Source organism: Melanotaenia boesemani, chromosome 13 (genome assembly GCF_017639745.1).
Source record: "Melanotaenia boesemani isolate fMelBoe1 chromosome 13, fMelBoe1.pri, whole genome shotgun sequence".
NCBI lineage: Eukaryota > Metazoa > Chordata > Actinopteri > Atheriniformes > Melanotaeniidae > Melanotaenia > Melanotaenia boesemani.
In genome coordinates this window covers 32,121,527-32,193,615 of record NC_055694.1, presented here as the reverse complement: position 1 = coordinate 32,193,615, position 72,089 = coordinate 32,121,527, and the positions used below count along the sequence as shown (strand labels likewise).

Below are 72,089 nucleotides of genomic sequence, written 5' to 3'. Positions count from 1 at the left end.
TAACGTTTGGGGAGGTGTGTTTGACCGCAGTATATCATACTAACCTTTGGTAAAATCCAGATGTCGTTAACTGTCCTCTCTGTGCCAAATATCCTGCTGCTTTGGGTTTTCTTTTTATAGGCCTGGTGCATTGTGCATGGCGAGGAGGAGCGGGCCAATCAGCTGTCAGTGTGTGTGTCAGTGATGCATGGGTTGATCCACATTGAGCAGTTGCAAGTCACCAATAAAGCCAATAAAGTAGTTTCTTAGAATATCCAGATTTTATGCATGAGACAGCATCAAGGAAGGACGGGGTGGAATCTGGTGCTTGGAGTTGATTCTGTGGTGCTGTGCCACACATGGGTCTATGTGTGGGAAACCCCGAGTTAAACTCAACAAACCTTGAAGTACTTTATCACCTGGTCTGAGAGCTCAGACTAGCACACACAAACGGATTTAATCTCCAATACTTATATTCTCCTCATCTGTAGTTCAGTCAGTCAGATCCAGATTTCAGGACCAGTTTTACAAGGATTCATTCCGTGATCTGGGCCCAGTCATTAAAATCTTGTAGAGTTCATCTTGTAAAAACTGGGAAATGAAGGTTTCAGCAACATGAAGACAAATGATGGCCTGTCTCTGCTTCCTGCTTTAGGAACCTTTAGCCCGGTGACGCTGTCCGTGTTCTTCCTGCTCTACTTCCTGTTGGCCTGCTGGACGTATGGGGTGTCCGTTCCCAGCGGTCTCTTCGTCCCCTCGCTCCTCTGTGGAGCAGCGTTTGGGCGTCTGGTCGCAAACATCCTCAAAGTGTAAGAACCACGTTCTCCTTGTGTTGTAATGACTGGTTTTTGCCTCTGGGTGGCTGTGACCAGTTTCAAAACCAGTCAGAACTGTGTTTCTTAAATCTGGTTAATCAGATTAAAACAGTTAAAGCGGCGCTTTGGCCTCAGCAGAGGAACAAAGCTCACGGCAGAGGTAGAGGTGAAAATGTGCAGTTACATTACTGGGGTGCATCTTTACCACCCTGTTGTCCACTCATTCATAAAAGGCTTCGAAAGAGCGTTTGATATTTACTGCGAAGCTGCGTTTGTAACAGGGAACTTTTTGCATCGGTTGCATTGGTGCAACTAACTTTTCAATTTAGGTCTATCAGATAAAAACTGAGGTGCACTAAATTTTCCTGGTGTAGCTCTCAACACCACTTTTTAATTCATTTTAAGGATGATTACACACATATATTAATGGTTACTTGAATGAGGTTTAAAAAAAATGCTTAGCTTGATTTTAAGCATGTAAGAAACTTAAAGTTCTAGCTTCACTGAAAATAATGAAACTAAACAGTTTAAACTCTGAGGTGGTTTCTGAGAATGTGCTGCAGGGAGGGCAGGGGGACACTTTAGTCACACTCATCCCGGCATGCAGTGTTTTTATTTTTAAGTTTCAGTGCAGAATTTTGTGGATCTGCTAACAAAGCACCATTTCCCACCACTGTGTTCCCTACAGCAGAGATGTCAAACTCCGGACCTTGAGGGGGCGCTGTCCTTCCTAGGTGTTTCCTTCACCAACACATAGCTTCTTAATTTCAGTGAGGTGTGTTGTAGCAGGAAAATTACTAAAGCCTGCAGGGCATCGGCTCCTCAAGGACCAGAGTTTGACACCTCTGCCCTGCAGTGTATAATGTGCATCTATTTGAGTTTCTCTGAGCCAAGGAAACTGAACCTACCGTTTTTTTAAAGTATACAGATTAGCCTTTTTAGGTTTGGTTTTCTCCTGCACCAGTTTCAGCTCTGGCTCTGAGTTGGATGCCATTTCCGATAAAGGGTCGGGGGGTTAGCATCTTACCAGAGAGTAGGGAGCCTGATGCATGGATAGATACCACAGGGTCATGACAGCTGTCAGGTTAGGAGTCAGGAGCATGTGGATTAGACAGAATATTATTTATTTTAATGAAAACACTTTCTATAAGCCCATTTTTGGTCATCCTAAAATGAGATTACACCCCTGTATCTTCCTTCGTCTTGCTGTATTCCTGAGTCATTCCACTATAAATTCAACAACTAAAGTGTTAAAATCACAACCTGTTACGGTTAAACTCGTAACAGGGTTGAGATTTTTTGCTCAAAATAACCTTTGATGTACGTACTGAATGCTAGAGAGAACATGTAGCAGTACAGTCTTAAATAACAAACTATTTTAATAAATAATAGTTACTCCCACCACAGCTCATTACCTCCACTCTCCTCTGGCAGGAAACTGGGGATGGACATCTACTCTGGGACGTTTGCACTGATCGGTGCTGCTGCCTTCCTCGGAGGCGTGGTCAGAATGACCATCAGTCTCACCGTCATCCTCATCGAATCCACCAACGAGATCACGTATGGGCTGCCCATCATGATCACATTAATGGTACGTCATCAGTTAACGTGACGTTAAAGCCTCACTATGTAATGTAGAAGGCATTATTTACCATTTCTCTGCAGATTGCAGCTGGTTCGGTAAAGTGACTTTCAGAATGTTACCACCAGCATGTTTCCTTGTTTTTCTGTGAAAGTAAACTTAAAATTGAGGTGATTTTATGAAATAAAAGCTTCAGAGTCCCATGTGCTTCTGGGAATGATAATGAGGGAATGTATTCAAACTATTTTACATATGGAAACATTTGGGAAAACATACGGTATGTTTATTCAAACCACTGCATAGAAAACTGGCATTTTAACACAAGTTTCAAGCATTTCTACCCACTTACTGCTTAGATTGTCATGAAGCTGACAAAAACATCAGTCTAGAGATTATTATTATTCCAGGCCAGAAGCCACAGAGTAAATCTGATCCAGCCCTGGAGAAAAGTTCCTGTGTGACATGGTTTTGTGTTGACTGTCAGGTTGCCAAGTGGACCGGAGATTTCTTCAACAAGGGCATCTATGACATCCACATCCAGCTGAGAGGAGTCCCGCTGCTGGAGTGGGAGACGGAGGTGGAGATGGACAAGTAAGACGTGTTTTTGTACAAAGTTTCAGTTTCCGTGTACGAGTGTTTGCTACTCACACCCGGATGAGTCAGTGAGGACACGGTCCATATTTAGTGATGATAATTATGCAGCACACATGTAAACGTGTTAAAGCAGCTCTGTCTCTGGTAGAATTCTGCACATCAAATCCCCAAAAGCACATATACAGTCTTCTGTGTGCTATCTCTTTAAGGCTGACAGCCGGTGACATCATGGAGCCCAACTTGACCTACGTTTATCCCCACACCCGAGTCCAGTCTCTGGTCAGCATCCTGCGCACCACCGTGTACCACGCCTTCCCCGTGGTCACTGAAAACCGGCAGAACGAGCGGGATTTCATGAAGGGAAACATCCTTATCAGCAACAACATCCGCTTCAAGGTTCGTCCTGCAACACCTGACTGATGGAGTCAGGAGGGCTGCAGGCTTGAAACATCTCTTACAGCAATGGTGTCCAAAGTCAGTCCTTTAGGTCTTGGAAGTTTCCTGCTGCAGCCCCTGAATCAGATTTAAGGCCCATTTATGCTCTTACATACGTAAATAGCGACGTCCGTTTCAAACGTCATACGTTGCCGTCTTCATACTTCCATGCATATTTTGCACTTCCATGGTTGTTAAGTTAATTCCTCCACTAGTGGGCAGTGCTGAGCTCAGAGTTCAGTCCTGTGAGCCGGCGTCAGTTTCAGACACCGGTTGGCGACGGTAATGCTTCGCTATAAAGTTGTTTCCAGCCGCCCAACGTTACCTAAACACTCACATATAGTCTTTATTCAAAAGCTTGTACAATTTCTACAGTTGTTGTCCTCGTCTTCATTCTTCTGCTTTTTTGTTCCCTTTCTGATTCTCTTCTTCTTCTCTGGTTTTGTTTATTTCCCTGGTCACGTGTCAGCTATTCTGCCCCTGCGATTTCTGGTGGTATTACGTTTTTTCTTCGTCAAGCGACGGATAGCTAAGCTCCCTAAAAACGGACCAAATTACGCGTTTAAACGACTCAGAAAAAGGACGAAACTGTCCGTCTGTCTGCGGATCCGTCTTTTGTGTCGAGCATAAATGGGCCATAAGCCTTTTGGCATAACTCAGTTTAAACTTCCCTATAATAAAAACTATAATACTAGAACAATCATTTTTTTTAGCTAAAAGCTAAGACGTTCGCCTTTTAAGATGTCACATCGTTGCGAGTCGATGACGTTGCGGTGCAGTGACGTGAGATGGTAGGAGTGTTCGGCGGAGAAGCAACAGTGATTATCAGAGAAGTTGAGAGATGAAGAAAATATTTTAGTCTGAAGTTTATAGTGTGTTTTAGGTAGTTTTACCATGGTTTTCAGTACATTTTACCAGTTAGTCAGTAGTTTTAGTTGCTAGCTTTTACCACAGTTCGGCAGCAGGCTTGGCTGAGTTTTAGCTTAGTTTACATTAGTGTAGGTTAGATGAGTCTCAGCATCGTTCCCTGTTTTTCTGGATTCGATGGCACAGAGGAAATACTCTGCGGAGGAGGTAAGGGAGTTGTTGTCAACTCACTGTTCATACAGTATTTACACAATGAACCTGTACGTAAAACATAGTTTCAGGAGCTAGCAAACAAAAATATATATATTTCAAATAACCCGACGTGACATATTTGTCACATACAGTTTGAGACATTTTGCTTCAATTTATGGTATAAACTTTGCTTAAAATCCTGTTGAACACAATCTGATACTTGTCTTCTGTCCCCTAATAGATACCCAGAAGCAGAAAACCACATTATAATATTTTTAAACTATCACATGGTAATAAATGGTAGATATCCCTCCCAAAAAATGTTTTTTTTTTTGTTACATTTTGTTAAAGGGCCAAATAAAGACCTCATATTTAAAAATTGGACTTTTCTTACCATTTTTTCATGGAATAATATAATGTTTTTCTGCATTTATATGGGTTCAATGTTTTTGTCTGTTCATTTACCAACACTAAACCCAACTCATTTTCATGAAAAAGGAAAACATCTGAATGTGAATTTAAATTTTTTTAGACTTTCAATGCTCCATGACCTTTTTGGTTTCTATTGTACATACTCTAGGGATATAATGCAATAAAAATACTCCATTAAATGACCATTTATATATTCCATTTGCTTTGTATTGCAGCTGAAGTCAATGAAAACCCTGTTAAACTCTGCTTCTAAAAGGGAGTTCATCTCAAAAACTGGAAGAGAAAACTGTTGCACTAACTTGTACAGAGTAAAGAATCCTTTTATTGTGTACATTTACAAATGCTTTTGATCACTTAGTTTTGTGTATTTGTTGCATTTGCAAAATGTGGTGAATGAGTTTCAGATTTTTGTGTATTTTTTTATATTTATGACATAATTTTAACACCGTTATAAGTTATTATTGCTTGTTGACTTCTATAATCTTTTAGCATAAGTTGTACTGATCATAGAAATATGAAGCACATTAAGACTCCAATACTTGCAAATATAACAGAGAAGCCACAGGCGGACCATTTCTGTTATGGTTTTGTTTGAAAAACACTGGATAAATTGCTCTCTTCGGCATCAAGGGCAGCGAGCATCACTGCAGCAAACTGTTTTATAATTGAGCTTCTGGTTGCTTTTGACTTGCAGAAATCGAGCGTTGTGTCCCGCGCGGCCGAACAGCGACGGCGGTGCCAGTCTATGAAGTCGTACCCATCCAGCGAGCTGAGGAACGTCTGTGATGAGCAGAGCGCGGTGGCTGAGCCCGCGGAGGAGGGGGAGGACATTCTGCAGCAGATGCTAGAGAGAAGGTAGGACCGACGCATGTAGAAAGCTGGTCCGGTACACAAACTGTTGCATTAAAGGAGCAGAATCTCATTCTAAACCAGATGGAGCCAAAACTGAAGGTGAAATCTAACGTTGAGTCTTAAAACACCTCAAAGGTCTGTTTCAGAGAAAGCAGGGAAACCTTCTTTTAAGCATGTATGGTTTATATGTGTCCGGCATGTTAACGTAACACCAGGGTTTCCTTCAGGATTTTTTTAAACTGTGAGGGAGAACTTATTACACTTAATGAACAGCTGATTGAGGCGATGAGAAAGTACGGACCAAAACAAACTTTTTTCTTGTTCTTGCTACCGCAAGAACAAAAACAAAGTTCATGCTTCTTGTGGAGTACATAAGAAGCTTTACTCCGGTCTGTCATCTCTTCGCCATCACTCTCAACTGAGCCGCAGTAGAACCGGACAGGAAGTTGAGACTCCAGTGTTCATTCTTCCAAATTACATTATTTGCAGAGCAGTGCGACATTTCCTGAGTACAGTTTCACTCTGATTATGGTCTGTAAATGTGCTTAAATAGACTTTATGTTCCATTCAGACAGTATCATTTACATTAGTAGCATCTGGAAAAGATGAAAGCACGTGGATTTTATTTTGCCGTGACAGTGATCATTTATGTAGCAGAAACCCTGAACTTCAGCTTCATGTTAGCATAAAGAACATACCTGGGAGGCTGAACAGGCTAAGTTAACAACTCCAGCAAGCAGTTTACCGGTAAGCAAGTTCACCGAGCTCCACCGAATTCCTCATCCTCTGTGTTGTTTCTGAACAACTGCTGCTCGAACATCGTTTTCAGCTGCGTATTTTACTACCTGCAGTTTGGAATCTGCAGAACAGGATTTTCTTCTTTTGGGGTATTTTGTTTGTGTTCAGTCTTTCTCGGTTGTCTTTAAGTTCATATTTTAGTTCATTTTTCATTGTTACAGGAGCAGCAAATACTATTGTCACGGTAATGTTTCCGGACTCCAGACAAACTTTTTTTATGAGGAACACAGCAGCCCCTAACTTAAATTTTTAGGAGCGCCAGCAGAAAATTTAGGGCCACACACTGAAATCACCTTGCAAAGCAAATATTCACATTTCCACTCATTTTAACTGTATTCGTGATCAATACTTGAACAGTAAATGTTTACAATTCACATTTTTATTGTGCAGCAGTTGACATAACATAAAAAAAAAACATCTGATGTCATTTCATTCTACCATATATTCAGTAAACACTTAAAGTATTTCAGAACAGCTGCTAATGAAGCCATACTGTACTCCAGCAGCAGATGATGATGCAACAAAAACGCTCCTGTTACATCAGCAAGGGTCCAGTAAAATACCTGGTCCACAACAAGTCTATTACCCATAAAAGCCAGTTTTAGCAAACATTGCAGGACTCCTTACTAGGAGTGTAAATAAGGTGTTAAAAAGATAGAGATCTTTACAAAGTCAGGAAAGTTTACCAACTCTCTGAAAGAGTCTTTTCTTCCTGGAGTCTTGCCTCAGGGATGGAAGAAATGTCTGAACTGCATCCTCAATCAGCGACTTATCCGGACTAAAGTAACTTAAATTCATCCTCTTCATTAGTCTGCGAGGTCTCACCAGGCCCCTCTGCACCTGCATGCAACTTAAAAAACCCCCTGGCCGAATATCCATACATCTGGAACAGTCTCCATTCAGAAAAACAACAAGCCACACAAGAAGACGAGGAACAGAAGGACAACATGGACACTTGTTTTAAGGACAGACATGTTGGTCCAGTTAAAAGGCCAACTCTTAAATGCTTAAGTTATGTTTTACTTTCCATCCTAGACTTCTGCGTATATAGAGGTAAACACAGAAACTTACACGTCAGACTGCATAAATCAGGATAATCTCCAGCAGTAAAACTTGTTAGATGATCAGCTGTTTATGCTGAAACACTCTGAAACCTTTGTCATGCAGGCATGCTCCCTACCCCAACCTGTACCCAGACCAGTCTCCCAGCGAGGAGTGGACCATGGAGGAGCGCTTCAGACCGCTCACCTTCCATGGCCTCATCCTGCGCTCCCAGCTGGTCAACCTGCTCATCAGAGGGGTCTGCTACTCTGAGAACCAGTCGGTGAGTCGCACGGCCATCTGTGCGTCATGAATGTGCATGACTTTGTCTGACACGTCTGTGCCTCTGATGCAGAGCGCCACTCAGCCCAGGTTGTCATACGCAGAGATGACCGAGGATTACCCACGTTACCCCGACATCCACGACCTGGACCTGGCCCTGCTTAATCCCAGGATGATAGTGGTACAACCAGTTTCACCACCGATTCAGAGAGCAGAATGAAAATATTCAGCTAGATTTAGAGCTGATGTTCCCTCTGTTTCCAGGATGTCACCCCCTACATGAACACCAGTCCTTACACAGTCTCACCCAACACGCGGATCTCCCAGGTGTTCAACCTGTTCAGGACCATGGGACTGAGGCACTTACCGGTGGTCAACGCTGTTGGAGAAGTAAGTCCAAGCTGGTTTTACCTCCCCTTGCTTTTATTTAACTGTTAAATTTAGGGACTTCTGTTGTGTCTAACCAAACTCTCCTTTACCGCCTCTTTCAGATAGTTGGAATAATCACAAGACATAATTTAACCCACGAGTTCCTGGTGGCCAAACTGCGACAGCACTACATCACCATTTGACCCGGCTCTCTGCCACATCTCCGCTCAGCCTGATTTTCTTTGGTTTGTCTGTACAATAATACACCCCCTATGTGGTACAGCAGGTAGCACAGGTCTCCTATGAGGCGGTTCAGCTGGATTTCACTAGTCTCACCTGGTGGGAGTGGACACATGAAGATGAATCCAAACTGTATGGATGACATGAATAGTTGCCGTGTGTTCAGACTGAGAGCAACAAATCTGAGGGGTTACTGATATGAAACAACATTAGAGCCATTAGCTAGAAGTGTTAGCATCACTGCAGCTGCATTAGTTCAGAAATTAAACTGAAACAGCCATCGATGCTGAATGTCAGCTTTAAAATGAAGCTACGGGAATTATGAATGAGGAAGCTGCAGTCTACACAGTTTCTGGATGGACAGAATAGGAGAAAGGAAGATGGACAGGAGTCAGGAGGATGGACAGGAGACAGGAAGATGGACAGGAGACAGGAGGATGGACAGGAGACGGAGACAGGAAGATGGACATGAGACAGGAGGATGGACAGGAGACGGAGACAGGAAGATGGACATGAGACAGGAGGATGGACAGGAGACGGAGACAGGAAGATGGACAGGAGACAGGAGGATGGACAGGAGACGGAGACAGGAAGATGGACAGGAGACAGGAGAATGGACAGGATAGGAGACAGGAAGATGGACAGGAGACAGGAGGATGGACAGGAGACAGGAAGATGGACAGGAGACAGGAGGATGGACAGGACAGGGGACAGGAAGATGGACAGGAGACAGGAGGATGGATAGGACAAGGGACTGGAAGATAGACAGGAGAATGGACAGGAGACAGGAGGATGGACAGGACAAGGGACAGGAAGATGGACAGGAGACAGGAGGATGGACAGGACAAGGGACAGGAAGATGGACAGGAACGAAGAGACGGAATAATTAAAATGCAGTCGGTTCATATTCGTGTTGACGTACTTATTTGCATATTGTCTATCTTGTCTATTTTCTCTTTTTTAACCCACATAGTGTTATTAATTTTAGAATCAGGAATCTTAAATTTCTCCCTGAATTAAAGAATAATGTCTTGACAGTCATGTTTCTAATAATAACGTTAAATAAATGAACATGAATTAGAAATTTTGTCCATAAAAGATAAAACTGAAGTTGAGGTTTTTGGTGATGAATGATGGATTACTCAGTTCTGACAAAGCCAAATCAAGTCAGACTGCATGATTCTTTTAACTAATGTCCTCGTTAAATGTGTAGCTCTCAAAGGGAAACTCTTTTAAACTAGTACAGATTGTTAGTGGTCCATTCTCACCACCGTACACCCTTTATAAAGCCTGACTGTAGAGTTGTTAGGCTGTTAGTAAATCTGACCCTTCGGGAAGCAGAAGGCTGTGTTGGACTGATCAGGTGACTTCCTGATGTTGCTGCTCATAGTTTAAACAATGAACACGGCAAACTACAAGAATGACCTCCCACCTGTGATGGATTCATGGCAGATTTTATTTTCCTTTGATTTATTTATTTTTTATCATCACTGTAGCACTTTTTGATTTTCACTGTACGTTTTCATTTCTAGTGTTTGGCAGGAATTTATGCACTAAAAGCAGAATGACCTCCGTGTCAGAGCTGCTCCTGAACTAAAGCTCAGTCGGTTTTTAAAGTTGGCTTAGTAACCAAGTCATTTCATTCCAGTTTGCACATACGGCCTCGTTTGTAAGCACTGCAGCAGCCTGGATGTTCATGGGCATTGTTTTGCACTAATGAAATGTAGAAATGGTTTAACTGTCTGTCAGTGTTAAATAAACTGACAGGACTCTTTATTTCAAGTCTCAGGTTGCGCTGACCAAGCTTTGATCATGAACTGAGGACTTTAAAGGACTTTTACAGAAAAACTGGAAGAATGTTCCTGGTCCGTCATGTTTTTATCCCCACGCTCTGGTGCATCATTTCATCGTCATTCCCTACTTTAAATGTGAGCAAAGACAAGTCAAATATATTGCATCTAATCTGTTTATTACACGAGGGCAAGGATTATTTGCAATCTCAATGTAAACGTAAATGTACCTCAAATATTACTTATCTGATTTCAGTTTTTGCTTTATATTTTATTTAAGAGAGTATTTTTTATACTATTCTAATTTTATGATTTGTTGCCTGTGCTGTTAATGATTCAGTCACAGTTGTATTTTTGGATTTTCTAGTTTATAGTCTGAGAACTGCTGAGCTGTTATATAAAGTGATTATTTTTATGTTCATTCCAAACTTGGCATTCCTGGCGTAACGGGCGAAGGACTAGAATATGTGGATCGTACATTTCCCATTCCTGACAGACTGTTTGCCAAACCCGGTCTCCTGGACATTTACGTATAATGGCCTTGTTTAGGAGTACTTGTTTTAAACTAAAACAGACATGTGACACAAAATAACCTAAGAGCAAAGTGAAGGAACAAAGAAAGTAAGCAGAAAGACGTCCGTCTGTCTGTTTTATGCCTTCATTACTGTTCAAATAAAGCTTCTTCTGTTTTGTCCATCATACAAAGTACGTCTGTCTTTATTTTATCTCAGTAACATAAATGTGTTTTGTAAATACTTAACAGATTTTGGAGCCCATCAGATATCTGATGGATGTTATAAAGAGGTAAAAAATCTGATAAAGAAAAAACATTTTCTCTTTTATGATTTATGTTGACGACTTTTTCCACAATGCAGAGCCTGAAAGACAAGAAGCATCTGCTGGCAGCAGACACACATAAGTAGACAACATGTAAAGATCTTAGTACATCCTGAGTCAAGATGTAGCTACAAAGAGAAAATAAATGATGGCATTCTTCTTTATACACTCAACAGCGTTAAGTGCACCTGTTTAGTTGCTTGTCTGCACAAATATCTTAACTAACCAATCACATCAGCAATTCAATAGGTTGTCATGTAAACATGATGAAATAGACCAGATACCAGAGGCCCTGAATGTCAAACAAAAGCAACCTGTTAAGAAAATTAACACAATGCTAAAAAAAAAAAAAAAAAAAAAAAAAAAGTCACAAACACAACAAATAATAATAATAATAATAAAAAAAAAAAACTAAAATTAAACACTGGTTGTAATTGTGTGAAAGACTATGAGATGCTTTTTAATGTCCTGTTACTCTGGTGTGTGAAGGCTTTTAAATTTTGTTTGTAATATGCAGAATTTATTTTTATTATGTAAATCACTTTCTGTTGCTTTCTGCATGAAACGCGCTCTATAAATAAAATTAGATTGAGTGTCTGGAAGACTAAGAAGTCCAGCCGTGCGCTCGGTCCAGAAGGAGGTGGAGTCCAGTGGGGAGGGAAAAAAAAGGCGGTGCCTAACAAAATAAGCCCAAACAAGACAGTAGAGCATCCAGGGCTGTGGGAGCAGAATGCACCACGGTGCACAGCCAACCTATGTGTCGGTGAGTGACTCCTCCCCTCCCCGAAGTAGGACAGGAACCACAGCCAGACACCAAACCCCTGGATGATGGAGAAGGCAGTTTGGCCTGATGCCAAGTTACAGCAGCAATTGAAAAGAGATCCAGTTCCCCCCAAAAAAGACAGAACCAATGCAGGCTGCCCCGACCACGGCCAGCAAACTGCCACACTGCAGACAAAATAAAGCAGCTGTAACATCCAAGGAACAAGACAACCTCTGCTGTCCACAGGCGAGAAATGACACTTGTGGTAAACAGCGATCAGAGGGTGGAAGTCTTTCCCACCACACAAACTCTGATTAAATTAAAGATTGGATGTTCTAGAACTTACCTCAGCTAAATGAAGACAAAACTAAAACAATAATTTTTGGAGCCATTAAGAAAGATTAAAATCAGAACCAGAATCAGAATCAGAAAATTGGAACCCAACAACCAAGCCAGAAATGTGGAAGTGGTCATGGACTGACCTGACCTTCAGCATCACATTAAGAGGATTAAAGGTGTCTCAGCTGGATTTCTGCATCCGTCTTTAGTATACTGGACTATTGTAATGCTGTCCTCACAGGTTTCACTAAAAAGTCCATCAGACAGCCTCAGAATGCTGCTGCTTGAGTTCTTAATGAAGGCTGGTTGGTACACACACAAGGATTTTCTAAATCTGAAGAGATTTATCTGTTCGAGACCTCACACATGAAGATTTAAATTCAGGCATTTAACAGTTTTGATCGTACTGTGTGTGGTGTCTCCGATAATTAAAATCTCTGATTGGCTACGTTCTGTTCCACGTCACAATCCACAGTCACAACTCAGGAGTCATCGGCTTTCCTCACACACATGAAGACTTTTGGTCGTAAACATTGTACATGTTCAATACTGCCGAGTATACAGTAGGCACTATGCATGATGGCTGCATCACTTCGTCTGCCTCTCTTCTTACCCTGATGCCCTTACCTTTATGCTCCCTAGCAAACTGAAGCCTTTTTCTCCGGTTAGCTTCACTCATTAGTGGTTCTCGTTAAACAGTCTGATGGCTCTGGGTAGGAAGGATTTACAGAGTCTGTTGAGCAGCTCAATGACAGCAGCGGCTGCTGAATGAGGTCCTCTGAGCTATGATGGTGGGATTTGATCTAATCTGTGAAATCACCCTGGCCTGTAGTTAAAAAGTGCTGGGTTGGCCCCTTCCAAATACCTTTCCTGCAAGCTGGATCAAAACAAAAAACCATTTTAAATATGAACATAATCACTGCAACACAAACAACCCGGGATAGTAAGTGTAGCAAGGTTACATGGCAACCGAAAAGGAAAAAGTAAACTTAAAACAAATATGAAATTAAGGTTGATATAAGGGACAAATCTCACCCACTTTGTCACAGGCAGGTGGATTCAATTCCTGTTTTTAAGTCTCTTCTCAAAACACATTATTTCTCATTGGCTTTAATTGCTACCTCTTAATGTTTTGATGTTTTTATTATGGTGTAACAATGAGTTTTTACCTTTGTCGTGTACAGCACTTTGGTCAACATTATTGTTTTTAAAGTGCTCTACAAATAAAATTGGATTGGATTGAATTGAATTGGATATTCACCCCCGTAAAGGGTCCAGCAGCACAAGCTGGTCCTCTGCCTCCACACTGCTGGTGAGAACACAGACTCAAATGAACAAGATGATGGTCCGACTTTCCAGAGAGGGGTGGCTGGACCTGCATCCCAGATACCCATCAAATTAATAATTAACAGCAAAATCAGTAGATGGCCAAACTCCCTCAGTACAACCTAAAGATAACAGTTAACATCCGTCATAGTACAAAGTGGCTCCTTTGTGGTTTGTTTGTTTTTCTATGATTGATGAATTTACACCCAAAAATTAGAAATAATGCAAATTTACTGTTTTTGTTTCTTCATTATGAAAACGACGTGACGGCTGTGAGATTAATCAGAAATTCATCAGGGGGTTGCAGACATGATCCACGGAAAAGGTAAATTAATCCCACAAACTAGCATACATCTATGGAACAAAAAACAGATTCAGAATTTTCCAAGCCTTGAATTTCAAACAGCAACATTTTATACAGTGAGATGATGTTCATGATGTTCTTATATCTTAATTAAACTCGAATTTTTCAGCTCTTTAGCTTTTAAGATTACAACAGCACATGAAAGATTAAGTAGTTAAACTGATGACCACCTCATATTCTCATATCATCCAGCTGTTTTTACATTGTTCTGTTACTATGTTTGTGTTTTTTCGTTTTTTAAAATATTAATCTTTGCATCAAACTGACTAAAATGTGTCACTGGACTGAATCAGAAAGCTGAGGTGTCATTCATTCAAATTTTCGTTTTTGAGATCATCTCTTAAGTTTAATTTGAAATGCAAAATATATTTGTAATCCTCATGGCAGTCAGTAATGTCAGAGTGGTGGACGAGAACCCAAACATGGACTGAAGAGGCAGTGAGTACTATAATCCAAGGCTCAATGGAGAGCTGGTAACCGACACAGACAAGACCAGGGGGAAAATAACAATCATCTGGCAAAGAGTAACAGAAACTAAGCGGTACATATATTTTGAGGATAATTAACAGGGAACAGGTGAAGTGAATGAGATAATTAGACCAGGTGAGCTAAAGTAGGAAACAAGGCGCACAGAAAACACAAGGGGTGTGACTCTACATAATTAAGACAAGAAACCAAAAAACGGAAGACTAAAGAACAATAGAAAGTAAGGAACAAAAAACACCAAAAAACCATGAAAGTAAAGATCATTTAAAATATTTGTTAACTAATAATATTTTTCTGTCCATTTCTGCTCATTTATTAAGAGTTTTTTATGCATCAACCTCAATCCCATTAATCTACACTTACCTGCAGGTATCTGTTACTAGGTTCAGTCTAACAGGTTCAGTGATGTAAAAACGCAGGAAATCAGATAAATGTGACGCTTTTCTTGTGATTCAAGCTCCTTCAGTTCTTACCAAGTTTTTTTTCCATGTGTTAAAACATAGCACACATCTTTGATTTGTGACCTTGACTATGTAAATAAAATGATTTGAATTGCTTTGACTTGCCAGCCCCTCAGGAGGCGTGTGACATCTAGACAGACATGCAAATTGCTCATCTTCATTTTGCATGTAGGTGATGAAGTTCAGTCATTTCAGCCGGCGATGATCTGCAGCTGCACACCGAAGGAGCAAAACGAGGATCGTACAAGGATGGAGAAAGTCCTTCTGTTCATCTGCACCGCATCAGGCAAGTGTTTTCTAATCGTTTCTCAAGTGGAATCTTTATAATGAAAACAAAGAAAACTCTGCTGGAGTTTTTGGTCCTGTTACTGCAGTTCTACAGAAACTTTCTCATCATGTCTGAACGCAGAGCAGAAGGAACGAATTCAAGTTCTCTCAGAATCTTGTTTTTAATCCAGTTCTAATCAGCATGTTTACATGTGTCTCTGCAGCTCTGTGTGTCGTCTCCTCTCTCCCTGCACGTCAGTACCATTTTGTTTATGATCCGAAGAACTGGACTGAAGCTCAGAGTTACTGCAGAGACATGTTCACGGACCTCGCAACTATAGACAACATGGAGGACGTGGAGACCCTGAACAACATGGCCGATCTGGATTCCTACAAATATGTAAATTTACTTTTCTTGTTTCTCTTTTAATGAAACTTTTGATAATTATATTTAAAGTCATACTTTTGGGGTACATTATTTATTATTTCTATTTTAATGGTACTGCCCTTCACATCAAAGGGAAACACTGTACTTTTTGCTCCATCTATTTATGAGCACAATTATCCATTACAGTACTGTTTAAACATAAATTAAACTATTTTAAAATACAGAATAAGTTGTTTTGTTAGGAGAAATGTGAACCTTCTTTCAGATTCGTAAGTATTTTCATTAAAAAAAGATGTCACGCAAACCACAAAATCATCAGCAACTAAATAATATCTAAAACCCTTATTTGTTAATTCCTCCAAAAAATATAAAAACTGAAAACAGATTTGTTTGTTTGAAAATTTTCCAATTTAAACTACATGATGAGGCTGACAGGATGTTAAACAGGACAACAGGATTTGAATCCTACTGATGCATGTCTTTGTCTTCTGGGAGGAGCTGAGGATGGAAAGAGGAGAGCAGCTGGTGGCGAAATCAATGTTCAAAACCACTAACCTGCTATTTATTATGGTTGGGACTCAATTAAAAAAGATAATTTAATTTATCAGAGTCTTTGTAGTCCATTTTTGTAATAGATCACTTTGTGACATCACAAAGTGAAATAACTACTTCCCCTGGTAGTGGATACTGCCTTTTATTTATTTGCCTCCTCGCCTGACCTGCTGCTGCGGGCTGGCAGGTGAGAGAGTGGAGGGAGGGAAGCGGTACATCCATGTTCGTAATAATAATACTGATGGACGACATCACCTTTTTGTGTTGCCAAGAAGAAAATTATTTAAAATAAAGTTTATAATGAAAAGACAATCCAAGCCGTCAGGAGGGTATCCATTAAAAAGTGATAATGGACACCTATAAAAGAAATTCCTGCCAAATAGCCAAAATATTACGGCCAAAATATAATATAATATAATATAATATAATAAGTTTCCTTATTTACCCTCAAAAGATATATATTTTACAACTCTCACTGTCCCCACTATATAGCTCTCAAAGTGTTTTATTGTTTTCATGTGTAGTGTATAGTGTATAGTGAGTTCTCTATAGTTCTTTAAATTTCACTTTTGTGAGTGAAAAACAGGATGCGTCTAATGAGTCTTTCACATCTACACACACACACACACACACACACACAAATCTATAACACACAGAGTGAAGACTTTTCATTGCTTAACTTTTTGTTTGTGAGGTCAACGTTTGCGTTAACATGTTAACAAGCAGTGCTTTGTGAGTGCAAGTCTTCATAATGAACTGAAGCCATGTGCTGATATTTATCTTAACTGGACACAGTAACCAGGAGGTCCATACGATGCAGCTCCCCCTGCTGGCCTCACAGAGGACTGCACATGAAGTTTCTGAGGAATTGCAACAGTTTCTGTGAACACACTTCTAATCAAAGAGGGATGTATGCAATCAGAAGGAGAGTACTAAGGTTCGGTCCAAAAACCACCTTAGAAAGTTCAGAGTGACACAGGCTCAATGTGCTTGAAGACATTTGAGCACACAAGCGTCAAGGCTGCCGACTTTTCAATAATCCTTGGAGTGAGATTTGGTGGAACCAACCAAAATTTTGTCGCATACACAGTAGCAAGACATAAGACTCATTTTGACTCATTTTGTGCAGGTTTAGTCATAAAATACAGCACTCAGGAGTAACAAAATATTTTAAAAAGGTATATAAATAGATCTTCAAAGTACCAACAGAAACTTCAAAATAAAACAGGAACCAACTCAACTACAAAAAAGAAGGCTAATAAGACAAGACAGAGGGAATTTCACTTTAATAATTTCTCAAGATCTGTGTGCCTTGTCGGACTGGCTTTTGGTCTTTATTGGGGCTTTAATTATCAGCTGATGGTGGTGAGAATGTACAAAAATGAATACAGCATGTGGAAAATAAGATTATCTGAACCTGCTTATAGTAGAACATACAATAGAATAAAAATTCATGTCAGTGTTACTGAGATTGTTTTGTTTGAACCAGCTGCAGATGATTGATTGTAAACTGAAGAACTTCAGCCTTGTTTAGACGAGATGATGGACCTGCTGCTGGGTGTGAAACTGAGGACCATTCTTTGCCAATACTGATGTTACCATGTTAAAGTGATGCTGAAAGGTTCAGTTTATATTATTGTTATGCAATCATAGTAAGGCAGTTCCCAGTGAGTTTTTTTTCTAACTTTAATCCACATGAATTTATACATTTGATTAGATTATAAATTCTCTATTTGTATGTTTCATTTTTGTTTGACAACTCACAAAACGAGTTTTTTTTTTTTTTTTGAAAGTCTATTACAACCATATTATTATTATTATTATTATTATTATTTATTGTTCCATTTACAGCGGCAGTTGTTTGGAAGCAGCAGTAACAGTCGGGTTAGCAATAGGGAAACAGATGGAACATAATGCTGCATAGCAGGTCTTTATAATAATAATAATAAAAACAAAGAAATCTGAGTAATGGGGGCCTGGGCCCCTGTAGAGCCCTATGTTTAGCAACACCACTGCCCTCACAGTCTCTGTAGGCATAACTTATTGATCACAAAAATCTTTTTTCAGGTTCAACAGATAGATCCCAAATAAACCCAGCTGTCGGAAAGTCTATTATGTTTCTAGCTATTTTATAGCTGGCATGTTACTGCCGTTACTTCCTTTTCTGGTGTGTATCCTTACTGAGACTGACACCGCAAGCTACTAGACGGTCACCCGCCGTGTGCGTACATGAATAAGAAGTAAGGTTTAACACATATTATTATGCTAATATTGCCCAGAATGTGTGTAAGCATTGTATCAGCGAAATGTCTACTTAATTTGTCGTTTATTTAGTTTGTGTGCCTAACCGCATTGTATGCAATCCATTCCCTACAAAGCAATATAGTATAATTTGCTGCTGCGGTTCATGCGTCCTCCATGTGTTGAGCTCCTGCAGTGTAATTGTGGGGTGCACCCTCTAGATGGAGCCAGAGACCGCTAAATTGGTCTAACCCTGCCAACTTGTTATAGATCCTTTGACTGGATATGGTTAATTCATGGTTCAGCTGATATACTGGGGCTAAGTTACAATATTACCAGTCAGAATATGTATAGTATTTATCATTTGCTATGCAAGTTCGTACAATTGTACAGTGATATTATTTGTACTTTGTTCCTTTCACAAACACATGCCTAACACACACACACACACACACACACGCACACACGTTTCCTGCACTCATCCACCCACAAATAACACAAACATCCTGTTACCCAACTACAATAAAGAAGTTCAAGGAGCTGTCTTCTCTGTGCCCTTCTCTCTGACCGGAGCTCTGTCGAAAAGGAATTATCAACCCAGCAACACACACGTCCACTTCAGAGTGTCCCACTCGATCACACCAGCTATCAGCTATGTGGCTAATATTTATTACTACACATCTGAACTAAACAGGAAGCCTTAGTGTTAAGACTGCAGGAACTCCTGTTGCTTAAACATTAACACAATAACTTAAATATAGCAGCAGGCAGACATAAATCACTTCCCCAAAAAGCAGTGACATTGCTACACGTACAGGATCCACCAGTTCTCCCTCTGATAGTTCCTGATAGTACCCGGATTGTACCTGATAGTACCTGGATAGTACCTGATAGTACCTGGATAGTACCTGATAGTACCAGGATAGTACCTAATAGTACCTGGATAGTACCTGATAGTACCCGGATAGTACCTGATAGTACCCGGATAGTACCTGATAGTACCTGGATAGTACCTGATAGTACCCGGATAGTACCTAATAGTACCAGGATAGTACCTGGATAGTACCCGGATAGTACCCGGATAGTACCTGATAGTAGGGCTGCTCGATTATGGGAAAAATGATAATCACGATTATTTTGATTGAAATTGAGATCTCAATTATTTAACACAATTATAGATAAGAGGTTGGGGGGGTGACATTTGAAGTGTTTACTGTGGTAATGCCGACTAGTTTCTTTCCACCAGGTCCCCATAGCTATTGTTTGTCTCAGATCAGCTACTATGTTCCACCTGGTGTGATCTGGAAAAAAATAGTCTTGAGACATTTCGTTTTCACGTTGAAATCCGCGTCAATAAAATGTAGCTCGACATTTCTATACGGCTCTGGTGCGGCTTTACCACAGGTCCGTAGCGGTGGCGAAACATCGGACTGTCACCACGTCTTTCACACACCCTCACTACACTCATCATACAGGGAAGAAAGAGACAGTCCACTAACATGGTGTTGAGATGGCAGTGATACCGTTTGTCCAAAGTGTTGATGAGGTTCTTAAATCCCGGATTGTTCACTGTGTTAACTGAGAAAAAAGTTCTGTTTGTTTATAACGTTTGTCTCTCTGTGACTCTGGGAGCTGGTGGATTATTTAGTTGGGACTCACAAAAATTGAACATTTTTCTATTTTTTTGTGTTGCGTCGCAAGCCCCCGTGTGCACGTCTGCGTGCACGAACGCAACATTTTACATGCACGACTGTCGCCTGTCGCTTGGCTGGAGGAGGGCAGCGATTTTCGCTTCCTCGCGCAAGTTTACATAGAAAATGATGGCGAAGGAGCGACGCGGCCTCCCGTGTGTCCAGGTGTCTGCAACTCGTTCTGAATAAAACTAAAGCGGTCGGGCTGTGGGAGGAGTCTGCAGCAGTGGGAGGAGTCTGCAGCAAAGCGCTGCAATGACAGCTGCACTCGATTTGAAAACAGCACAAATCCAAGGACAAAAAATAATCGGACCATTTCATTTTTATGATCGTTGAAAACCCAGATCGTAATTGCGATTAAAGTTCGATTAATTGCCCAGCCCTACCTGATAGCACCTGGATAGTACCTGATAGTACCTGATAGTACCGGCCTGCAGCAGCAAAGGACTCAGAGTAACGTCTGTCTCCGCCCTTGCAGCACCTGTCCTCCTCTTCTCCTCTTTCGCCTCATCCCCTCTGCTTGTGTGTTATGGTAGATTCTCTGATGTTTAATGAAGTTTCTTGGCTTCACACACACATCAAGCTGCGCATCGTTGCTGTTTGTTATGTAATTCTATTTTGATGTGTAAAGACTTGTTTTATTTTTAATATGCATGAATTGAAAAATGTCTTAAAAAATCATGTAAGGCACTTTGTGTTGCCTTGGGCATGAAAGGCGCTTTATAAATAAATAAAGTTTGAAGTTTGAAGTTTATGTGGAGCTGAAATATCTCCACTCATCACTGCATGTCGGAATAATCATTGAGCAGTGGATGAACCGCGCTGCTTCAACGCAACACTGCGTCTTTTTTACATTTGCCTACAGGCAGAAGAAGACATAGTTCCTATGTATCCTGAAACTATTTACTCTTCTCAGATAGATGATATCATAGGCCCATTCCCACTTATTTGTGTATTTGTTTCACCCACCAGGAATCCTCCCGAACCTCCCAATTAGCCGGTCTTGTGCGAAATTCAGTTCCCCTGAAATAATCTGTTTCCCCTGCGTCGGGAGCGCGCACTGCAGCCAGAGAGGCTGCGCCGCCCGTCTGCAGGGCATTTCCGACCGATTTCACATCAAAAATGACTCCACGTAATCATGCCAAGGTTCAAACTTTAATTTTAATCGACAAATCCTGCTATATATATATCATATAGACAAAACAACAGTAACAAATAAACCTGGTCTTGTGTTTTTTGTTGTTGTTTGTTTCGTGTTGTTTTTTAATCGCCGAGAGAAGACCTTTCCAGCTTTTGTCATGTTCAGTTGAGCCTTACAGATTTCAGGTAGCTGGCGAACACTGTTTTTTAACACATTGCGTATATTTAGATTTTTTTTATTTATTTATTTTCATTTTTTATTTTTTGCCAAAATGGATGGAACCTAGCTGTTGGCATGATAGGAAGAATTAGACTGCTTAAAAACAATGAGTGTGGCTTTCAGGTAAATTCTTATGTAAAATATGACACATTATTGGATAAAAATGTATTTAGAGCTGCTTATTTTTGGTAGTTAATATCTGTTGTGTTTTTTCCAAAATAATCACCTCTTTTATTAAATGCCTTGTAATATTCCTTGGTTAATGTGATGTATGAGAACACGTGGCTCTTTTCAAAGGAGAAAAATACTTGTATAAAAAGTGAAGGGAAACACAATATTGTACACAATATATGCAAACATTTGCTCTGTATTTTCCAAAGTTACCAGGGGGAACCAAACATTTTAGCTGTCTGAAATATACTGTTCCCCCTCTATATCACAGGAACAGATTAATTTATCAGCAGGTCCCAAACTCTGGTTACTCCTCTCATCATGGACAACAAGTCCTGTGGATATGAAGACACTTGCTCTTTATCTGCCAAAGTTACCAGGGGGAACCAAATATTTTAGCTGTCTGAAATTTACTGTTCCCCCTCTATATCACCTGTGGGTTTCCCCGCGTCCAGACAGGCAGTAAACAAGCTCAGGTTTGACATTGCAGTCAGACTTCTCCAGAGCAGTGGTGAGAAATTTAATATTTTTTTTCAATAAAAAGTTTCCTAGTTTAAAGTTACCATTGATTGTTACTGTAGCACAGTTAAAAACATTTCGCTGTTGCTACAAGGACAGGATTTCTTAGACTAAACTGACTACACTAACAACTGTAACTACAATAACATTGATTTAAGAAAATTATTTTTTTGTTCCACAAATAAATTAATGCAACCATTTTAGTATCTGTTGTTAATAAAGTTCATAATACTTATTTGATTACTAATTATATTCCCACAAACTGGTACATTATTAAAGACACTTTGTGGGTAAAATGCGTTGGTGCTTAACACATGTTGAATAGCTACCAGAGTGGCCAGATTTACATCTATAAGCAATTCACTGAGCTCTAAAGACAAACAAACTTTGAATTAAAGATTTGCAGAGTGATTATGCAAAAACATTAAAAACTATTTTGTTATGTTTTAAAATTTTCAATATATTCTCATCAGATGATTTAGAAAACTTGTGCCACTTCTGCGGAGAGATGGACAGTGAGAAAGACTTCAACTGGGTAACAACATTTTATAAGTATTCAAAAAAATAATAGGATGTTAAATGGAAAAAACTATAATTTTACCTTGCAAAATACAAGCTTGGATACTGTCCAGCTAAGTTAGAATACGTTTGAACAGAAAATGACTATAATTTGTCCCTCTTCTAGATCCAGTGTGAAATGTGCCAGAGGTGGTTTCACCAGGGATGTGTGGGAAACCCACCAGCAGAGGAATTTTTTGAGTGCTTTGCATGTTCTGTGTAGGTTTGTGTGCTTGTTCGGTGTACTTGGTTTGGTGTGCTTGTTCTGGTGTGCTTGTTTGTTTAGTTCTGATACATGTTAATAAATTATTTTGAAAAGAATGCCTGCTATTTTTCTTTAATATAAGGTAACTGTGGGAAGGAAAGAGCAAAGGCCTCCAAAATTAATCAGTTGTGGCAAGTAACTATATATAAGATGCTGATAAATTAATCTGTTCCTGTGATATAGAGGGGGAACAGTATATTTCAGACAGCTAAAATGTTTGGTTCCCCCTGGTAACTTTGGAAAATACAGAGCAAATGTTTGCATATATTGTGTACAATATTGTGTTTCCCTTCACTTTTTATACAAGTATTTTTCTCCTTTGAAAAGAGCCACGTGTTCTCATACATCACATTAACCAAGGAATATTACAAGGCATTTAATAAAAGAGGTGATTATTTTGGAAAAAACACAACAGATATTAACTACCAAAAATAAGCAGCTCTAAATACATTTTTATCCAATAATGTGTCATATTTTACATAAGAATTTACCTGAAAGCCACACTCATTGTTTTTAAGCAGTCTAATTCTTCCTATCATGCCAACAGCTAGGTTCCATCCATTTTGGCAAAAAATAAAAAATGAAAATAAATAAATAAAAAAAATCTAAATATACGCAATGTGTTAAAAAACAGTGTTCGCCAGCTACCTGAAATCTGTAAGGCTCAACTGAACATGACAAAAGCTGGAAAGGTCTTCTCTCGGCGATTAAAAAACAACACGAAACAAACAACAACAAAAAACACAAGACCAGGTTTATTTGTTACTGTTGTTTTGTCTATATGATATATATATAGCAGGATTTGTCGATTAAAATTAAAGTTTGAACCTTGGCATGATTACGTGGAGTCATTTTTGATGTGAAATCGGTCGGAAATGCCCTGCAGACGGGCGGCGCAGCCTCTCTGGCTGCAGTGCGCGCTCCCGACGCAGGGGAAACAGATTATTTCAGGGGAACTGAATTTCGCACAAGACCGGCATTGCTCTTGATGTGTATTTCATCGTGAGAAATTGGAGGTTTAGCATGAGAGCGTGAGAAGTCACTTAAGTGCGTGAGTCTCACGGCCAATGCGAGAGAGTTGGCAGCCCTGCGAGCATATCAGCAGGGTCCGAAAGAGAGGGAGGACACAAGGACCTGATGGTGGAAATTTTGTCTGGTTTCTTCCTTTTTTGTAGTGGCTCAATAAAAACATGTGTTTGATTCATCTACCAAAACCCCGAGAAAAATGAAAAGCATACTTTAAAAGGACAGTTTTAACATAATGTCAAAATTAAAATTAATGACAAACAAATCATTGTTTTCAATTTTCAGAGAGCCTGGATCGGGTTGTATAATAACGTGAGCAGCTGGAGTTGGTCGATGTCTGACAGCGGTTTCTATAAAGATAATGAAACTCAGCTCAGGAACTGGGCATACAATCAACCAGACAATTTTCAGGGCCGCGAATGCTGTGTAGTCATGGTTGCTAATGGAGAATGGAGTGATGTACCCTGTAGTCTGCCCTTCCCATCAGTCTGCGCTGATGTCAAAGGTGAGAGTTTTATCACATACAGAAGCACAGAGTTATTTTGCTCCTGCATTTATTTGCCTTTAAACGTTTATTTATTTATTTATTTATTTTATAACTTTTAGTAGTTTCATTAGTCTGGTAGATTAAAATGTTGCCACAGAGGTGAAATGGATGTTGAACTTTGTTAGACATCACTACACTGTGATCTGGTTTCAGGGCAGGAAGTCACATTTACCTATGTTACCGAAGAAATGACATTCCCTGAAGCTCAGAGCTACTGCAGAGCTAACCATACGGACCTGGCTTGTATAAGAAACATGGCAGAGAACCAGAAGATTCACAAACTGATACCTGCAGGACAATCAACCTGGATCGGTCTTTTTAGAGACTGCTGGAAGTGGGTGGATGGAAGCAACTCTTCATTTACCTACTGGAATACTGACGAGCCTGGTGGAGCAGATCAATATTGTGCAGCAGCATATTTTGCAGCTTCTGGAAAATGGGCAGACTGGACCTGTGAATGGAAGAGAGCCTCTATCTGCTACAGTGGTAATTATTTAGTTTGATAATTAGCTTTATTGTGTAGATACAGTAGAAACAAGACAGCAGCCATCTCTTCCTTCTAAAGCCAGTATTGTGAAAAAAAAAACAAGTTTCAGGAGATCTGGTATTTATCAGTCCAAAACTCCAGCATCACGTTAGCTACACTGCTACACTGTCTGTCAGACCACGTTAGCCTCACCTACAAGTGATCATCTTGACAATCAGACACAAATAGTTTTGACTGTTTTTATTTAGCTGATGGAAAATGTTTTTTCTAGAGTTTAGACGGTAAAATTTAGAAGATTGTCTTTAAAAATTTTAAAACTGACGAAGCCTCTTTGTTTCTCAAAGCTCCTGTTTTAAAACAGGTGGTGAGAGTGAAACTGAAGAGAAGCTCGTTTCTGGATCTGGATGATGCCGCTGTGCAGGAAGACTTGCTGAAGCAGGTAAAAAATGTGTTTTTATTCTTAAGTGGGCATTTATTGTTGGAGACAAGGCGTGCTGACTGACCCTGGCCAGTTTAACCCAAGAGATCATGAAGGCTACTGCTGCAGGATTTTCTGCTTAGTTTAGAATCTCCTGATGTCGAAATGAGCTTCAGTAAAACAGGAGAATAGACTGTTTTCTATTGGCCTAAAATGTCTCAATATATATTTTTTCCCTAATAATTTTCTTATGGTCCAGATTGGGATGGTTACAGGTGCTTTGGGCTTCTAGACCATATTAGACCTCTTTCTTGTAAAGTCTTTCCTCTCAAGGTTACAAAGTTCAACGATAAGTGCCAATTTGGGCCAATACCTCTCTCAGTTTAATTCAATACAGTTATGTTGTTTTAGATATAAAAAGCTCATAACTAAACAAATCTGAATAAATGTTAAATCCAATGTTTGACATTATTACAGAGGAAAAACTCTAACTTAAATATATAACTATTGAAGTGTGGAACAACATCTTTCTAAAATAGAGGAAAGAATAGAAGATGGCCCTGAAAAACAGCCTCATTAAAGAATTTTTGTCTGATATTCAGGAAGCAAACCTTTGTGTTTCAGCTCAAACAGAAACTGAAGAATCAGGGAGTGAAGACAAGCATCAAACTGAGCTGGAGGACGCAAAACGATGGAAAGATCTTCCACAACGATAAGGAGCAAGACAAGTTTTAATCATAAAAGAATAGCTCCATAAAGGATTTACGTCTCCTTTGACCTTTCAGAGGCTGTTTTTGCTGTTTTCTTCCAGGTGATTGTCTCCTACCAAGTAGATTTCTTTAGCCTCGATATTCTGTGATGAGTTCTGAAATCATCTGTAGTCATTTTTACTGTGCAAGTTTGAAAGCAAAATGCTGACTCAGCTATGTGGGAGTGTGTCTAATTTCTTATCAAGTGTACGTACAAAATAACATTATGTTAACAGGATGTCTTTCTACATAAATAATTAAGAGAAATGAATAATGGGGATACATTTGTGAGTAAATTAGTTGGAATTTTAAATAGTTATTTTATTTCATTTTTACAGTACATGCATGTACTTTACACTCTTAATAATGACATTGTGGCTGATCTTTAGTGTAGCACATTAAATTTTTATTCCTGTTGGAACACAATAATAAAACATTTAGTCCCTGCGTCTCATGTGCTGCTGTGTTACAAGCATCTGCCTGACAACTAACTCTACTGGTGACTTTGCATCAGCTCACCCATATGTTATACACTACACACACTGAGCAATCAATCACAATGAGAGAATCAAGTAATAACTAATGATTAACGCAGGAGAACCCGGAATTCAGCCACACACAGCAGTTGAAGTTTTAACAGGGTTTTATTGGGCACAGGGAAGGCGAGGAAACCACTCTGTAGTGGAGGATGAAGGCAGGGTCCTGAAAGTGCTGTCCAGAAGGCCAGGTTATAAGCAGAGTGTGTCGAAATGAGTGAGGAGACCGTGCTGTAGTTTAATCGTTTTAATTACAACTGCCAGCAACTGGTTAACGTGGCGTATAGACATGAGTCGTGAGCATAAAACGTAACATATTGAGCATGCGCACTTCTAGCAAGTACGGTATCTGTTATAGTCCACACATGGCATAAACATATCATTCACCAGAATGATCTACATCCTCTCCTTTTAGCTAGTGCTCCAGTAAGAAATCAAAATATGCTATATGGATGAAAATAACAATACCAGTGTCTTAATATTGCAACATTACTTCAAGCAATAGAAATTAGCGGTTGTCTCGACATTAATCTGTAAAGAACCATCAAAATGTACTTATGTATAAAACAAACATCCACTTTCCTTTTCTTTTTTTTTTTTTTTTTTTTTTTTTACAGAACGAAACTTATTCCAATGTACTTGTAATAAACACAAAAGTTGTCAAATATTCAAACTAAAACATGCTGGACTTGTAAGACTAGGGTCCACTGTATCAATACCTAACCTCTTTCTTTTTTTTTTTTTTCAAGTTCATAGTTCACACGCTGTACTTTGGATTAGGTTTACAAATGCGGCCTGAACGTGTTACATAGGGGGCATTACTGGGTGACACCTTGTTGGAAAAGCAAGCTGCAGGAATCTGCAGCTCACTGGAATGCTGAGTGGGCATTGGTGGTGGTTGAGGTATTTGCCGGGGTTGTGGTGTATGGGGAAGAGTGCCCGGCGTGGCAGGGTCAGTTGATTGGGAACTGAGATCCGCAGGGTCAACCAGTTGGGGTGGTGGCTCGGCAACCGGCAGGATGTGGCGACGATTTCTCCTGTAGACGCCTCCGTTGGATTCAACGATGTAGGAGCGTGGCTCGCTGCATACCTGCTTCACTGTGCCAAGGCGGTCGTGTCCCTTGGTCGTCTGCAACCTGACGACTTGTCCTTCTGCAAGTGGCTTTAGTGGGCGACTTGTTGCATCATAGTATTGCTTTTGAGTGAGTCTTTTCTTTTTGAGTTGTGTAGAGATTTGCTTTGCGTTCTTTGGGGCTGGCACTAGCAGTGTGGTGTTGACCGGAAAAGTTGAACGTGTCTGTCTGGACATAAGGCGTTGAGCAGGTGAGCCTAATGTTTTGTCACGAGGGACATTCCTGATGTTTAGTAGGTTGAGGAAAACATCTGTCCCGTTTCTATGAGACTTTTCCATTAGCTGCTTTGCGTTGCGGACTGCCCGTTCAGCTAGTCCATTTGACTGTGGGTATTCAGGACTGCTGGTTATACTAACAAAGTCCCACTGTTCAGCAAACTCTTTGAAACGCTGACTGGTGTATTGCCTTGCATTGTCGGAAATCAGGGTGTGAGGTGCTCCATGGACAGAAAAATGTCTTTTGAGCTTTGTGATTGCGGCGGCTGAAGACGTGTCCCGGAGAAGGTCGATTTCGAACCACCCTGAGTATGAGTCGACTAGCACCATGTATTGTTGTCCATGCCACTCGAACATGTCTGTGGCGACTGTAGACCAGGGCAGGGCAGGAACTGGATGTAGTTGTAGGGGTTCCTTCTGCTGGTGTGGTCGGGTGCTGTTGCATACTGAGCAGGAGAGCAGTTCTTTTGTGATGTCTTTGTTCATTGTCGGCCAAAATACTGTGCTTCTGGCTCTGCGCTTTGTGGATTCTAAGCCTGGGTGGCCTCTGTGCATTATGTTGATGTACTCTTTTCGTAGGGAGTCTGGGATTACGGTTCTGAGACCTTTGATAACGATGCCATCCTCCACTACTAACTCATCTCTGTAAGGAAAAAATGGACGGACAGAGAGGGGAACTTGACGTTCTTTGTTAGGCCAACCGTTGTGAATGGCAGTGCTGAGAGTTTGTAGAACTTGGTCCTTTGCTGTGTGGGCTCGAAGCTCCTCCAGCCTGGCAGTGGAGGTGTAGCTGACGGACATTACTTCAAAGTCATCATTTGCACTTTTTGTTTGAGAGACACTGCTGCTCGGGACTCGTGATAGGGTATCAGCTAGGTACATGCATTTGCCTTTTTTATAGACTAGAGTGATGTCGTAAGCTTGTAACCGCAGTAACATCCTCTGTAAGCGAGCCGGGGCAGTGTGAATGGGCTTTTTCAGGATAGTAACAAGGGGCTGATGGTCTGTTTCGACGATTGTGGGCTTCCCATAGATGTAGTCTCTAAACTTGGTGCACGCGAAAACTACTGCCAACAGCTCCTTTTCGATCTGTGCATAACGCGTCTCTGTGTCCGTGAGCGTGCGAGATGCGTATGCCACTGGCTTTTCATCTTGTAAGCATGCGGCACCCAGACCATAACGAGATGCATCACAGGTTAATGTCACTGGCTTTTTTACATCGAAGTATGATAGGACTGGTGAGCTGGATAAACATGACTTGAGATGGTCAAATGCTTGTTGGTGTTGTGGTAACCAGTGCCAGGCGGTGTCCTTGTGAGTAAGCTGTCGGAGTGGTGCTGCAATGTTGCTAAGATTTGGAATGAACTTCCCGAGATAGTTCACCATGCCAAGGAACCGTTGTATAGCAAGGGGGTCTTGAGGGATTGGCATGTTTATGATAGCTTCAGTCTTTGTAGGGTCAGCTCTGAGACCTTCTTTTGTGAACATGTGTCCCACATAGCAAACTTGGTCTAGGAGAAACTTACACTTGTGGGGGTTTAGTCTGAGTTTGATTTCTCTTGCTCGGTCAAGCACTTTCTTGAGATTACCGTCATGTTCCGCAGCATCGCGACCTCCCACGATGATGTCATCGACTATGATAGCACAGGGGTAACCGGCAAATAGCTGTTCCATTGAGCGCTGGAAGACTTCACTTGCTGAGTTGATGCCGAATGGCATGCGCAAGAACCTATAGCGCCCGAAAGGTGTGCTAAATGTGGTCAGCATCGACGACTTGTGATCAAGTTTTATTTGCCAGAATTAACTTTTTGCATCGAGCACTGAGAACAGTGTTGCACCTAACATTTGGGTGGCAACTTCTTCGACACTGCGCATTGGGTAATGGGGTCTCTTTAAAGCAGTGTTCAGGTCCTTGGGGTTAATGCACAGCCTTATCTCCTCCTTGTCCTTTTTATGTGCCACGACCATTGACGAAAACCAGTCCGTGGGCTCAGAGACTGTGGTAATGACACCTTTGTCTGTCATGTTATCGAGTTCTGCCTTAATTTGTGCTCGCATGGCCAATGGGATGCGGTGTGCTGGACGGACAACTGGTTGTATTACTGAATTCAAAGTCATGGAGTATGTTATGGGGAGGTCTCCAAGCTCATCACTGAAAACATCGTTGTACTCTTTGCGGACATTTTTGATAAAGTCTGCGTACGTCTCTGTACCGATCTGGTGGACATGGGGGCTCAAGGTGACAAGTCCTAGGCGCACACATGCACGGAATCCCAGTAGTGGTACTACATTGCGATCCACCAGGAAAAAAGGTAGAGTTTGTTCTTGTCCATCTAGGCAGAGAGGCAGTGTAGCAAAACCGGCTGTTTCAATTTTACCTCCTCCATAAGCCACTAGGTTGGTAGCTCTATTGCATTTCATAATTGGTCCCACTGAAAGCTGTTGAAAGGTGTCTTTTGCCATGACGTTACATTTTGCTCCTGTGTCGATTTTCATTTCAATGGGCTTGTCCCGTACATGCAGAGTGACAAATCCTTCGTCCCTGTCCTCTGCTTGGGTATTGATAGTGTCCACCGATATATTGGGCTCGACACCATCCACGTAGAAGGTGTCATCAGTCGTACTGTTGTCTGGCTGCTCCAACTCTAGCTGATGTACAGGTTTTCTGTTGTAGTGCCTCTTAACAAAGCTTTTCTTTTCAGGGCTTTGGTTGTAAGGTTTGGATTTACAGCATATCTTGTAATGGTTCCATTTTTTACACTTGTGGCATTGCTGGCCAAATGCGGGACATTTATCCCTTTGTGCAACGTGGTTGCCTCCGCAATTGTTGCAGTTTGTGATCAGCTTTGCATCGTGTCTAGTTGCTTGTTTATATTTTGTCCTGTGGTGCCCTCCAGTGGAGCCTGGCTGCAGTGCATCCACTGTGGTGACTGGCTGTTTTGCGAGGGCTTTAGTATTCTCCTCAGTCATCTCATAAACACGACAGATAGAAATAGCTTTGGTAAGAGTTAAGTCGCTATCGTGTAGCAGGGCCTTTCTTATACTGTCCTTATTTATGCCACACACAATCCTGTCACAGATTAGCTCATCCGTCAGATCTCCAAAGTGACAACTTTTAGCTTTGATTTTCAAGTCACTGATGAAGGATTCAATAGTCTCACCTTGTTTTTGATTGCGAGAGTGAAACTTGTGTCTCTCCATTATTTTGTTGTGTTGTGGGTTGCACATTTCCCGAAATTTCTTCTTCAGACACTCGGGGTCTTCTCTGGACTCGGCTGCATGGATCACGGCTCCGTCCTCACCTGGCGCCCTAACCTCCGAGGCGTAAACAAATGAACGTTCCCGTTCAATAGCCTCTGCTCCTGCGAGATTGAGGAGGATGTATGCCTTTGTTTTGGCAGGTTTGTTTGAGTGGGCTGCCTCGATAAAGATATCGTATTCTCTTTCAAAAATTCGCCAATTCTCGGCGAGGTCCCCATCGAAGACGAGTGGGTCGGGTCTGCGAAATCCCTCCGCCATGTTCGCTGGGTTGTTGGCTAGTTGCAACGTCTATCTTCTCCTTGCAAAACGAGGAAAAATACACCGTAGAAAAAAAATTACAGGTGATAGATCCGAGACATCTTCTGACACCATGTCGAAATGAGCGAGGAGACCGTGCTGTAGTTTAATCATTTTAATTACAACTGCCAGCAACTGGTTAACGTGGCGTATAGACATGAGTCGTGAGCATAAAACGTAACATATTGAGCATGCGCACTTCTAGCAAGTACGGTATCTGTTATAGTCCACACATGGCATAAACATATCATTCACCAGAATGATCTACAGAGTGGTTATCCAAATCAACACTTAAGGAATACTCAACAAGGCCAGGCAGAGATCAGTGGTCAGTCTGAACAGGGGTCGTTATCCAGGTAGGCAGAGAGCAGGAAAATCCGATAGGGAATCAGGCAGCAGGGAGTCAGGAAATGTAGCAGGGTCAAACAAAGGAATCTAAAGACAAGAATGCTGGATATCAAACAATGATTATTGCTGACCATCTGGCAGGGAAGCAGAGGCTGAGGGGAGGTGATGAAAAGGTGAGAAGTGTGAGCACTCATGAAGCCCAGGTGGATCAGATGAGCCTGACTGCATTAGCTGCAGACAAGGCAGATCGATAACCTGTTTAATCCCTGAACTCATTAATTACTGTTTCACATTTATGTAATTAAAGTTACTACTGTTTTGAAAAAACACAATTAACAGTGCTTTCTAACCTGTAATTGCTGTGAAACATAATTAATGACACATTTAAATATAAAAACTGTTATTTTGAAGATAACCGGAAACTCTACTCAATATTACACTTTATTGTGAAGGGTTTACCAAAAGTTACCTACTAATGGCCAATGACTACTTTACCCAGGGAAATGTGGGCTTCACCACCGTTAGCCTCTGTACTATTAGCTCGTATTTCTTTGCACACAAACAAAGCTTTTAGTTTTTAATCAGCGAGAGCTAACCTTGCATTAATATTCCCTTGTTACAATCCAGTAAGCAAAGCACTTAGTTTACTTTATACTGTGTCAAAACATCATTAGCCTTGCTAGCATTGGCTTGCTTGCTCCGTACAAAATACTGTTGCAGACGTTATGGTCTCCTTCACAAGTACACTTGAGTCACAGACTTTGTCTCAGTCATCGCATAGTGCACTAACCCTAAAATTTAAGCAAAAACTCAGTGCACTGAAAGTACACTACCCTACCCTGAACTCGGCCAAAAATCTAGTGTGAAATGATGAATAATGATGAATATGCACTAAACGGACACCATCTTGCTGATGTAGTGGTAAGGGAGGGTCTTTCGACCAGTTTTCCAGAGCTGAATAATGGCGGCCAACGACTCAGCGGTACCGCTGCAGGTGGAGGCTATTTTGTACAGATGTAAGTATGAAATTAATCAATCACAATCCTAATGTATACGGCAGCATGCTACCTATCTCATCTATCCCTGACAACAGTTATCGATTTGATCATTTGTTGGAGAATGCGGTTATACCGACTCAGTAGAGATAGCGCATGTAAATGTTAGCAGTTCTTCAGCCAGTTTCGCGGACATAGATAGGCTATAAGTGTTAGAAATTATTAATGCTATAGGTTCTGTATGTTTATTCATCATTGTTGAAACTAACAATTTGTTTATCATTCAGCTTGTGCTGAGGAACAGGAAACTAGCAGGAGGTTGATGCAAAACGGTAGCCTGTTTTAATTAGCCATTTGTTTGCATTTATTTGATATTATTTTCATTATTACTGAGGTTTGCTGGTGACACAGCTGTAAAATCTGCTGGTTATAATACAGGCAGAAGGATCAGGATCAGATATCTAGCCAGTGTCAAGATGAAGTCTCCAAATCGTTGGTGCTGTGCAGATGTTGGATGTGCAGGTTTACCATGAATGTGGTGAAGGGAAATTATGAACAGGTTCTGAAATACAAATCAGAGTAGAACCCTTCTCTAACCAGGTGGCTGACAGGTAAAATTAAGGATTTATATGCAGGGGCGGGTCTAGAAAAGTTTTATGAGGAGGCCAGGCAGGGGCACAGACAAGGGAAAGGTGGGCACAAATGAGAATACAAAAAAAAATCTTTTTTAAGGCCTACATTTTAGTAAATAATTAGCAGATTATTACAACTTAAGCTCTCATCAGATGTTAAATTTGGAAAAACAAACAGCTGATGATATTTTTCAGTGTGGATGTAGAAGTGCATTACTGCTGCTACAGTCAGGGTGTAGATGTATAATTCTGTAAATGAGTGATGGTTAAACTTTACTGTCAGACACGGCACAATTCCAGCCTTTGTCCGACTTGATAGAAGTCAAATTGTATGTATTGATCAGCGATGGATGTTGTTCCATCTGACATCAGCTTGTATCTGTTGTTGAGGCACCCCTGTACAGAACAGCTACTGGTAACTGAATATTTAACCCACTTACTTTCATCTATATTTGTGAGTCTAGATTGAGACTGAACTGTTAATGTGTTAAAACACACAACCAAACCGTAGCTGATGATGCTACCGAGAACAGCTTTATAGAAAATGAGCATGATCTCAGGTCAGACCCCAAACAGCCTGAGTCTGTGTAAGAAACGAAGCCTTTTCTCTAGTCTGCAGCACAGATAATTAACATCCGCACTCCAACTCCAATAATTTTATTTTTGGATTTTAAAATCATTCTATGTGTGAGTCACATGGAGTTATACTAGTACCATCATTTTTATATATTGCTGTACCATAACCACAAATCTAAGAACATCTGGCTTGTAACCAATTTAGAAAAAGAAACTGAAATAGAAAAAGTCCTGAATTCAACAGGACGTTATTGTGGATAAAGGTGTAATGTGTTTGTGCGATATTATTGAGCTGAAATTTTGCAGTGTCCATTGAGGAACACCTAAAAAATGTTCAGGCTAAGGATTTTTTTTTGCCATTACCCCTGCATAGGCCACTGTGGCATCAAACTACCGAGCCAGAAGTGGCATTGAGGTATTTACCACCTGGGGCTAGGACGCTGCCGTGAAGAAGAGGAGGAGGCAAGAGAGAAATATTTTAATAAAATGTTTAAAACATTGTCTGTGTTTTAGACTCTTCCTTACCTCATTTCATATTTTAAACCATGATTTCTAACTATAATCAGTTTCCTGTTGCCAGATGTGCTCTGTATCAGTGTAAACACCAAAGAAAAGATGTATATGATATAAAGTACTTTAATTAAGTAAAGATATCTCTGCATATTTAAAAGCTGTTTTACTAGTGCTTCAAACGGCACTTTAGAATAATAGGCATGGGGGAGACATGCAAAGACACATGAACATGGTGCTTTCTATCTAGCAAAGCAGACTAATACAGTGTAGTCCACGGTACTTTGTTACACAAATGAGGCATTTTAAAGGCATTTAATAGCATTAAATATGACATGCAAAAACGTAGGTGAACGTTATTTTGGATTTGAATTTTGGAAGAAGTTAGTCAAATAGATTGTCCCTGACAAGGTATTTACAGAGCAGCGCTGCCATTAGGCAGCATGTAGGAGGGTCATAGACCTTAAAATAAATAAATAAGCATACGTTCTAACTCATGTTCAGCCAACTGGAGGAGGATCCTGCGTCTACGTTGGATGTGACGTAGTTTAAACGTGTGGTTAAGTAAGGGGTAAACAAAAGAAAGTAGAATCAAGAGTTGGAAATTTGCCATCAAATGCACTACATTCCAGTGGACTCACGAAGTGTACTGATTGAGATACACCCTCAGCGACAGTCAACACAGCCGTTGCACTCACACACTGTACAACTTTATAAGTTTACTCTGTGATTTTGTGTCTGCTTTCCTGTTAGAACACAATAAGATAACATTCAGTCCCTGCGTCTCATGTGCTGCTGTGTCACATTCATCTGCCTGACAACGCGCGCTTCTGGTGGTGTTTGGTCAACTCGCGGTAACACCCACATACAGCACCCTCTGTTGACCAAATGTTTAACCACTTTTCCAACATGAGTTAAATCATACAGAGAAAAAAGTTAATTTCTAATGTGGTCATCAGTACAAGTTTAAATGAGGGGGCAAGATATATATCAAGGTCACTCTGTGTCTACTGATGCATTTCAGCAGCGTCACGTTTTTACGCATTCTACCAAGCTATCGCCATTTTGAGTACCAACCCCCGGAAGGCAGAGAGGCTCAGTGTTGTTTACTGATGGATAATTCTCATTTTAATCCCTGAGAACTAAAAAGATACAACGAAAAATGAACTGATATTGGATGCAATCTGTAGTCCCTGCAGAAGTTTTCCAACCACTAACATCGACTGATAAGCTACCGTATTTTTTTATTTCATGACAGTTACATCTACCTGATACATAGATCGGTTGCAGGAAAGCATCGGTATGTGTGTGTTGTTCTGTGATGAGATTATCGGAGCCACCACACACTGTGATCAAAGCTCTTAAATGCCTGATTTTTTCTCTTCATGTGTGAGGTCTCGACCAGATAAAAAATCTCATCAGATCAAATGAATCCTAATGTGAGTACCAAGCCTAACAGAGGGCACAACACACCGTCTGTCATGATCACGGTTTATGTTCTTGGTTTGTGTCATGTTTTTGGTTGATATTCTTTGTTCACCGTCATGTTCTGTGTTTTTGTATTCATGGTCAAGTTAAGTTCTGTGTTGCTTTTTGGCTTTAGTTCACCTGGTCTGATTAACTTACTCACTTCACCTGTTTCTGATTAGTCCCTCAGTGTATTTATACCCCTTGGTTTTCAGTTTCCTTTGTCAGATCCTTGTATTTTGTTTTTTTTGTTTTTTGTTTTTGCCTGTTGTGTGTGTGGCTTATTCCCTGTAGTGTGTGTTTTGTTTCTGTCATTTGGTGCCGGTTATTCCTGAGGTTGGAATTAAATAATTTGTTCCAGCATTCCATCTGCTTTCTGCTTCTGACCTCTGCATTTGGGTCCTCACCTCTGCTGCACCATGACATTTTCACCATTATGTCTAGTGGAGTGAGTCCATCTGGTGATATGGTGATAAAATTCCTTGCAAAATGGTGTACTTATTCCTAGAGATGGGGAAACCGATACCTCATGAATCATCGAGTCAGCTTTGACCTAAATGCCTGAAAATGGCCTAGTGTTCGGACCTGGTTCTGAATCATTTGACCGGGCCAAAGAGTCCCATCTGCTGGCTGTGTGTGATGCTTCAGAAAGAAAGCATTGACATGTCTTCCTTACTGCACGTCAGTCATCCCTATCTCATCTATTAATAATTGTTCCTTAAAGGATACATTTTCTACCATGAGTGAATATTCGTACAATTCATATAAATGGTAAAGTGGGGTTATTACACAGCAAATTCAACAAGGTTGATTTAACTCCATGGTAGTCAAATTCAACACTTTTGAAGTGTCTATGAGTCCACATCACAACGTGTCAAAACAACACTTTTGAAATTGTTGAGCCTTTAACACTAAGACAGAGTTGATTTTTACTCTCTCAGTAGTTATAATTTAACACTTGTCAACACTGTTCGGTGTTTGATTATTTCAACACTTGAGCAAAGAGTTAAAATTTAGCATGGACAGTGTTGTTCATTAACTCTAAATAGAGTTGCACACCACAAAATTAGCACTGCCACATTGACTCCATCAGAGTTGATTTGAGCACTTTCAAAGTGTCTATATGAGTCCACACCAGATATTGTTAAACTAAGTCATTTTGTAGAGCTGGTAAAGTAACACCTTGTCACTAACTCCAGATGATATAATAACTCTTGTTCAGTTTGTACAAATTACTAAGAGTTTACTGAAATAAAGTTAGTTGTTAGTTGGAAAACATTTATTTTAACTGCACCACAAACATTTAGAAAAAATGCTTAAAACATGTAACAGTATGGGACAATGTATGCTCTCTCACTCTCATTAGAATATTGCTTATCAAAAGGTCAAAAATAAGCAAGCTGGTCAATGCAAATCACAGCTTGTTCATTACTTTGCTCTACTATACAATATGAATGAAAGTGCTCATCAAAGTACAGTGTGTTGACAGCATAACCCATGATAAAAGCCCGCTGTTCATGTATTACAATATTACAGATCTTCTTAAACTCTGGTAGGTCGTAGGATGCTCCAGTACAAATAAACAGACCAGCCTGGTATTCAGTACCATAATTTTTTATCTAATTTGTAGAAGAATGAATGTCAATCTAACATGTGACACAGTAAATTTCCACCCTCCAGGTTAATAAAAGTCTTTATTTTTAAAGGACCATATTCAAAAATTTTCAAATAATAGTTTTCATAGTAAAAAGCCAATTGGCGCTGGTGTTGTTTAACTAGAGATTTTGTAAGATTTTTAAAAATTTTTACAGACTTCTTAAAGAAATTGTGTTTTGCTTCAAATCGCATACACCACATATGGATAAGTGGGCCAATCTTTTTCATACATCTTGGATAGTGGATCATTAAGTGGTGCTTAGGAATGAATTTTCTATCAGGGAACAAAGTTTTGAACATGTTATGGTGGTCATGAATTAGATATTTCAAATAACATATCATGCCATCGGTAAGGATTGTGGAAAACACAATATCAACAATTTGCAACAAAAGGAGTAAAAAGCTTCCGTATTTATTGTCCCTTTCAACTATATCACCAAAGATAAGGGGAGTGTTGTGGAGAACACACCAAGACTGAATGGCATTTAAACCTAAGTGTTTGCTGTTGTCATCTATTTTTAACCCACTTGGTTTGTTTTGATGTTCCAAGTAACTATAATTAAAGCTACTTATCCTGTCCATTAATGTGTTCATGGAGATGTAGCATTTTTCATCAGGTACTGAAAAACCAACTTAAGCTCGTACTGTACGACTCCTTCCAACAAATCGTGCATTATATCAACAGCATAATTGCCACTGTTATGAAATTATTTTAATGAATTGAGCGCACAATATTTTTTAACACCATAAATGGAAGGCAGAGCAGGATCTTCTCTTAGAGCATTACAATGTTTAACAATGAGTTCTCTAGAACGCAGAACAAGGCCAGGATTATTCTCAGTAAACACAGACCGAATTTCTTCCTTGTTTGTCAGACAGAACCTACACACTAAATCAGGGCTACTCAATTCGGTCTACCAGGGCCGCAATCCAGCAGGTTTTCCATGTATCCCTGCACCAACACACCTGAGTCAAATTAGGTGGCTCTAACAGCCAATCAGGTTCTACACAATGACTCATTAATTTGACTCAGGTGTGTTGGTGCAGGGATACATGGAAAACCTGCTGGATTGCGGCCCTCGTAGGACCAAATTGAGTAGCCCTGCACTAAATGATTCAACAACACCTAAAAAGCTATTTAAAGCAAGGATATCACCTGTAACTTGAATTACAGAGCCAAACAATGGTTCTTCAATGAATGGAAGTTGGATTCCTTGTGTTTCTAAAATTTTCAAATCATCAATTACAGGCTTTAATATTTCCTCAAAACCATATATTTTTTTAAATCTTTTGTGTAGAAAATAACTGCCAGATGTACATTCATCAGCACTGAGTTCATCTTTGGAGGGAGAGTTTTTTAAAGTAAAATAAACACAGCTAAGTTTGTGGACCCCCTTTTTGACCCTAATGGGTTTGCCATTTCAAAATCATCATAATACAGCAAAACCTGTAGAGCATACTTCTGTCCTGAAAATAGAGGATGTTTTTTAAAATATAATCCATCACTTATGTCACTGTATGTCTAAATTTTTTGCATTTCTCTTGGAAAAAACACTCTTATCTCACTATTTTTGAAAATTGAATTTAATGTGCCTAAAATGGGTACATAAATGTATTTGTCCATGACAGGAATTTGACTATAAATTCCTGTAATTCTACCTCTGCGTGAATCCAATCTCACACCAAGAACAAATTCTTTACGATTTCCCACATTTCATCATAATATTTCCGCCTCTTTGTTTCTGTGTTAAATGCTGAAAAAGGATTATCTAATTGGTTTAAACTGAGCTTGATTTTCTTATAAATGTCGGATTCCTTGGCTTTAGGAGAAAATGTTTAGAATGCTGCTTCATGTGCATATGTACATCATTGACAACTTCCTCCATTGAAGAAACAATTGTTTGGACTGTATTTTCAGAAAGACCAGACGCTTGTAAATGAGCAACAATTGAGCCACACATTCCAACAAGTGGTTTTTGTGTGACAACAGGAGGAGCCTGCAACATAGAGGCTGAAGCGATTGGCTGATCAACTGAAAACTACTCTCCAGAATGAGCTACTTCCTGATTAGTCCCAGCATTTTCATTAAGTTGACGACTATGCACAGTCATGAGATATTTTCTAAAGCCACTGTATGTACAAAAAGATGAAACACATCCTGGCTCTCCACATTTCAAACGCAAGTTTTTTGCTGGATTTAAACCATGATGAAATTTTAAATGTTGACAAAGATTTGAACAGGTTTTGTGGTGCGCTTTACAAACAAAACAGAACATTCTCAGAAAGTGGTAAACTGTGTTCTGACCTTTGAAACTGGTGACATGCTAACGCTCTTGCAGAAGTCATGCTCCCAGTTTCTTAAATCAGGGCTTTCCTTTGTGTCATCAATGTTATACACTGTGGTTTGAATAAAAGTGTAGAAACTGGAAAGGGCTTCATCATAAGAGAGGCTAAAGACAAAGTGTGCTTTGAATAGCCCATCAAAAGCAGCCACTGATGTCAAAGCACTGCATGGGACAGGTTTCTGGTCCACCACAACGAAGAACCTCTGGATTTCCTTTCTGTGCTCTCCAACGCAAAGGAGGAAGGGTTGGCTTGCATCAACTCTCTCCAGTAATGTAGTAAGGCTGGCTCCTTCCTGTAGTTTAAGTGACAAAAATGTAAAAATGCTTAAATATGTGTCCTTTATCTGCTGCCAAAATAAAAGTACTTGCACATGACAGTAGCACACAGACACCATTATTTTGGTAACATGAATGCTAACAGGACATCCCTTCAGAAATCTAACAAGATGGTTGGCTGCCTGTGCTGAGCTAATCTTGGCTGATTTTTTATGGCCTTTTGATGTAGGTGGGAAGAGATGCAGCAGCAGCAGGAGAGCTGATATATCACTGTCCCAGCCTTAAAAAAAAGGTTAGATATGGAACAACTGTCCGTATTTACCCAAGTAATCCTCAGCTTCAGGGTCAATCGATGCCCGCAACTCCTCTATAAATGGACTTGATGGCAGAGTCTGGCTTTTGGCAATGACTTTGCTCTTGAAATAGGATGGCCACTTTGCAAGAAACCTTCCAGATACTTCCCCTCCAAACATCATAGAAGAGTCCTGGTCAATCTTTGAACAGAAACAAAACCCATATGCAATTTAGTTATGCTACTTTATTGGAAGGATTCAGTTTTTCATCGATATTTTGGAATAACCTAATCATATCCTTACCAATTCAGGTGTGTCAAGGAAACAAGGGAACACATCAAAGACTGATGATGGTGCATCCTGGTCATGAACCAGCTTCTGTATGTACTCGAAGGTGGCTCTCATCTTCTCTTTAATCACAACTTTATCTGTTGAGTGTCTAATTATAGAGAGAGCCTCTCTGCACTCCTCACCACAGAGCTGTGCACCAATTAAAAGAGAATCTCTTTGGGTTTTTGGACCTTCCAAGTAATCAGGCCTTGAATGCAAACAGGTGCCATGAGGGGTGTTAAGTTGGACAGTCTTGAGTCTCCAAGCAAGATAGCCAGTATTGGCCTCTGGATCGTATTAATGTTCCTGCTCATACATACACACAGACACACACACACACACACATTTACAGAAACATAAAAATATAGACAAAACATAAATATTAAACAAAAACACAGACAACAAAAGTATTAAACCAATGACTCCACTTCAAATCAAAATATTCTGACTTACAAATCCATTTTTTGAGTATAGATCTTGGAGATAGGGGAAAAGGGTCACAATTCCCAGTGCGTAGCTGGTTCGGGTACTTATGGGTGGAATCCTCCTTTTAAAATAAAATAATTATGACATTTGCAACTAATTAATGTGTTTCCATTGGTCATTCTAAGTGATGCCTTACCCATATTAATCTGTCATTTCAGCAACCAGAATATTAACCATCTGTCTTCGTGTTGCATCTGACAAAGTTTTAGTTTTGACATACTCCTTAAGGATTTCCTCCCCCTTTGGGTTGGACCTTAAGATAGAATAAACTCTCTAGAAAAAGAATTATAAGAAAAAAAAATACTGCATTGCCAAAAATAACACACACACACAGATCAAACATTTTAAGAAAAGTTATGGCTTGCATGATCAAATTTATTATTAATCTTTTAAAAATAAATTTGTAATCAAATATACTTGTCAGATGGTTTCATACTTTACCTGCTTCGCCTCATTCCGATCCATCTCTGTCTGATCCTCTTTTTTGTTTTTTGCTGATGGAAAGATTAAAGTTGAGTCTGATGAAGTGGAAGATGCTGAAGAGTTTGATATTGAATGTGGTGATGGTGGGGAGCCTGATAATGATGACCCTGATGTATTTGGTGATTCTTCTTCCACCAAATTAATTGTAAGATTTAAATGATCAAGAGAAGAATAACAGAAATGTTTTTCTTATTTATTATTTTTTAAAATGATCATATAAAAGCAACTGAATACGGTAAATGTTCTATATTTATATAGCGCTTTACTGTATCTGGAAGGATACCTAAAGTGCTTTACATCATACATCACATTTACCCATTCACACACACCTTCACACACTGATGGCAGAAGCTACCATGCAAGCCGCTCAACCACGACCCATCAGGAGCACTTTGGGGTTCGGTGTCTTGCTCAGGGACACCTCGACATGAGCCCGACAGGCCGAGGATTGAACCGGCAACCCTCAGGCTACAAGACGACCACTCAACCAATAGAGATTATACCTTAAATATCTACATTGTGTCAACTGCATCAATCTGGTGTAATAACATAAAATATAAATATAACTACCGTTCAAAAGTTTGGGATCACTTTGCCATGGGATTCAATAGTGAAGTGACCCCAAACTTTTGAACTGTAGTGTATATATATATAAAACCAATTTGTACAAGAAACTTTAAGCTGAATGTTAAAAATACTGATGTTTGTTACAAGAGGGTTTTATTGGCTGCTATTTGTACCCAACTTTGAAGTTTTGGACCCCAGATTTTAACAGCTCATCAAATATGTCCACATCACTACAACACATGGTGTAGTGAGGATCAGGGCCCGCTTGTGCTTCACCAGTGGTGGTTTCCTGAACCTTTTCTCCGGATCCTGCCCCTCTTGTCAAACAGCTGAGTTTGGCTTACGGTGGATCTGGCCTGTTGCTCCTGATCCGCTACCTGCTTGGTGCCGGCCCTTTCCCATGGCGGTGCCTCCTCCGCACCGCCACCAAGTTTGCAAGCGTGGAGTGGATTTCTCCAACCTTCGTCCTCTGGATTATGTGGATTTACGGGTAAAGCATGACCTTGTTCTGCATCTGGCACTTCTCAATGCCAGATCGCTGGCAAACAAAACTTTCCTGCTCAAAAACTTCTTTGAATCCCAGAAGTTGAATTTTATGTTAATAACAGAGACTTGGCTTCATGATGGTGAGTCCGTTGCCTTTTCTGAACTTCTTCCACCCGACTGCTGTTTCTCCAGCTCTCCCCGGTTGACTTATAAAGGTGGTGGGCTGGCTTCTGTGTGGAGGTCTAGCTTTTGCTGTCGGAGACCTTCGTCAAGCCCCTACTCTAATTTTAAACTACAGCTTCTTGTAATCTAGCTCAGCAGTCCTGTATTATGTGCTTTGGTCTACAGTCCACCAAAAATTAATAAGGACTTTATCAAAGACTTCTCAGACTTTGTGGCTGGAATTGCTCTCAATTATGAGCGTTTCTTAATTATCGGGGATTTTAATATCCATGTTTGCTGTGAATCTAAACCTTTGGTTAGAGACTTTCTGCAAGCTATTGAATCTTTTAATCTCATACAACATATCTCTGGCCCTACTCATGAGAAGGGACATATATTAGATCTTGTCCTCTCTCATGACTTAAATGTTAATGTCACAGAAATATGTGATACACGTATCTCTGATCATCTGCCTCTGTTATTCTCCATATCACTGCCGCCTTCTCCATTTAAGGTGTGCGCCCCAGTGCGATAGCGGTGTTGTGCCCTAAAGTGAATGTCTGCCAAAAATTGATTATACGGCCACGGGAGCGTGCGCTGCCTGTTAGCGTCGTTTCGCTCTGCTTTGCGTCTGTCTGTGTCTGTTGTCTGCAGCTGTTCCTCTCGATGTAAAACTGACATAGTACGCATTTCATGTATGAAAATGCAGGTTAAAGTTGTTTTGAATTAAGTGTGGCATATTATTTTATCTAGATGATTTGTTTTAGTACATTTTAGTTTGCATCCATGTGTAGCTGCTGAAGTGTTTTGTGTTCACTATAGTTTGCTTGCAGCTCCTAGATTAGCTCATACTTCTATCAATCAATCAATCAGTCTTTATTTATAGAGCACTTTTCATACATAAATGCAGCACAAAGTGCTTTCCATGGTTAAAACAATGCCCCCAACCGCACACACACACACACACACACACACAACCCCCTCCCTCCCCGAGTCCTCTCACATACCAGTATGTACAAGCAAGCATACACATACACACACACATACTTGCACATAATAAAAAACTAATGTGAGGTTGAGCACAGATGAGCCAGGTAATGAAACACTATCACAGGGCGCCGTCTGCACCGGGAGCCGCTCACAGGCCACGACCGCCAGGACACCGACCCAGGGCACACGGCCAAGTGAGAGGCAGAGGAGCCACCCAACCAGACTGAAAGAACCCGCAGGACAGAGCCGCAGCAGCCACAGCCGATGAAAGCCCTCGGTGCAGAAAGCCCCCTCCGAGGAAACACTGGAGAAATAACCTAAAAATAATATAAATAGAATAAAAGCATAGAATAAATAAAAAATGGGTTAACATAGAAAAAGGCTAGGGGAATAGAATAAATAAAAATAAAATGAATAAATATTAAGTAAAAGCTAAATTAAAAAGGTGGGTCTTGAGCCTGCTCTTAAAAACATTAACATTCTCTGCAGCCCTGAGCTCCTCCGGCAGGCTGTTCCACAGACGAGGACCATACCACTGGAAAGCTGCCTCTCCATGAGTATGTGTCCTGACTTTAGGTACAGTCAGGAGGCCAGTACCGGAAGACCTCAGGGGCCGCGAGGGTTCATAAGGTAAAAGCAAATCTGAAAGATAAGAAGGCCCAAGACCATTAAGACATTTAAAAACCAATAAAAGAACCTTAAAATCGATTCTGAAACACACGGGGAGCCAATGCAGTGACTCTAAAACTGGTGTAATGTGGGCCCGCCCTCTGGTCTTCGTCAGCACACAAGCAGCTGAGTTCTGTAGAAGTTGTAGAGTTGCAATACTCTTTTTGGGAAGACCAGAGAGCAGGGCATTACAGTAGTCAATACGACTGGTGATAAAAGCATGCATCAGCATCTCTGTGTTGGCCCGAGAGAGAATGGGACGGACTCTGGCTCTGACTCTGGCTTCTAATCTATTCTGCTTTAATTAAACTTGCAGTCCAACTGAAAACATAGTTCCCCGACCAGTATAACGTGTCTAAGTTAGCAAAAATTCAACTTCACACATAATTCTACCAACAAGTGGCTACTATCGCTACAAGCTATGCAGCTAGTAAGTTTGCCAGTGGTTTGTGGTCGGTTTAATGTTCTTGTTGGAAAATGACAGCCGCTGGTTTAATGTTACATTAAACAACCACCACCAAACGTTTTGTTAACTTACCACGATGTCTTTGTGGTGAACTGCAATGTGTTGCTTCATGTTTGTGTTTTTCCTGCTACCTTGTGCCCACATTCCTTCCCTTCCTTCGTGTTTTTTTTCCTTTCTCTTTTTTTCCTTTTTTCCTTCAATCTAGCGAGAATTGGTCCATATATCACATCTTCTCTTTCTCTGTAGCGCCGTGCAAAGCATGGCCATTAACGTTTTATTTTTAACTTTTCACCGTGACTGGCCCATGTGTGTAAACATGCCCGCTGCATGTTTGAAGAGGGGCGTGTGTGAGTGGCCAAAGAACCGAGGAGGAGGCGGAGGAGACAGGATTTGACAAAGTCATATGATATAATAATATAATTTTTGTCTAGTCTTTGTTCGTTAACTAAAATTTCCACACATTTATTCCAGTTTTTATATACATTTACTAAATTTTCGTCTTGTTTTTATTAGTTCACGAAAATGCATTCTGATTTAGTCCCAGTTATTGTTCATTAATGGGTGTTTTATACAAGTCTAGTCTAGTTTTCGTCGTGAGTTGACGAAAATATTTTTCTTTAGTTTTCGTTAGTGTCGTTCGACCACTGACATACAGCATGGTCTAACAGTAGGGTATTAATAACTTTTATGCAACAAGGACTATATACGTTTATAATCCAAATACAAGTCGTGGCTGTACATAAAATCACCTCTCATTATACTTACCATCTGGTTCATGCCTGGTACAGGTTGCAGGCACTTCCCCGCAGCACAGTTGAAGCAGCTTACATCCACCAACATTTCTGTGCCTAAAGACATTTGTTTACGGTTATAAACGTTAGGCTGTGGAGAGTCGGGCCGTCCACTTCGGCAGGCTCTGACAGTCCGTGACAAGTCGCGGCCACAACCGGTAGTTGCCCCTGCCACGATTTGAGCTTTGTCTCAGTGCCCGGCAACAGTGACAAGAACTGCATTCTTACATGTGACTGGACTAATACTTCACAGGGGAAATGATTAGTTAGAAGAGGAGAGTGTCCCTCCTCCGGAGCCATTTTTTTTTTCTTCTAGTTTTTCAGAGTGTGGGTTTCAGAGTTTCAAATCAAAGCAGCAAGAGAACACTGCCATAAATCACCTCATCGCAACTCGCAGCGGTGCAGACGAAACTCCGAAAAGCAGATGTTGCAAAGTTACGAGCGCAAAAGTTCATCCGCCCAGACTTCAAAGTAAAATTTAATCCTTACAAAATGATGTTTGGAGAAGATTTTAACATTTCAAAACTCAGGTTTCAAGGTTTCAAAACTTTTTTGCGAAGATGCATACAGCAGTTTTCAGATCTCATATTACAAGGTTTCAAAAGTTTTTTACAAACTAATGTGGTGGGAGAACAATGCCATATTTGAAACTCTGAAAATGTAAACTTGAAAACAGCAAGGTTGCAACAAGAGGTTTGAATCTCTGAAAATGTGAGTCTGAAACTCTGTAATATGCATGTTGCACTTATGAAAACTAAAAATTCAAATACAAAATTATGCTTGCAGAGATTGAAACTTTTTTTTCAGACTTTCAAAATACTTTTCAAGATTTCAAAACTTATTTTTAGACTTGCAAAACTTTATTTCACGTTTTAAATTTTCAAACACTGACTTTCAAGGTTTCAAAATGTTTTCTTTCAGTTTCAGATTATGGCAGTGTTCTCACCCCATAGTAATGCAAGTGACAATATGTCTAATTAAACAAAGAAAGTATGATTTTGCAAGTGCTTTAACGGATTTATTAACACTGCAGATGAAGACGTGCTGTAATCAGAAACGATATCCAGGCATGTTGCTGCCTTACTGTTTAGGTTTCATGCGTTTGTCTCGTGCTTGTTTATTGAAAGTATGTAAAGTCCAGTAAGAATATGATGTGTTGATTTACAAAGCTTAATTTCCACTGATGACTTATTTTATTTATTAGAATACATTTCTTGTTAATAAAATGCAGAATCTACATTAAAGTGGTTTAATATCAATCAAGAGTTATACCGTGAAGATTACTGGCCAAGTAGTATCTTACACCCACCTCTTATTCTTTTAAAGTGGAATTTGGTCTCAGAATAATCGTTTTAACTTATCAATAGCTGATCATGGGCCCTGTAATTGTCAATAAAACAAAAAAGGTTGCTTGAAATGGCTCCAGTTTGTTCAGGTGAGACATATTTGACAGATGAATGGCCATCTACTTCTTTGCATCCACTCCAAAACCCTTTAAGGTGGAATTAGGCTTCAAAATAGTGTTTTTTGTCAATAAAACAAAAGAGTATCTTTGTCAATATAATGTTATATTTGACATTGAAATGGTATTTCCTTATTAAAATATAAATTTTCATTCAATGTGTTTTTTTTTTTTTAACAGCCTGTTTTTTCCTTTTAACTGCATCACATTACGGAGCTTTTCAAAGCTTTTCAAAATACAATAAAGTTTAAGGTGATCCCCAACAATAACCAATATTGTAATACATTTTGTTCTAACACTAAATTTATAAGCTTCTGGGTACTGTATTGGGTTGGTTTTCCATCATAATTTGTTTATTTTTATTTTTTACCAAAAATGTGCTTTTGTGTAGTCCTACTTCATTTTAGGTAACGTGGTTTTCTTAGCTCTCCGCTCATCGGGTCAATATCCTTAATTGTCAATTAAGCTTTCGACTCCTAAACTACAGAACAACGAGACAATGTCATTTTAATGTCAGTGACATGGATGCGATACTACATAATCATATTTTGACTTATAAAACCCACGGAACTTTCCCCCCGTGCCTTACGCCTTCACAGAAGTCGAATTTTATCCGAAAAGGAAAGAACTTCGAGGTCCAAGGTAAGTTAATAGCCTATATACGCACAATCCTGATTGTGTTAAATGCTATAATTTTATATTATACTGATATATGTGTGAAATTTCCAAATAGTGTCTGCATATATGTGGACAAAAGGTGTATAGTTAATTGGTATTAACATGATAATATTAATCATTACTATGTAATTATTTTAAAACATTTTAATGATGGCTAATTGGTTAGTCAGTCCTTAGCGAATATAACGATATTTTTTTTTTGTTTTGGTTTGCTTTTCGTAATATCCTTATGTTCATGAATATTTCCAACAATGGAAACGTTTCTAGGTTTTGGTTAGTTAACGTGCCTAATTACAGAACTCTTTACATTCGCAGACAAGTGATTTTTTCCTCATGCAGTCATTTTACTTTTAACTTCAAAAGTAACTTGCAGTAGCATCGATAAGAATTGGTAATAATAGTTTAGCTTTGTCGCTTATATTGAAGAAACAGCAATCTACAACCCAGTGCAAAATGATAGTTTACAAGCATTTTTGTTGAATTATACTTACACTTATACTAGCTATGCACAGGCATCATGTAAAATTATTTTACCTAAAATTACTTTCCTAACACTCTATTATTTCTTGAAGTCAGGAAGATATATTTATTGTGTTGTCAATATGAGCTGATATTCAACATGCTATTTTTTACAAGATGTACTGTGCAATCACTTTAACATTTTAAATTTCACATACTTTCTCTTGTAAACATTGGACAATAGTGGGTGAAATAAGGGCTTGTTCTGTGGACTCATTTAAAGTAAATCTCAACACTTTATGAACTGTCCATGCTCCATTCTTATAAAGTTTTAAGGGACATTTTAAAGTACACATTTTGAAGTCAATAAATAAGTGTTGCTTTTCTTTTTTTTTTTTATCAAGAAGTGAAAATAATGGTGTTATTTATTGATCCATTGCATATTGCATCCATAAAGATAACTGATTGTGCTCATGGGTTTACAAGTAATTAGAGAACATATAATAACTCCTTAAGGACTATTTTTTGTCTCTAAGTTTTTCATGTTTTGTCTTGAATTTTTCATGAATTTTGAATTAATGATTTGAATGTATGTATAGACTAGTAGTTTTAAGTTTATTTTTCATATTCATTTGATATAGTGTACGTAAAATGCAATGGAATGCTTTTTGCCCTGGCTCTCATACTATAACTAGAATTAGATCATTTTAAGTATTATACACACACGCATATATATATATATATATATATATATATATATATATATATATATATATAGTTGCAAATATTTTTATAAACATTCTCATTCATTTACTCATTTACATTTTATCCTTAGATTTTAATAAAATTCATTAGGCTCTGCTTTTAATTAATAGAGCTACATTATTATAGTGCTGCTAAGGTCAAACAGATTAACAACACAGCTTACAGACTCATACAGGGTTACTTGAGTCCAACATTTAACAATACTGGGAAAATATCAAGGGACCTTGAAACTGTTCTGGGTGTCCAGCAAGGGAGTTGTAAATAATTTTTATAAACATTCTTATTCATTTACTCATTTAGTTGTTGTCAATATTGTTATATCACCTTACTTATCTACTCACTCCAAGCAGAGCAGAATTTCCCAGTAACTTAGAAAAAATTATTAAAGAACAGCCTTTGTGTAAAAAGTGTGGGAACAGGTAGAAGGGAGTCAGCACAGAGACAGACAGATAACAGGACAAGTGTTTCTTTTCCCCTCAGCTCTGACGCACCCCAGAAGGAGGACCTGGAGGAATCAAATTCCCGGAAGGAGGAGGGACGACACCTTTGCAAAATACACATTCACATGAATGCGCACAACATGCACGCACATAGCCACAATGCTTTGTATCAGTATAAATGAGGAGGATAACTTAGGTAGGCTTAGGTTTGGCTGAACCAAAGGTCCCGACACTTTGTGTATTAGTGGACCAGAAGCTAAGCTAACGGACCTCCTCTTAAGAGATATGTATTGCTTTTTCTTATTACTGGCTAAACAAAGAATTGTCAATTCTACTCAATCTCTGGTGTTTTTGCCTTCTTTTAAAAAGGTGGATTTTTGAACACTCTGATTTATTTACAGGTGGTGAATTAATTTTAACACTAATATATATATATATATATATATATATATAGAGAGAGAGAGAGAGAGAGAGAGAGAGAGCTCAGGAAATGTATTGTAATATTGATTAATGCCTCTTATAATGTTTCATAAAAGAAATTATGGCTTTCTGTCATCTATCACAGATGGACAATTATTCCACATCCGCCACAGAGGCAAACCTAATTCTTCAAAAGCCAAGGTATTAGTTGGCCAAAAGGAAGCTAATGAAGTATTCATGGATTTTCATGCCAGCAGCACTGGTGCACACTGTGGCCAAAAAAAGACAAGACAAGCAATCTCACAAAGGTTTTACTGGCCTGGAAAGTCTCAAGACATAACTTTGTGGGTCAGTGTTCAGTTTTACATTTTTGTTTCTTATGTTAAATCAGTACAATGTTTATATCTGACAAAGTTAACTACAAAATACAAACTCCACATAAAAAATATTTATAAATCAGATGGAGATTTAATGCATTTTAAAATCTTCTGTAATTTAAAGTGATGAATATTATTTTCTCTCAGGTGAGTCAGTGTGTGCCATGCCAGGCCAGCATCGTCAGGATCAAAAAAGAAGTGGAGTACACATCAATAAAGGTAAGAACTCTTTCCTCTTTTACAATGACAGGAAATAGTTTACGTAAGTCACACCATCAACTTAAATTTAAAATTATGAAACTACATTGCTCCTCTTTTTTTTTAAAGGTAACTCATCCTTTTGAACTTCTTCGCATGGATCTGGTGGGAAAACTCAAAACTACGTCAGGTGGATATCAGTATATATGTGTACTCATTGATTACTTCACCAAGTGGCCACAAGCTTATCCCTTGAAGAGCAAAAGTGCTGAGGAGGTGACCCAGTGTCTTCTGAAGTTTGTTTATCAGTTTGAGGCCCCAAAACAGGTCCTCACTGATCAAGGGAAGGAGTTTGTGAACGAACTAAGTTTAACTGATCACAAGTCATACCCTTCATACGCTTCTCTTGTATTTAATTCTTTTTTTATTTTTAGTATTTTGAAGTTTCTTTATGTTCACCATTATTGTTAAGTGTTTTTACATCCCATTTAAATTTTTTGTTTTTTTTTTCCATTTAGAGCACTTTCTAAACTGGTCCAGAGCAAACCAGAGAAGTGGGACAAACATTTAGACGCAGTTTTATTTGGCCTCAGAAACAAGCGTAAGGTGACAAACAAATTATCCCCATATTTCATGATGTTTGGCAGAGAAGCCAGATATCCATCCGAAATCCCTGAGGGTTACAGGGTGAGGCTCAGTCACAAACATATTGTAGCATTAACTTTATTTTATTAAGTACAAATATTAAAGACTTAGGTATACCTCATATATATTTCAAAGGTTGACAACAGTATGGAGGACAATTTGTCTATTGAGGAGGCCACGGAAAACATTTTGAAAAGGGATGAAGCCATTCAGGCTGTGTTGTCCTCCAAATATAAGAAAAACACAAAAAACACAGACCAAGCCACCGCTAATTTCCATGTAGGGATGAAAGTGTGGCGATTTAATGTAAGGAGCAAACAGCGAAAAGGAGAAAAGTTAGACCCAAACTACCTGGGGCCCTACACTACTGTAGCGATCACAGGAAAACGTGTGGATCTTCAAGATAGTCAAGATGTGGTCACACCAAAAATAAACATGGATCATCTAATGTGCTACACAGAGGAAAAACCCAGGGTGCCTCGGAAATGCGATGAAGTTCCACCCGCCAGTCCTGTGTCCACTGTTCCACCCGCCAGTCCTATGTCCACGGTGGCCTCCACCACCTCAGGGCAGATCCCTTCAGTCTCTGGTTTAACAAACCCCTCAGTGGATCCCTCAGTTATCCAAAGTAAGTGTATCAAGTTGAAATAAAACAACAATTATAAGTTTTGTTTTTTTTATTTTTTGAGGGGGGAGGGGTCTGTGGAATTTTGGACCTTTACTCTCTTGTTAATAGCAGCGACCACATCCCCAACAAAATAATTTTACACTTTTTTTCAAAATATTATCACAGATTGAATTGATCTGAAGATTGGTTCTTATCTGGGGAGTGTTTTAGCTGAAAGCAAGGACCAATGAAAGCCAGCATGAGTGTGCTGTTACTATAGGCAAACATCCTGGTTTAACATGTTCATTTCTTTTTTTGTTTTTTAGAAATTATTTATGACAATTGGTGTCTAATGAATGGTTAGTGCTGTTGAACACTAAAACATGAAAAGACCAAAACTGACTTATACAAAACAACTTGAGATATTGTGGATTAATTTTAAATATAGTTAGAGTCAAAGTAGATTTAAGAATATTAACTGAAAAAAATAAAAACATGTTAACGCTGCATTACAGATGCAAAATCGGGCCATACACATTATTCTTTGGTGACATTTTCAACACTGCTCCTTTAAAAAGAAATAGAAAGGGAGGTAAGACGTCCACACACATTGAGAACTTTAACATCATTTTGTAATTTGAACTTAAGTTTATTTGTTGTTGTTGTTGTTGTTTTTTTTGTTTGTTTGTTTTGTTTTTTATAACAGGTTATCAATGCATTCCTGGCCCTGCTTGTCACGTCCCCTGGCCTCTGGCCTGGGTACTTGCTTATGATGAGATGCTGCATAGCCTGCGCCCTGCACCTGGCCTCAGAGACCTCCTCCTTCTTCCTCCTTCCTGGTGATTGGTCGCCTTTGGCTCCACCTTCCTTCGGAGGGGAGACAAGCCTTCGACACCTTAGTGGACAACTCCTTCACCGCCAGTGTTGCCAACTTGGCGACTTTCTCGCTAAATCAGGCGACTTTCCAAACCCTTTTGGCGACTTTTTTTGTCAAAAGCAACTAGTGACAAATCTAGCGACTTTTACCGTCGTTATTGGAGACTTTTCTGGTGTTTTGGAGACTCTTTGAAAGCACATGTTGTTCTGCAGTTACTGTCGTGAACGAGCAGCGTGTGCTGCAGGAGCTCCTCCCCGTCCCAAAGCACTCACACAGGCGGTCAGTCTCACAGCAGCTCAGGCAGAGGCTGCAGTCAGAGCAGCAGAGAGGAGGTCCACGCCGCTCCGCTTACACACTGAAAATAAATCGTGATGCACAAAGGCGCCGCTGATCCCGCCCTGGCTTACAGAGCGGCATGTAAGTGTAAATGTTTTTTTTCGCTGTCACACTAAAATAAATAATTGCAGTGATTAAGTCCAGTGAACACGGTTACATGGCTTAAGTTTTATACTCCATGTACAGTGCTCCTCAAAATATCTTGTATCTGACTTTTTGAAGTCAGTGCTTGGTGCTTTTGAGGGTGAGCAGGTAGATCCTCTTAAACTTCTTGGCAGCTTGGTTAGCCTGATAAAGTCTGTGAGTAGCAGGGTGCTGAATTTAATGGCAAATACTGATGTGCTCAGGAGCCAATTGATGGATACATCAGTCCCAAGCCGTACTTTGGTTACCTTTTTGAGTCAAAGGCAGCTGAGCCCCACCTTGCACCTGAGAAGTAGAACAATGTTCGAAAGCCTTCACCATCTCCCTCACTAATGAGTTGAGGGTGAGACTGCCGAACAACATCGAAGCATTGCAGTACATGTCAGTTTTCAATGTAGAGGAAACTCTAAAGCACAGTAAGAGCCTGGGACAACTAGAAAAATAGCCAATCTCATTGGCTACTCTCCTGTAGAGATAGACAAGATTGTCCAGCATTGGCGTGCCATCCATCTCAGTAAGTGGAATGAAACAAAAACACACGGGGCTTCTGGAGTGAAATTTGGAAGTTCAGGGATGCAGCTGATATCAACCCGTTTCAAAAACTTGCCATGGCTGCTGTGTCTGTGCTATCCTTGCCACACTCAAATGCTGAAGTTGAGAGATTATTCAGCCAGATGAGTGTGGTAAAAAGCAAACTTAGAAATCGAATGTCTTTGCAGACTCTTAACTCCGTCCTGTATGTCCGATATGGTCTCAAGTTGTCTGGTGAGGCTTGCTCTGAATACAAGCTGATGTTTTACACCTTTTTGGAACATCAGCTGCTTACTCATTCAAGATGGCTCCCTCAGTTGCTGAACCTGGCATAGAAAGCCTTGACCAAATTGAAGATGACCTACTCTTTCTGTGAGCCAGCACAGCAGGGGGGTCTGAAAACTGTCTATCCCAAAAATAGTTAAGAATGAAAAAATGTTCATGTTTTATTGTGACTCGTTGTAGGCTTCTAAGTGGAGCATAAGGTTAGAAACTAAACTAAAAGTAAGAAAACTAAAGAAAGAAAAAAAAAATAAAAAACCTAAGTAACTCTGCCGAAGTGTCTCATTTGTGTTACTTTGCCGGTCCCAAGCCTGGATAGAGGAGGAGGCTTAGACATAGAGCTAGCAATTCCACGCAACATAACAGTCCTTGGTTAAATTTGATATTCTAACATTTAACAATAAAGGACAAAATTGATTTATGTAATGTGGATCATGACTAAGGTTATCAAAGATTATTTTTTAAAGTGATGGCCAATTTCAATGACAAAAATACAAAAATAATAAAACAAACCAAGAATCAACAGAAAAAACTATTTGTCGTTTTAAACATATTTAGGGTGTTTTTGACTCACCTTTTGTCTCTCCACGATGTTATTTCTTTCTCCTACAATGGCCGTTACATTACATGCAAATGGCCAATTATGCAAATTAGGCAATGACGTCATCTAGAGACTTTTAGGTCAGCCAATAGCTACTTTCCTTACTGAGGAGTTGGCAACAGTGTTCACCGCACTTCCTCCTCTTCAGCCAACCAGCATGACGCCTGGCTTATAAAAGGGAGGCAGCAACGCTGATCATGACAGCTGTGTTCCTTCGGCCCACAGCTTGCCAGTTCTGGGATTTGCTTGAGTAGTAGCTGGACTGACTGCCTTGTTGGTTTGTAGGAGCATTAATCTTCCCTTTATTTAGATAGACACCGGAATAGGTTATTGTTTAATTGAGATTCTGTGCCCTCTTTTGTATACCTTGGTTTAGCGGACACCTTTTGTTTGTTTAAGAATATATTTGATTTGGTTTTTATGAAAGCTCTGTTTAAGGAAGTGTAAGAGTAGTATTTTGGTTTGTGTGATATATTTGGATTTATAGTGGACTTTGTTTGGTTAAAGTATAAGAATAGATTGCGTTTGGTTAATTCTTACCTCGAATGAGGACACCTTGTGTTAATTAGGATTTCATACTTTATTGTGCATACTTTAAGTTTTGTTCCATTTGATTTGTTACCGACCCGAATACCCCTAGTTTGAGTAGGGGTCGTAACACTGCTGGTGAAAAAATTCAATCATGGAAACACTGAAAGGGCCTTTGTCATTGACTCCTTTGAAATGACAAACATATGGCAACAGAAGAAACCAAAGGTCAAGGTATGAGATTTTTTTCTGTCATTGAACGTTGTAGGACCTTAACAAATTTGAACACTAATATTTTCTTTATTTCTTATTACTCTTCAGATTGACCCATGGTTATACAAGTATGTCCTAGGGATAGTCAATGAAAGCCAACACTGGATGCTAGTGGTGAAAGTTAATGATTTATTTGACTTAACTGTCATTCAAAATCCCTTTAAATTTCATAGGTAGAACTATTTATGACATGAATTTAGCATTAAATTTCATTGTGTAATAAAATATACAGGTTATGATGCCAGCAGAGAAGAGGAGTCTTTTCTTCGACCCATTAGATGAGAGCAAACTGAAAATAAACCACTGCAGAGACATTTCCAGGTAAAACATGATTAGCATTTATATTAAGGGGAGACCAAATAGGATATGTGAACATGTTGTTCATTTCATCTTCTTTTCTAACCCTGTATTCAGATCGTTCATGAGACTCACAGGGTTAAATGCATCTAGATGGGCACGTGACAGTCAGTCACCCAATCCAACAAGATGCTACTATATGTGGTGTCTATGCATTAAAGGTATGTATTCCTGATTTTTCATTTACAAAACCATGCCATTATGCTGGATAACATATGCTGCACTTATGCTGAGAGCAAGGCATGATGGGGCAGTACAAGGCTGGCTTCAGTGATGGAGCTTTGATCTTATTCCTTTTTAATATTGTAAGTCATAAAACAAAACAAAAATTTACTTGTAACCAATTTAAAAAAATATGTAAAAGCACCCCTTTAATTAAATTAATTTCAATTCAAATATATTTTGGTAATCCCAAAGGGAAATTAAATGTTTTTGTTACTCAAATTATACAGGTTTTTTTATAAGATGCTGATGGCAGTGGTCATCCAATTTATATTCACCAGCATAAATTCATTGTTGTACTTTTGCTTTAACAGTTTGCTGAGTGCATCCTCAGTTGCTCTCATGTAGCATTTGACAACTCAGTAATTACTATAAATGCTATTAGAGAACAGATTGCTGTCTGCCTCCTGGAAAATACAGGTATCTTCATGAAATATTATACATATGTACTGTCCTTACACAGATGGTCCGGAAACTTGACATATTTTACTAAAACCACATCAAATAATCTAAAAAGATTTAATACACATTAATATTTATACAGTTCTTTTTCTCTTTAATTTCTTTTTTGATGTTATGTAGATGACTTGACTGGCCTTTGCCATTTTTGTAGGCTGATGGATGGTGACACTCACTGGGTAACTGTTTTACGTGTTTGTCAAGTATAGTAAAAACATTATAATTTTCAAGATTACATTAACATAAGATGTAAAAAACTTTAGGATAACAAACTGCTGTGATAGTTGTTTTCAGAAATTATTATTTTTAAAAGGTGGCTAATGGTTTGTTTTTTGTGTCTTTTTGTCTAACACAGATCGGCCCAAGATGGTATCACCAGAACGGCCTGAAAAAGACATTCAAGGGGAAAAAGGGAAAGTTTGACTGTGAAGCGTGTCAGTAAAAAACTGTTTAGTGTTAGTTTTTATTGGCTGTTTCGGACAGTACACTTTAATCATTTTGTTAAAGGCACTGAGTTTTACAATGCATAAAGATGAGTAGTTCCTTCTGAATTTTTTTTTTTTTTACATTAAACAGTGTTGGTAAGTGTATATGTGTGGTTTCTGAAAAAAGACATTTAGTACAACAATAAATCTTCTATAAATACTTCAAGAATTTGTTATGCACTAAACAACAAACACCACAACAATAACACATAAATATACTCAACATGCAAATGTCTGAAGTTAAAGTGTCGCACAATGAGGTAATATGACAGTAACTGTGAAGAAGGGTTTTTGGCAGGCAAAAAACACTATTTTGAAGCCTAATTCCACCTTAAAGGGTTTTGGAGTGGATGCAAAGAAGTAGATGGCCATTCATCTGTCAAATATGTCTCACCTGAACAAACTGTAGCCATTTCAAGCAACCTTTTTTGTTTTATTGACAATTACAGGGCCCATGATCAGCTATTGATAAAACGATTATTCTGAGACCAAATTCCACTTTAAAAGAATAAGAGGTGGGTGTAAGATACTACTTGGCCAGTAATCTTCACGGTATAACTCTTGATTGATATTAAACCACTTTAATGTAGATTCTGCATTTTATTAACAAGAAATGTATTCCAATAAATAAAATAACTCATGAACATCAGTGAAAATTAAGCTTTGTAAATCAACACATCATATTCTTACTGGACTTTACATACTTTCAATAAACAAGCACGAGACAAACGCATGAAACCTAAACAGTGAAGCAGCAACATGCCTGGATATCGTTTCTGATTACAGCACGTCTTCGTCTGCAGTGTTAATAAATCCGTTAAAGCACTTGCAAAATCATACTTTTTTTGTTTAATTAGACATATTGTCACTTGCGTTACTGCGTACTATGTCGGTTTTACATCGAGAGGAACAGACGCAGACAACAGACGCAGACAGAAGCAAAGCAGTGAAACAACGCTAACAGGCAGCTCGCGCTCCCGTGGCCGTATAATCAATTTTTGGCAGACATTCACTTTAGGACACAACACCGGCGGCTGTTAAATTCTCTGAGTCGCGCTTTTCTGCTGCTGTACATGATTCTGGCCTCCCTAGTCTGATTGATTGCTGTACTATTAATGCCGATGATTTTGGTGATTTATTTAACTGCACATGCACGGGTATATTGGACTCTATTGCGCCATTTGTGACTTGGCTCTCTAAACCTGTGTCCGAACCGTGGTTGGATGATTCCATCCGCGTTCTCAGACGTTTGTGCAGGCTTGCAGGGAGACGTTGGAAAAGGGATGGACTCCAGGTCTCTTTGGGTTTATTGAAGGATTGTCTGTCCAACTATCAGTCTGCTGTAAAATCTGCTAAAACGCGCTACATTTCTAACCTGGTGGCAAGTAACAGCCACAACCCCCAGGTTCTTTTTAGCACTCTAAATCGTCTCATCAATCCTTCTAAGTCCTCTAGTGTAGCACCTTCACGCTGATTATGCAACAAATTTCTTAGTTTTTTTACAGGCAAGATTGCGGCTATCAGGTCTTTATCCCCTCCCTCTGGTTTAGATCCTGCTGTCTTGTCAGAGTGCTCATCTGTTTTTGAGCAGTTTGAGCAAGTGTCACTTTCTGAACTCTCGGATGTGGTTTTTCACTTGAAATCTTCATTTTGCCCCTTCGATAGCTGTCACCCCGCGCTAATTAAAAGTACTTTTAGCTCAATCAGCCCTGTTATTTTGTCCCTGAATAACTCCTGCATGTTTTCAGGCTGTGTTCCTGTTGCTTTTAAGCATGCTTTTGTGCATTAGAGAAACCTAACTTAGATCCCTCAGTTCTGACTAATTACAGGCCAATTTCTAAATTACTCTTTTTATCAAAAGTTTTAGAAAAAATAGTGTGCATTCAATTACAGGCTCACTTAGATTTTAGTAAAGTTTTAGAAAAATTTTAGTCTGGTTTTAAGTCTCTCCACAGTACTGAAACTGCACTTTTAAGAGTTTTTAATGACCTGTTTTTAGTTACTGACTCTGGAAGTCCTGCGGTTTTGATTCTCTTAGATCTAACCACAGCCTTTGACACGGTGGACCACCAAATCCTCCTGACCCGCTTAGAGCAGTGTGTCAGTATTAGTAGAACTGCCCTGCATTGGTTTCGGTCTTACTTGTCAGACTGGTCGTTTTGTGTTCACCTTGAGGAGTTTGCCTCAGCTGCTGCCCCGCTCAGTTATGGGGTCCCACATGGGTCCATTTTGGGTCCACTGCTTTTTTCCCTGTATATGCTGCCCTTGGGGTCTATTTTTCAGAAGCACAATATTGCCTACCATTGCTTTGCTGATGATGTTCAGATCTACATCCCCTTAAAACCACAGGGGGATTCTCTGACTAACCTTCTCAGCTGTTTGTATGATCTAAAAGAATGGATGGATTTAAATTTCCTCCACTTAAATAAGGAAAAAACTGATATTGTTGTTTTTGGAAATTCAGAGCTTCTAATGGTGCAGTTAGTGTTCTCGGTCTGCTGACCTCGTTTTGTTGAACCCATGCCAAAAATCTGGGTGTGATTATAGACAATTCCTTTAACTACCACCAGCAGGTTAATTCTGTAGTCAAAAGTGTTTTTTTCCATCTGAGGCTGCTTGGAAAGTTAAAGCCCTACCTGCCCAAGCATGACCTTGAAAAAATTATTCACCTGCTCATTATGTCCCGCACAGATTACTGCAACTCTCTATATTATGGCATTGACCAGACATCTCTACATCGACTGCAGCTTGCCCAAAATGCTGCTGCTCGGTTGCTTACAGGGACAAGACGGCGTGATCACATCACCCCCGTGCTCGGGTCCTTTCATTGGCTTCCTGTTAGTTTTAGGACCCAGTACAAGATTCTTTTAATTGTTAATTGTTTTTAAAGCCTTAAATGGTTTGGTCCCCTCATACTTGTCAGAGTTGCTACACCAGCATGCTCCAGCCAGGACTTTGAGGTCCTCTTCACAGCTCCTACTGAAGGTCCCACATGCTAGACTTAAATCCTTAAATCCAGGGGTGACAGAGCTTCTCTGTTGCCGCTCCTGTGGAACAGCCTTCCCTTTCACATTAGAGCTGCTCAGTCTGTCTTTACTCAAAACCCACTTCTTTGCACTGGCATTTGAACAAAACTGAACTTGACATTCGCATGTTTTATGTTTTAGTTTTATTCTAGTTTTTAATTCCAGTTTTGTTGTTTTTATTATTTTATAGATTTTATCTTTTTTATCAATTTTTATTTCTGTTTTTATTTCCATTGGTTTTTATTGTTTTATTGTGACCACATGGATGCACAATGCTGCCAGTCCCGTGATGACTCAACTTCCTCTGGGTGAAGCTGTGGTTTTTCTTTGGTAAAGCAGGTATCTTCAGTAGTGCAAACATCCCAAAGACTACGTTACGCTACGTTAAACCCTCTGTCTGCAAGAACCACATCCCCACGGCACAATGAGTCAAGAAATCCACCATATTCTGTCCATACTTATCGCTTCTCCTCTGAAAACCTGACTAGCGGTAGATGTTGATACATGAAACAAATAAGCTAGAAATAAAAGTGTCAGGTTCATCCTCAAAGCGCATTAATGTAAGTAACAACTGCTGGAAAAGGTGATAGATATGACTTAACTTTAAGGAAAGATGATATGAAAGAGAATACAACAATCAATTTACAATAAAAAAGCAGGCCGGTTAACTCATGGACTTTACCATCTTTGCCCTGGAAACTTTCTTGATTGAAAGATAATGAATCTACTTGACCCTTAAGCTTAAAAATGTTAGTATTTAATCTCATACATTCCTCATTGAGTCTTTTAATTGTGACTTGACAAGACACATTGGTACAGGAACAACTTATCTCCAATCCACCCTCCTCTGTCATTCCTCTGTGCATCCCCTTCCCCCCATAGTAATACAAACTCTGCTGTCCACTAAGAACCATAAAAAGTTTACTCTGGTTAACAAGATTCATCCTGTGAAACAGTTTTGAGTTAGTTCTGCTAGGGTTATGACCAACAGTCTGATGTTTTCCTTCAACATGCGTGGCCATGGCTGTAAAAAGGACAACTTTGCCAGCCTATGTTATTATTGATGTTATTTCAGCGTTGTTAACTCTCACTTTTTAGAATAAACCAGAATATGAAAGTTAAACTGATATGATAAAAAACTAACTAGTTTCAAAACATTTTTTCTCTTAGTCACTGCAGTGTCAGTTGGAAAATGGGATGGTGAGACCATGTTACAATCAGGGGTGAAAGTTGTTTTAAATTCTTGTATATTCTTGTATGTATTATAGATGCATTATATTTTGTCAATGCTTTGTTTCCTGATCAGTTTACAAAAACGGCCTCAAGAAGGCAGCTGTTCTTCATTTGTGAAAAATGTCCTGACCTTTCACGTTTTTACCCAATTTACATTGTCGTCTCATAGGTAGAGAGTCCCTGGTTTAAAACTCGGCTGGGTTGTGTACATTGTAGTTGTTTGTGGATTCTCTCTCGGTTAATTGGGGTTTGTGAATTCTCCTGTCTCTGTGATGCAAGGGTAACTGATTCAGGGTGTATCTGGGCTCTCGCCTTGTAGCTGTGAAGGAAGATTCTGCAACCCGGCACGGAATACACAATGTTTTTTTGTCATGGAAAAAGTCGTTAACCTTTCTCTTTTCAGCCAAATGTAGAGGTCTGTGGATGCCTTTACATAAAAAAGCCTTTTCTACCTTGTGAAAAAGACGTCTTTTTACCTTTCATTTTTCAGCTAAATTGTAATGTTGATTAGACTTTGGGCAAGCTCCAATATATCTCCAAATGGCTTAAACCTAGCTGTCTGGATGAACCATGGTTAGATGTAGTTATCTCTGACCTGCCATTCATCTGCTCAGCCATCACACCACGTTAGTATTTTAAAAGCATTAAAATCAGTTCCTCTTTAATGATGAGAATTTCTAAAAATAACCAAGTCTTCACTTTTTCCATGTAATCTTACATCCATCTGGAACAACCCTGACATCCTGCAAAACAAAAAGATTATTAACTTCACTCAATGGAAAAATAAAGGAATAAATCAGAAATACAATAGAGAAAAGGGAACTTCTTGTCATTTGATATTAAATCTATTATGTGTAAAATAAATACATGAATAAAAAACAAAATCCATTAACCAATTAAACTTGGTTCATGGTTAACTTGTACCTATCAAGGTAGCAGAATTCTTGAATCTCGATGTTTTCAATTTATTATCAAAACTATATAGACTAGGTGTCGCCTCGTGGTGGTAGGGCGTGGCCATTGGTGGGGTCTGTGTTGGTGGGCGTTGGCCCTGGGCTGTATGGCCGGGCTGTTCTGGGGGGAACTGGTTGGGGTTTCTGGAAGAGGGTGTGGTCGATGGTGACATGGTTCTTGAGGTGTGCAGCTGGAACATTGGTGTTGGTGCTGGCCCATGCCAGGCGGTTGTCCAGGCGGTTGCCTGAGGGGGGCCCTTCGCTCTTGCCATCCTGGATGGCGGGTGTCTGGCAGGGTCAGTGGCTGCCAGTCTTGTCTCACTGGGGCCTGTGCCCCATGTCTGTGGGGGTTCTGGCTGGCACTTTTTTTAAATATTTTTTTTTTACCCTGTCCTGTCCAGCATCCTAACATACAGAACGGTGGTCTGTGTGCCATATTTTGCTTGACAGATTTGCTCTACCAAGGGGAACATGTTATATACATGGCTGCCCTTGATATTTTTATTATTTTTATTTTAATCTTATTTTCTTTAGTCTTTATATGTCATTGCCGCACCTGACAGGGAGATAGAGGAAGAGTGAAGAAAGAAGAAGAAGGAAAAAAAAAGGGGGGGGGGGGGGGGGGGGGGGGGAAGGACAGGATTAAAATGTGTAATAACAGTTGTCTAGGCTGCCTAAAACACACCACAGAAAAACCAAAATTAACAAAACAATATAAACTACCACAATACTACATAAAGGAAAATAACGATAATGATGATATGAAAAAGTACAGTAGTCATCAAACGTACCTGCAGAGAAAAGTACAAACACACAAACATCAGCAACATCTAGTCAGAAGCAGATGGAGAGACGAACACGTTTGTGTAGCCATGCAACAAGGAAGGTGTGCTTGCAAGGGGGCCGTGATCACGCCGCACCCCGAGGTATCAATGGGGGATGGGGGGAGCCAGCAGGTCCACAGAGCACCAAGCCCAGGACAGCTAAAGCAGACAGAGCAGTGGCCCACTCAGACCAGAGCAGAGGGGCCCCCAGACCGGAGCCCCCCCAGTGCGACGGGGCAGGGGCACCGGGCAGTACAGGGCGACGGTGAGCAGGACCAGCGGGTACTGGGTGCCGTGGTGAGGGCCGCACTGAGGGCAGGCACCCCACAGGACCAAGGGCCACCCATTCCCCCCAGCTGAGTCCCGCCCAGGAACTTGATGGGGTGGCGGGGGAGGAGAGGGGCTCAGGGAGGGGCACAGCTGGGAGAGTGAACTCTCTCCCAGGCAGCCAACTCTTCAGCTGGCCGCTGTAGGCGCCCCCGCCTACCCAGGACCACTCAATGGCAGAAGGGCAAAGGCCTGGCCCGGCCAAAAGCCCAACACACCAGTGTCCCGGACGCCCACCCCCGGCAGCCCACGCCACCACACCAGGGGACCAGGTTGCACATACATATCTTGGTCGGGCCCAAGGCACAGCGCCCCCACCCACTCCCAAGGAGCCCCCGGCGGGAGGGGAGAGAGCGAGGACCAAGACCCCCGAGGCCCAGGCAGGGTCTCCGAGCCGGAAGGAGGCAGCCTACCTACTTTCCTTTTTACGTCTCATCATGATTCTCTTAATGCTTTTATTTATTCTGTCCCGTCTGGTCAGGTCCAGCAAGATCACATAAATTTAATAATTCAAAATAAATAAATAAGATAAAAAATAAAAACATAAAAAAAATAATAAAAATCTAATTATCAAAAGGAGCATTATACCTATAAAGCTCCCCTTGGCAAACCAAAGTTGTTCGGCACAACACAGCAGGCTGATCATCATTCTGTTGCTACCATGCTGGACAGGACAAGTTGGGAACAAAAAGAAAAATAATTACAATGTCTGGGGGATGTCTGACAGACAGCTCATTCAGCAAACCAAGAGAAAGGAAAAATATCCAAGAGCACAAGTTTTGAGAGAGCAGAGAATCAGTCTCAGTGTGAGGGAAAGAGTACAAGCTTGAGTGCAGGGGATTTGAACCTGCAAAATGAGAAGAGGAGCAGAGCTTTGAAAGAAAGAAAGATATATTTAAGAACAAGAAAAGACTTTTTGAGTGTGAGAGCAGAGTTTTAATAGCAATATGATGAGCAATGTGATATTTGAGCGTGAAAACAAGAAATGTTGTTTTTTTAAATCAAACAATTACACTCTTGATTAAACATTGGGAAATACCCCAATAAAACTCCGACTTTTAATATGGCACGCGTGCTAACTTTGTTGTTTATGCTTTAATATGTTAAAAAATAAAAGCTCTAATTTGCAAGTATTTTTCCCCCTTCATTAATCGTTTACTTTTGAAGCCCTGGTAAAAATCCCAAATTTGTTTTATACATTTTTTATTTATTTTTATTATCTGGCAACCCCCTGAAATTAACTCATGACCCCCCTTGGGTGTCCTGACCTCCAGTTTGAGAACCACTGAGCTGGAGACACTCTTCAAGCTTTAAATGGGTCACAACAGAGTCAGGTGTAGACTTTAATTTAGATTTGTCATACATTTTACCGTTTTTAAATATTGCACTTCAAAAATCGTTAAAATTTTTGCTCTTTATCGTTCATTCAGGAATTTACAAGCATGCACTGTGCCAGGTGTGAGCCAGGTTAGAGTGTGTGATGTCTTCACCACTTTCAGAGCTTACTCTAGGATATTAATTAAAAAAAAAAAACATGCATACACCATATTCCCATGGTGCAGAAATGATTTAGACATCTTTTATGTTGTTCTCTTAGGGCCTCAGAGTTTGGGTCCTACACAAAGACAGATTTCAGCAGAGGTGAGGTTCACCTGTTAACAATTCAGCATTAGAGGAAAAATATCTTCTTACTCTCATACCTTTTTATCTTTCAAATACAAATTATACACCAAAAAGATAAAAGATTAAAGATAAATGAAAAACAATGAAATCAACTGTTTTTATTTAATCTAATAGTAAGTTCATTCTCTCATTTCATCAAATTAAACTTCCTCATCACAGCTGATAGAAATGAAAATGTGTAATTACAGATGAACTACAAATATTCCAAGACAGGCTTTGTTTAGATATTAGAATAAAATTAAACATCCCCATTCGAAACCCTTACAGGGATGAACAGAAAAAAACACAAATGGAATATTTTAACAAAGAAAATGACCAAATATTCACATCTCAGCAGACGGAACCAAAACTACAAATTCTGTTTCATTAAGCTTTTCACACATCAAAAGGTCACAACATCTTCAAACACAAGATAATCCAAAATTATATCTACAGTGATCAAAAACAAGAAAGTAAACTCTGTTTTGGGTCCATGGTTCTTCTTGTCAGGGCATAATTTATCTGGTCTTGACCAGGAATTAAATACAACCTCAGATGAACCACAACACAACATATTACACCATTTTATTATTAATTTAACGGAAACTGAACTACAGAAACAGTGTGCCTGCTTTGATAGGAATTAAGAGGGTCAGTAAAGTCAGATTGATCATCATCAGTGTGATCACCTCTACAAAAACAGAAGTTTTGCTTCAGGTATATTAACAATGCCAAGGAGGAAAGACATCAGTAATGATCATAGAGAAGCTGCTGTCCATGAATCTGGGAAGCTTGTTTCCAAACTATCTGGAGTCCATCATTCTACAGAGAGAATGATTATTCACTAGTGGAAAACTTTCAAAACAACAGCCAGTCTTTCCAAGAGTGGACGTCCCAGCCAGTTTAGTCTAAGATCAGATGTGTAATGTTCAGAAAACTATAAAAAAAAAACCCAAGAGCTACATCTCAGACTCTCCAGGCCTCAGTTAGCATTTTGTGACAGTCCAGTTAGACAAAGACTGAACCAGTATGTCGCGCTTGGAAGAGTTGCAGGAGAAAGACTCTTCTCTCTAAAAAGAACATGGCTGCATGACTTTGGTCGACAAAGCTGCATCTGAACAAACAACATCACTTCTTGGACAATGTCCTTTAAGACTGGTACACACATAACGATTTTTGGGCTGTTTTTGTCCTGATTTTGCCTCTTCCTGACCTCCGACGGCAAACGCCCGATCACCGTGAGATTTCCTTGTACAATTATCATTTGGTCTGAGGTGTGTTACAAGCAGATTTATCCCGATAATCCACTCTGAAATGGGTCGTAGCCAAAAGTCAGAAATATTAAACATGTTTAATATTTCTGAGCCGATTTCTGAGGAACACAGACGACTCGTGCATCCTGACTGCGTGGATGGTGATGTGAGCCGGAATGTAGTCAATCAGAGAGCAAGCTGGCTGGGGAACAAGGAAGGAAATAAAGTCCGTGTTCACGCCATCTCCAGTCTGTTATTTTTTTATTTCTGTATTTGTTTGTTAACAATAGTTCCAAGACCACCATCATTCCCTCGTCTCATATATCCTCTTCCATGCTGTGTTGTGTTTTCCAGTTGTTGCCATGGTTCGTCTTCTTTGTTTTTTGCTGGTTGTTGCTATGGTTCTTCTACGTTTCGACGTTTGTTCGGCTTGGAGGACTAGATTGTAGATGAGTTGCAGGACAGCATAGTTATGTGTGTGTTGTTCTATGATTACATTATCGGAGCACACCACACACAGTACGATCAAAACGTGTGAGATGACCAGATGAAAAATCTCATAAGATTAAAAAAAATTGTTATATGTGTACCAGGCTTTAGACAGACCAAACCAAAGTAGACATGTTTGGTCAGAATACACAAAAACCCAAACACAGAAAATCAGCACAAGCACCTCCTACCACCTGTCAGCACGGTGGTGGAAGGATGATGATCTGGGCTTGTTCTGCAGTTTAATATGTCATGTGTTGTTGTTCATCTCAGGTTGTATTTATATCAATGAGTGTTATTATGTCCTGATTTTCTTTTTCACATGACTTTAGGTTTTAGCTTCTTAATGTACTATTTCTAAAACTATTAAATAATTAAAAACAAAAACAAACCTAAATGATTAAGGAAAATTTAAAACCATTTTACTAAAAATAAACATAGATTGGGAATTTGCTGCTCAAAGTTTCATATTTTAAGCAATTTTGAAAATTCTTACTGAGGTCAGTTCCATTTTATATCGCCGTCAAATATTTTAAATACATCAGAGTCAAAGTTTTTTCTTCTTTAAATAAAGTCGTGCTGAAAGTTTGTGACATTTGTAAAAGCTTTGACCTCTTTAGGGCATGAATAACGATATTCACGTTGTCATTAACTTCCAGCTCAGATCCCAACTTCATGTTAACATTTTTCTCCAACATGATCCACTGAAAACTCAACTTCAAGCTACTACACCACGAAGGAAGGAAGATTCACCCTGTGCTAGATTCTTGAGGAAAAATCACCCTCACAGTCGATCATCTGGACATCTTTCTTCATGAAATGTTATGTTTTCCTACTCATTTATTTATTTGGTTACTGATTATCTGCATAAATGATAAGTTCAACACAAACAAATAAAAAGGAGATTCAGATATTTCCTGGAAACAGACTTTAACACGTGACTCTTGTTATTTTGGGTTGTCCTTCTCCTCCCTGTGGAAGATCTTTCCATCCGCCTGCTTCCTCCAGCTCAGCTTGATGTCTCCATCCACCTCCTTCTCCTTCAGCTTCTGTTTGAGCTGAAACAAAATGGATTTACTCTCCTAAAGATCAACAAACAGAAACTCCAGACTTTCAGCTTCAAACCATCAGTATTGTTTCAGTCTATGAAGAACTCATCTCCAGTAGGATGAGACTGGTTTGAGACCATCTGAATAATTTTAGAAGACGAAAATCATCCTCAACCAGTGGTTCATCATGAACGTTACCATCACATCAGCAAAAGGCTCCTCTGCAGTTGTAATGCTTTAAGAATCAACATTAAAATCAGCATTTTCATTCATGTTAAAATGAAGTTTACCTTGTTCATCAAGTCCTCCAGCACAGCAGGGTCGTTCGGGTCCACAGAGGAACCACTCAGCAGCCTCAGGTTCACCACTTGCTTTGAAGCAGGAAGAATTTCTTTAAAAACCAATGAAATTTGATCAGTTTCAGACAGAAACGACTCCCCACTGTTGATGGTATTATCTTACATCTGATCACACACACGTCTATGTTCAGTCAGACTTTTCATGTATCCGTAAACAAAGTGAAGTAAAGTAAATGCTAAATGACTCATAGCCTACCGTCGTAGCAAATAAATGGTAGATGGTCATCACAGAACCAGTCACCCCATTTTCCTGAGTCTTCAAAGCTTGCTCCTACACAAGCTTCACCCCAACCACTGGGTTGGCTTTCTATCCAGTAACTAAATGTGGAATTGTCTCCATCTGACCACTTCCAGGAATCTCTGAAAAGACCGATCCAGACTAGTAGTCTTGCAGGTGCTGCAGGTATCATCTCCTTTATCTCCAGGTTGTCTCTCACGTTCATCACAGTGGCCAGGTCTGTGTGATTCTTTCTGCAGTAGCTCTGAGCCTCGGTCCACGTCATTACTTCATTGATGTAGACAAATGTTTCATTTTCTCCTGAAATTAGATCAGTGAAGAAGCGTCCAGAAACACTGAAACTTACTGCTCACAGCTCTGACAGTATTTACAAACCACTTCACCAAAAAGTTGCAAGTAATGTGAAAAAGGACTGAATGGAGTTTTGTTTTTTTAAAACGGTCCTTTCCATGTCATGCTTCCGGATATTTCAGAAACAGAAAAAAGGGTCCCAATAAGTGTTTGTTGGGGGGGGGGGGGGGGGGGGGGGGGGATGAGGTGAAGACACACATTCAGGTTTATATGTTGGATAATAAAAGTAAATAAAACTTCACCAGTAAACTTAACAAAGAAAATAAAGCAACTAGAAACTATGACAGAGGATCATATTAACCATCAGTCTGTGATCCAACAGATGAAACACTGAGGTAAACTGAGGAATTGAACATTATATTTACCTATATTTTCATGTTGTTTAATTTATATGTTCTGTTAAATTGTTGAGGAATAATATTTTGTCTTGACTTTTTCTGTAGCAGCCAAGCTGAAGACGTGGGTGTCTTTCAGTGACGACCTCTGACGTGACTGGCTGAGTCCAGAGGAAAGGTCTCGTTGCAGTACGTTGGAGGATAATGGTGGTGGATTTTTCAGACAAGACAGATCTGATATCATAAAATAGAAAACCCAGAAATTTCTGCACATCGAATTATTTCCAAAATTCTTAGAATTGTCTGATTTAAAGGTCCCATATTATGCAAAATTCACTTTTTAATGGTTTTGGAACAGTCATACTGGTCCCCCCGCATGTGTAGGAGACCCGTAAGTGTGAAACTCTTTCAGGCGCTCTCTCTCCCCCCTGCTCCACCTCTAGGGAAGTAAGCGCTGAAATGAGCTTGTTTGAAAGCGTGTACGTTATGACGTCATAAGGGACAATAACCACTCCCCACAGAGCGATGGACCCGTCTACCGGCTCTCAAAGCCCGCCCTCTAAAAATCACCTAGCGCCCAGTGTTTTTCCCTCTTCGGCAACCCTCGTTAGCGGACATGGCTAAGCGACAGAAGCACTGTTCTGTTTGTGGCTGCATAAATGAACACGAAAACGTTTTTTTTACTTCCATCCACTGAACCCACGAGGACTGAGTGGATTAATTTTATTTTTGGAGGAAATGTACCCGGAAAACTTCCAAAGGTTTTGCATGTCTGTGGCCAGCATTTCAAAGAGGACTGTTTCCACAACATGGGGGCATGGAAAGCAGGCTTCGCCAACCGTTTGAAGCTGAAGCCAGGTTCAATACCAACTGTCCGTGACACAGCTGGAGAGGTAAGAGCTGGCAGTTATTTTATCGTTTCGGCCTTATTAGTCTGATAGCTTGAAAATATATTAACCTGTCAATCACCTCATGACGGGCGATGCGATGGGCGGAGCCAACAGCTGAGCTGCTCCACCAGGGTTCCGCCCACCATAAACGGCACATTTCTGAAGCTGCTAAAAAGAGGGAGGTGAAGAGAAGCCGCTGCACTCAAACTGAGGGTCGATTTGTCCATACCATGGCGGAAATATTTCATTTAGATATTAATGAATGGTCTCAGATTGGGAATAAAGTGTATAATATGAGACCTTTAATGCTTCCTCCTGTTCCGATTTTCATAATTAAATAAGGAAATAAATTAAGAATTACTTCCATTGTTTTTAAATATCACATAATATTTTATATTATTAGATCATGTGGACATAACCTTAAGTCATTTAAATTTAGGAAAAATCACATTAGCTAAAGGTTCCAGTATCTACTGATGCTGGGAAGTTATTGGTCCCAGTCCGATGCCAGCATGATTCTGGCCCGTAAGACACGTGGTTGGAGTGGGATTTCTGTGTATTGTTGGTGGTTTCATTGTCTGATATTTTACTGTGTTCTCTGTAGTGGACTAAATTGCACTAGAGAGGAAATTCCTACACAGAAAAGCAGATCTCAGACAATTTCTGTGTGTGAAGTGTGTGGTGGAGTAGGACTAAATTGGGGAATATTTTTAGGTTTGGGTGGTACCTCAAAAGGTGAAATAAAACTGGTGAACAGACTGGGTTACCCTCACGATTAAGCTCCTGTGTAGAAGCTTCTGAATCGGAGCATTCACTGTGATACATAACAAATGAGTAAATATGACTTCTAAAACAGCCAATATATGGTTCAACTGTAAACCTGATTCTTTGGTAATGGTTCACAGTTTAACTTTAACAAGATGGCTAAAGAAACTTACGCACACACACGCAACTCCTGTAATTCGTTATTTCCTCACCTTCAGCATCAGAACAGATCAGTGTAGTTTTAAAGGTACAATCTGCATCGTTCCAGTATCCACTTTTGTCCATCGCTGCACAGTCCTGTCTGCCATATGCGTTGTCTGGTTTTCCAACCAGCCAGTTTCTGAACTCGGCCTCCGCTGGTTTGTGGGAAACTTTGTCCAACATCGACCACCTCCAGCTGTTCACGTCATCGTACAGTCCGATCCAGGCCTGTTGCAGGCAGACATTAATTACATTTTATTTATGAGCTTTAAAATTTAAATGTAAAGACAATATTTCGACATCTTATCATTTAACCTCTTTAACATCATCTAACCTCAGTTTTTTCCTCTCCTACATTATTATACAATGTCAAACTGATTTTACATAATGCAAAAATATTTTATCAATCCCCCAGAGGAAATCATTACATTTGGTCAATTTATTAGATATTTATATACATATTAATGTTTATTTATTACTAGATTAATTATGAAAAATACTTTAACAAAATATACATTTATTAATAAATAACTTAACTTTTGTTTAATTTCTCTGATTAAAATAAATAATGTCCATCAGTCATTATGTGTTGTGTTAAACAGAATCAGGAACAATAACTGGTGAAATGTTGTGTGACAATATTTCACCAGGTGTCTGGAGAAAAGTCACCGATCAGTTTCTTTTAAAACACGAGATTTCTATTAATACAGGAATATCTAAATGAAGAAGTTTATATTTGATTTTTAAAGCTATAACAATGAATAACAATGTAAATAAATAAATAAGAATTAAATTTATTGTTTTTTGCTTTAATGTTGAAACAGTCGATGTTAGGGCCATAAAGCAATTATGTTTACTGTAGGCCTTTATGACGTCTCATTAGATTAGATATTATTTTATGAAGCATTTGGTTATATTGTGTTTTGTTTTGATTG

At 39.6% G+C, this 72,089-nt stretch overlaps 2 protein-coding genes and 1 long non-coding RNA gene across 5 annotated transcripts in view; 2 read left to right on the top strand and 1 right to left on the bottom strand.

Annotated features, from left to right (window-relative positions):
- The window catches only part of clcn6 (chloride channel 6), a 21,991-nt gene extending 13,181 nt beyond the window's left edge, over window positions 1-8,810 (top strand). For both annotated transcript variants that reach the window (XM_042004154.1, XM_042004155.1), the window contains 9 exons: window positions 635-788; window positions 2,229-2,385; window positions 2,861-2,967; window positions 3,180-3,366; window positions 5,591-5,751; window positions 7,714-7,870; window positions 7,943-8,050; window positions 8,134-8,259; window positions 8,361-8,810. In XM_042004154.1, the coding sequence (XP_041860088.1) occupies window positions 635-788; window positions 2,229-2,385; window positions 2,861-2,967; window positions 3,180-3,366; window positions 5,591-5,751; window positions 7,714-7,870; window positions 7,943-8,050; window positions 8,134-8,259; window positions 8,361-8,441 (1,238 nt within the window). In that variant the 3' untranslated portion in view covers window positions 8,442-8,810. The remainder of the gene's footprint in view (window positions 1-634; window positions 789-2,228; window positions 2,386-2,860; window positions 2,968-3,179; window positions 3,367-5,590; window positions 5,752-7,713; window positions 7,871-7,942; window positions 8,051-8,133; window positions 8,260-8,360) is intronic.
- Window positions 8,811-15,050: 6,240 nt separating this feature from the next.
- Window positions 15,051-26,530, top strand: LOC121651577 (macrophage mannose receptor 1-like). Of its 2 annotated transcripts, none has more exons than XM_042003886.1 (6): window positions 15,051-15,130; window positions 15,336-15,511; window positions 24,168-24,387; window positions 24,583-24,915; window positions 25,261-25,355; window positions 25,959-26,530. In XM_042003886.1, exons 1-6 carry the CDS (start codon window positions 15,094-15,096, stop codon window positions 26,067-26,069), a joined length of 972 nt encoding a protein of 323 aa, XP_041859820.1. In that variant the 5' UTR covers window positions 15,051-15,093; the 3' UTR covers window positions 26,070-26,530. The 2 variants fall into 2 exon arrangements, with proteins under 2 accessions (XP_041859820.1, XP_041859821.1); XM_042003887.1 differs by having other exon boundaries at window positions 25,278-25,355; window positions 25,959-26,083.
- An 18,428-nt stretch (window positions 26,531-44,958) lies between these two features.
- Window positions 44,959-56,909, bottom strand: LOC121651578. The gene is made up of 3 exons (XR_006012449.1): window positions 56,899-56,909; window positions 48,813-48,815; window positions 44,959-45,068 (listed from the first exon to the last, which is right to left on the bottom strand). It is a non-coding gene; the product is annotated as an uncharacterized LOC121651578 (long non-coding RNA).
- Window positions 56,910-72,089: the final 15,180 nt, after the last annotated feature.

What these genes read in the sequence shown, in the direction of transcription:
- LOC121651577 (XM_042003886.1), top strand. Translation starts at nt 15,094, where the DNA reads ATGGAGAAAGTCCTTCTGTTCATCTGCACCGCATCAG. An exon ending in ATCTGGATTCCTACAAATAT is followed by an intron (nt 15,512 to 24,167) that starts GTAAATTTACTT and finishes TTCAATTTTCAG; the next exon opens with AGAGCCTGGATCGGGTTGTA. An exon ending in AGTCTGCGCTGATGTCAAAG is followed by an intron (nt 24,388 to 24,582) that starts GTGAGAGTTTTA and finishes ATCTGGTTTCAG; the next exon opens with GGCAGGAAGTCACATTTACC.